Raw genomic sequence first — 72,089 nt, 5'->3', positions numbered from 1 at the left:
GCCACGAAGCAGAAAGCCATTGCTCTCTTTTACGTCATCTCATTCTAAGCTGGTGAAACGTGCCGTGGTGAAGTCATGCTATCACAACGCGCTTAACAAATCCTGCATGCACTCCATGCAAGAAAGTTTCCTTCGCCAAACCGATCGGCTCGTTAAGGCTGGTTATCCCAAGCAGATATATTAGTATCAGTGTCCGAATCTATTCTCAGTAGCTTGAGCAAAAATGGAAAAGGGAAGCAGGTAGATTCAGGGACGCGGAAGGAAAAAGAAAAAATTACTGTTTGTACCTTACATTCATCATTTCTCCCACAGACTAAAAAAGATAGCGAATAGAGCACGAGTTAAGGTTATATTTTCGGCTCCAGATAAGCTTGGGAAGATGTGCAAAATGGTTAATACTGATTTCGTTCCCAGAGATTGCGACATCAAGCATGAAAATCAATTCGTGTCATGTGAAGAAGGTGTAGTGTATGCCATTCCCTTGTCATGCGGCAAGCTGTATGGGGGTCAGACGGGAAGATGCCTCAATGAACGCCTGAAGGAGCACAATAATAACGTGCATAACACAGTAAAAGGGCATCTCGGGATTCATTGTAGAGACTGTGAAAACAAAACTTGCCACCCTGACTTCACTAGCACACGAATTTTAAGTAAACACAGTGACCAATTAACACGCGAAATAATCGAAGCAGCGCACATCGCCTGGTCTAAAGACGCATGCGTCAGTAGCCCCTCTTTATCGATCAGTTCAAAAGAATTGGCATTTTTAGTGAAGGGAAAATGATAATGTTGTTATCGTCCTTGTTCAGTGTGACATGCATGAATTGACTATGAATCTATGAATGGATGGTTGTTTTCCTTGTGTTGTTGGAACTGTGTATATATGCCTCGTTCCAAACAATAAACACTAGTTGAAAGTCAGCGCTCGTGTGTGTCGTGTCTCCCTTCTTGTCCGTGTCTTAGTGCGCGCTGTTCCGGTGAAAGCTGGTTCACTTATATGTTACACATTCAGTTTGTTTAGCCGCAAAATAAGGGCAGGAAATACGCAACGTGCGCATGGTGCGAATAGTTGAAACAGGTTTTTACATTTTAACGCAGTATGCCGCGCGCGCGCGGGAGCAGTCCGCGTCTTTTTTGCTTGTGGTATTTTGCGAAACCCACAAATTAAGAGAACTATCGCGTGTTGCGTAAATCAGAGAAAATCGAAAAAAAAATTATCACGGCCTAACCGCATGTTGTTTTGGGCTCAAATTTCGCACAGAGGTTGCATTTGGCGGTCAGTTTTGTTTTATAACACATTTAGGTGGGGTACTTGCCTGATTCGGTCAGAATTATTTGGAAATCCCCATCGTCTGCGGCGACGGGGAACCAAAACCGAAAGGCTTCTCAGCAGTGGTACCTGTAGCGCCATCTCGTACCAACCGGAGATACCCAGCTGTGCTAAATTGGTGAGCAAATCATTTTTGCTTGGTGCTGTCTGCTGCGAAGCAGCGCGAGACATCACCGAAAATGCGGTCGCACAGCGATCAAGAGAAGGCCATGGCCGTGACTTTGATGCGAGTCCAAGTCCTCCTACGCCGCCCTCCCCAGTAGAGAGCTCGTTTCTCCGGTGACTGCGAGATGGCGCCACGGTTACCAGCGCTGCGAAGTCTTTCTGTTCTGGTTTTCCGTCGCCGCAGACAATGAGGATTTCAAAATAATTCTGACCGAATCAGGCAAGTACCCCACCAAAATGTGGTACAAAACAAAACTGACCGCCAAATGCAACCTCTGTGCAAAATTTGAGCCCGAACAAACGTGCGGTTAGGCCGAGAGAATTTTTTTTTCGATTTTCTCTGATTTACGCAACAGTCGGTATGTAGCCAGCCGGTAACAGATCCGTCTGTATTCAGTTATGCAAAAATACATATAGTGTGCACGCGCGTGCTTGCATGTGCGCGCGAGTGTGCGACCGCTCTTCTTTATTGGGGTGGTTTTTTGCGCCCACATTCAGCCTCCGCGCACAGAATTCCTCCACGACGAAAAAGTAGTCCGCTGCTGAAATGTTTCCTGTTATGTAAACAAGAAAAAAATTATAAGCTCTAGGATTTTGACACGTGGATTGTTTGATATAGTAAAGCATTAAAAAGCTGATTTCGTTTACAGTTGCGAATGGCCAGCGGAGTAATACAGGACGCCGCGGAATGCTGCCCAGTGTTAGCAACTGCTGTTTTTTTAAGCTGTATCCTACTTATAGTTTCAAAACACTGTAGCGCAACCAAGGACGTGGACAAAAATGAACAGGAGGAACACCACGCGTATACGAGAGCTCGTGGTGTTCCTTCTGTTCATTTTTGTCCTCGTCTTTGGTTGGGCGCCGCAGTATTTTGAAACTCTTCTTCGTTGTTGGCTCCTGCACATTTTATGCGTTTATAGGTTCATCGAGGTTCAACGACCCGAAGCGACACATTTTAAATATTACTGATTTTAGTTAACTGTTCCTGCAGTTTCTAGCAGACTTGCTAAGGAGTGGTCGATGCCGTTTTGACTAAACTGGCCAAACTATAGATTTGTTTTGCGTTCGCGACTATGCATCCTTTGCAAACACCTCACTTCCTTTAAAAATTATGGACATCAAGTATTAGCGACGTCTTTTGCATTAATGCCTTCTACTTATTTTTGTTCATGAAATCAGGAACATTTCGTGGCCAGTGATTTTGAGAAGCCCAGGGTCGATGTGTTCCAAGCATCTTTCGAAAACCAGACTCCGCGTAAGTCACCTTATCATCTAAAGTGGCTGTTTGGGCTTGTTGGTCAGTGATCATGGTTAAAGAATGCAGCGCGAAAAGACAAGGACAAACGAAGAAGTGGACAGGACTGGCGATGACCTGTCCTGTCCACTTCTTCGTTTGTCCTTGTCTTTTCGCGCTGCATTCTTTAACCTTATCATCGCCCCTACTATTTACCGGCAAGCCACACGGCATTTTTTTTTTGTTTTTCACTGCCAGTCGCTTGTAAACACTATTCCAGGTAGAAGACGAGGCGATTGGAACAAGGATGTGCGAGTGTAGGCGCCTTGCAATTTTCGCTGCTTCACCAACACACTTTCTCACTTTCCGCTCACCACACGATAACTGCCGGTACTGTTCTGAACAAAAATTACTAAATCTGTCAGTTTTGCCCAACTTAAAGGGTCTGTCTACTCACCGAGATGAGTGTATAAATAATGGCATATTCTGGTAGTTGGCACCCTATAACATCTTTTTGTAGAAGCATAAGAGAATATACTACGTATCATTTGTATGCCCCAATGTCAGAGAAACGCACGTTTTGTTCTAGTAAACTGTAGAAGGCGTACCGCTCGCTTTTTCTGTAAATCACATTAATATTTATAGTTACACGTACGCAAAACGCAGGCGCGTTCCCACTTTTAGTTCAGCGTGTGCTAGCAGAGACGCAAAAATAAACTTACCCTATAGTGGCGCCATCTGGTTGCCAGGACGGAAACCATTGCTGTAAACAAACCGACTCTCCACTTAAGCCTAAGAGCGGCAGAATCGTCACTCTAATTATTATAATAAAGCAAATTTATCTCTTCTATGTTTTCTTATAGGCGAAATTCGCGAATCCCATTCGCGAATCCAAGGAAATCAGAGTCCTCGGACTTTTCATACACAGCCAGCGACGCTGCGACACAACACTCGCCAAGCTCCGGCAGGTGGGGGACCAGGTGGGCCGCATGGTCCGCCGGGTTTCCAACAAGCGCGGTGGGTTACGATGCAAAGACGCCTTGCGGCTGGCGAACGCATTCGTGACCAGTCGAATCTTGCATTCGACTCCCTACCTCCACCTGCGGAAACAGGAGGAGGATGCCCTCGAGGTCATCCTGCGCAAAATCATGAAACGAGCGCTGGACCTCCCGGTCTCTACCTCTACCAGCCGCCTTTTGGCACTGGGGATGGTGAACACTTTTAGGGAGCTTCGGGAGGCCCACCTCAACAACCAATACACTCGTCTCACAAAGACAGGGTCGGGTCGCCGCCTTCTAGCCCGACTTCACATCTAGCACACTCAATTCACAGAGGAGAGATGCCGCCTTCCCGTACACTGGAGACGCGCCCTCCACGTGCGGCCTCTCCCCACCAATATGTCCAAAGAGGATCATGATGGCAGGCGCCTGGCGCGGGCGGAAGCCTTGGACCGCCATTTTCTGAGCAAACCAGGAGTCTTCTACGTGGACGCGTCCGGCCCGGACCCCAGGGGATGGTACACGGCCGCGGTCGGCCACGAGGGTAAAACAGTAGACGCCCTTACTTTCAAGGCCCAGTCAGCAATTCACGCAGAAGAGGTTGCCATCGCTTTGGCAGCCTCTCACACCTCCTCCAAATACATAATCACCGACTCGCGAGGGGCTTGCCGTAACGTCACGCAAGGGTGGGTTACTCCCCTAGCTTATCGGATTTACCAAAATTGTAGCCGAGACTCGGATCCCGCGCACCGATCTCTCGTTTGGGCTCCAGGTCACCAAGGCGTCCGCGGAAATGAGGCAGCCGACGCCGCCGCCCGCGCGCTCTCTCCGAGCATTTCCCACGGGACCCGACGCCGACCAGGACTTTGATTTCAATCGGATTTATACTTTTAAAGAAATATTCGAGTATTACAAATCCACGCACCAAACTCTTCCCACTCCGTGCAAAGGGCTGGGGAAGGTCAACGAGCGGGTACTCCTGCGCCTGCTCACCAACACGATGTTGTGCCCGGCAACTCTAAAACATTTTGATCCTCAATTCGACGGGCGGTGCTCACACTGTGGGGAGGTGTCTCACACTTACCACATGGTGTGGGCCTGCCAGCAGAACCCATCCCTACCCCCTATCCCAAACCCCACCCGAGAGGACTGGGAGGCGACCCTGTCCGGTTGCTGCACCCTCGAGGCCCAAAGGGCCTTAAAGGGGCCCAGAAACACAATCTTAGTTAACTGTTTTGCCTGTTAATTGCATACGGTGAGTTATAATGGTGCTATTAGCGTCGGTAATGCCGCATATATTCCGTTTTTTAATATTTTGATGTCCTCCCAAAAACAACTTCATGGCTCTGATGGTGTCGCCACACAGTGGCGGGTTTTTAGCAGCGGATATGACATCACCTGGCGCGAGCTTGATGATCGGACAAACAGTAAATATACTGCAAATTGTGTGAATAAATAGAGACACATTTTGTCACCTGTCTGCGTTTTATATTAGATCAACAAAAACAACTTGTTTGTCTTAGATAAAAGCCCTTCAAAGCAAGTAAGATAAAAATACACCACCAGGGGCGCTCTGGCATGGAAACGACGCTGCCCGTCTCAGCAAGAACGAGTTACAGAGAGCAGGCAACCATGGAGTACAAACTTCCGCGACGTGCTCTGGCTGGCTGTTTTGATTGGTTGCGCCAGGTGCCGTCATTGGGAGAGCGAAATAGGAGTGGGAAGCCCCGCCAAAATCAAGTTGAGGGCAGCGTTTTGTTTGCTTGTATTTTGAAATTTCTTCACTGAATAACTCCCGTTCCTGTGCATCGATTCCTGTAATTCTTTTTAAGTCAGCATCTGTGTGACATAAAGAACCCACCTGAAGTATAGCCGGTATCCCCCCCAAGCAGTGTTTCGCAGCCCCTTTAAGTGCACGGCTAAAGAGGTCCGCGAAGGTCACTCGCTTCAGTTTCGGGGAGCAGTATACATTAAGTACGTGCAGGGGAGGATCCGATCGGCGAAGGGGAAGGATCCTTACCATGGCGTACGAGTACGGTATGTTGAGATCGAGGTCGATTTCGGTGGCTGTGTACGACTTGTGTACGAGGAGACACGACGAGGGGTCTCGCTGGAACGTCACGTAGTTAGTCAATTTCGCCGCCGCTCCTGGCTCCTGGAGGGCGACCACGGCGGGTAAAGCCTCGAAAGTTTCTAGGTAGAGGCGCAGGTTCGCGCGTTTCTGGCGAGCCTTGAAGCCTCTGCAATTCCATTGCGTTACGGTTACCAACGTGTGTGTTTTCGGAGGTGGGGAACGCTTGTTAGGCCGTGCCGCCATCATTAGGATTGGAGGTGAGAGACGGGGGCTGATTGGACTCTGGCCTACAGCTAGCACTGGGTGGGGGTGTGGGGTTGGAGTCCTGCGATGCCGCGTCTCTGGGATTGCAGATAATTTTCTTGTGCGTATTGAAGGCTCGGATCCCCTCGAACCGCCGACTGGTTCGGGTGGTTTTCGATTTCATGCAGCGGCTTATGGCTGCACGGACCGATGACGAGCATTTGGACTCCATGCAGTTCATAGCCGTTTCTACCATTTTCTGAAGCTGGGAGGTGGAACGCGCCTCCAGCGCGGCCATTGCCGACGCGAACGCGGGCGGCAGTTCGGGCTCACTCTCCATGGCGTCGGGACTCGGGATACCCGTCGCGGCAGCTAGCTTTTCTTCCAAATTTTGAATTTTGGCGAGCAGTTGCCCGATCTGTGCTCCAAGCTGCTCATTTTGTCTGCGGCTTTCGACATCTACGCCTAAGCCGAGGAGGGGGAAGTGGGCGAGGGGGAGGGAGGGAGGAGAGGAAGCAACCCCTGCCCAGCTGCTCACCTGAGTGTTGTTGCTGCGTCGGGGCCCGGGCTCCGGCAGCGCCACTTGGTTTGAGGCCGGGAAAGTGCTTGGCGTTGTCTCCGCTAGGGGGCGGTGCCTGCTTTTTCTTCTTCTTTCTCTTCCGTTGACTTGACTCCGGGAGATGAGGAGGCCGCGTTGACGTTTCCCTCGCGCGAGCTGGTGGCGTTATTGCCACGTCCCACGCCGCCATTGGCTCCGCCGGCGGTGGGGTGTTTTCTGTTTCCAGGCTCTGGCTTTTTGGATCCTCCATGTTGAGAGGGCTTGACACCGGCAAGATGAAGTCAGGAGCGCTCGTGTTGTCCAAGTCTCTTCTCTGTCCGTGTTTTTTTAGCGCTTGTACGTGTCTGCTATGAACCAACTAGCCCAAAGGTCTGTGCTCCTGAAGATGAAGTCGGCGGAATTTTGCCGTGCAATCTTTCGAGCCTGTGGGGTGGGCTAGTCCACAGATTGCACATGTCGGGTTGCACTCGTGTGGCGCAGGGCCATCCTGCGTCGTCCACCGCAGGATCATGAAAGCCGAGCGCCTGAGGGAATGTGGTGCCCTCTGTCGGCATCGGATGGAGTCTCTGGCACGACATCACCAGGTGCTCGATGGTCTCCTCCGCATCGCCACACGCTCGGCATAGTGCTGCCTGTGCTTCTGATGTTGCATCGAAGCGACGGCGGTACACCAGTGTCCGCAGCGCTCCGGCCCGAGCCTCAAACAGCAGTGTGCTACCCAGGCCGTTGTCAAAGATCTTTTCGGTTCCGATGCTGTTCTTGCACTGGCGGTACACAGCCAGTGTCGGTTTTTCAGCGAGCGCCTGCAGCCACTGTTTATTCTCCAGTTCTTGGACCCGTCTCCTTGCCTCCTGTTTCCACGCCGTTGCTGATTCGGCATTTATGGGTGTCTGGAAAAGGCCATACTTGCCTTCTATCCAGTGGAGGCGCTTCACCCATGTAGTGCGTAGGCATGTCGCAGCGAGGTATTCAAAGACCCGCCTAGCCCATCGGTCGCGGCTCATGAACTGGAGTCGACCGCGGTACTCTAGCTTGCTGCATGCCTCCCTTGCCTCAAAACTAGACCATCCAAGGTCGCCTTGGATGGCTGCATTGGCCACCCGTCCATGACAACCGACTGCAGTGCGGCCGACCTCCGTCTGTCTGCGCTCTAGCCAATTCCTGGTGGCTGATGGGAGGCAGGCCACCGCGTTGGCGAACGTGAGTCCTGGTACGTGCGCGAGCTTCCAGAGGTCGCGGACCATAGTGTACTGATGGCACCCCCACAGGCACCGACGTCTGAGGATGCATTGCGCTCGGAGTGCAGACTGACGGACCTTGGCCTCGTGCAGCCTGAACATGTCAGTCTCAGCGCACAAATTTATGCCCAGGTATTTGTACGATGTGTCGACTGTCAGGGGCTCTTCGTTCAACGTCAGCAACAGCTGATCAGTCGCCTCGCCCGCCAGCTGAACAACCATGCATTTTCGTTGGTTGAACTTGAGTCCAAGGCTTCGCAGCTCCACGGCACAAACGTCTAGCATTTTCTGTACATCCTGTGGTGTTTCTCCCATAATTACTATGTCATCCGCAAAGGCAAGACCCGGCAGTCGGCTGGAGTTGTCAATTCCTCTGGTGCTGTACTTAAGGCCGAATCCTAGGTTTGCCTGCAGAAGTGCCTTTTCCAGTCCGCACACATACAGCAGGTAGAGGAGGGGAGACAATGGACATCCCTGCCGAAGCCCTTTGCGCACGCAGACCCGCTCCGATTGCACATTGCCAAATAAGGCTGTGACTGCATTTTCCCGGTACAACCTCTTTATCGTATCGAGGAGTGGAGGTGCCACCCCCAGAGTACCAAGGCGGTGGAAGAGAGCTTCGTGCGGAACGTTGTCATAGCCTTTTCGACATCCAGAAAGCAGCAGATGAGACTCCTGCCCTCCTTCCTGGCGATGTCTGTACAGCTGGTGAGTACGAAGAGGTTGTCTTCTAGCCTCCTGCCCGGACGAAACCCATTCTGCAGCTCCGTTAAGATGTGCGTTGATTCAGCCCATCCGCTGCATGAAAACACTTGCATGAAAAGTCGGTACACCACGCTGGTGACCGTGAGTGCCCGGTAGTCGCCGATATGGGCAGCATTGCCGCCGTGCTTCAGCAGGAGCACCACCCTGCCATTGTGCCAGTCCTCCGGTATGTCTCCGCCGTTGATAATGGTGGTAAACAAATCGGCAAGCTGTTCCCTCGAGTTTGGACCGAGTAGTTTTAGTAGGCGAGCTGGTATTCCATCGGGTCCCGTGGCTGTGCAAGCGCTGATTCGGCCCAGTTCCCGATTCATGCCTGGCAGTGCGACCTCCCATGTGATGTCCGGTTGGTCCTGGGGTGGAGCTGAGGACAATGTCTTCTCAAGCTTGTGCTCACGCGTGTGGGCTGGTGGCCCATACAGGGCTGACAGGTAGTCAGTGACGTGCTGTTGCAGGTCGGTGATGGGCAGTCCTGTAGCACTATCCACCATTTCTATTGGCCCCTCCCTTTTCCTGTCCAGTGAGTTGACACACCGCCAGAATCTCTGAGCTGCCGACTTGCCCTCTGCCCGCAGTTCTTGCATTTGCTTGATATTTGCGGCCGCCAGCTTTGCCTGCACCAATGACTGCATTTCATGTTTGCGCTGCAGGTACCTGTCCCATGTCGCTGCTGCTGCCTCAGGGTCCTTATCTTTCACCGCCCTGCGGTGGGCGCGGTTCGCGTCCCTACGCGCTTGCCATGCCTCTGTCACCTGCCTGTCCCACCATGGCTTCTTGTAGGCTTGCTTATGTCCCTTGTGGACCATGTGTGAGCGCATTATCGAACGCAGGGCTTCCATGTAGTTGTCGTATGTATCGGCTCCGATCCGCCTCTGGCTCTCTTCAAATTCCTTGGCGACGACCTCCATCTGTCTTACCGGAAGGTAGAGAGCTTTCGACCGTCGCGGTCGAGTCTTCCGACGTTGCTTACGGCTGAAATCCAGACGCAGGCGATTATGGTCGCTGACCATGCTAACCAGGCCCTCTTCATCGATGTCGAGGTGCTGCAGAAGGCTCAGTAAACGAGGGGATAACAGCGCATAGTCAATACATGTTGCACTGTTTCTGGCGCACCACGTATACTGGCCGTCGCATCTCGGGTCCAAATTGGCGATGTTGAGCTGGAGCTGTTCCGCCAGCCGGATGAGGAGGTCACCGTTAGCGTCAGTGTGTCCGTCAAGCTCGGAGAGGTGGCCGTTGAAGTCCCCAAGAATGATCACCTCCCTGTCAATTGCAACCAGGCGGGCGTCTCTGCACACGCACTCCACTAAACCATGGTTATTGTCGGGACGACTGCTGCGGACGGGAAAATATACCGCGCATAGCGCTGTGGGGACCCCGAGAAGATCACCTACCACCCATAAGTGGTCACTGCATCCATCGTCATGCCCCACACGATCACTGCACTCTTGCGCCTGCCACTCCAACTCACGGCACCACATCACTCCCACACCTCCACCTTTCCGGCTTTCACCCAATCTGTTCTTGCCCGCCCAACACCACCTCGGGTCGATGGGAGGCTCCTCGAGGTCGCGGAGGTGGGTTTCGGCCACCGCGTATACGGATATTTCCTCTGTGCGAAGAGCGCTGTACAGTTCCGCCCACTTTTGTTCTCGTCGAGCTCCGTGAAGGTTCAGAAAACCGACTCTGAAGCTTCTTTGCTTCTTGCACCGAGGTGCTGGGCGGCGACGCTGCTGCTCGCCCCTTACTGCGCTTGCCGTAGCATCTGTTGCAAGATGTGGTGTCGGACGAGGTCGCCAACCATCTGGAAAAGGTCTCCGGGCGCTCCCCCCGGGTGAGCCAATCGCGGGAAGTGCGGCGTCGCCTGGAGAGGGGCTGGGCCACCGTGCGATGTCATCACGTTGCTCCGCATCGTGCCCAGGTGCCATGGGGCCGCCGCCGGCGGCAGCTGCGGCCCGGGGGGCAGCTGTTCCCAGTACATCGGTTGGGCCCATGGTGAAGGCGCCTGTGTGAGGCCTGTCCTTGTTCCGGAGCTCGCCCACGCTTCTGGCTCTGCTGGGGCTGGTTCCGCTGCCCCGACTGCGTCGGCTGCGTTCGGTTTCCTTCCGGCCAGTTCCGCTTGTCCACGGGGGGTCTCTTTTCCTGGGGCCGGTGTTTTCGGATGCAGTCGGTTGGGTCGTCCGCTCCGAGGCTCCCGCCTCCACCCTAAAAAAGGTCGAGCCGCGAGTGCCACTTCTTTCGCTGCTTGGCGAGCTGTGACAGCCAGGTAGTGTACGCCATCCTGTGCCATCTGTTTGTCGCCCTCCAAGAGCTTGGAGAAGTCAACGAACACTGCATTCCCCGAGGCGCACAGCTTCCTCAGCTGTGTGTTGAGGAACATTGCCTTCGCCCGTGGCACTTTTCTCCGTGTTCTCACTTCGGGGATGGAACATATTGCCATCTTCTGGGCATAGGGGGCGAAAAGCTGCCCGACTGATTTGACGACCGCTTCCGGCTGGGCACCTTGAATCACATCCCAACAAACACAAAACCTCCTCACAAACTCCAAAAAAGGATGGAATGTCCCAGTCCCTGTACAACGTTTATCAAACGTTTCCAGACCACAGAGGCACGGCATAGAAACACAAGCAAAAAGGCAGTGCTCCCACTAAAGGTCTAGAAACGTTTTTTTCTGGAGTGTTAAGCAGCAACAAAAGCGAGTTAATGCATTTTGGTCCCAGAAATGTAACTGGGCATAACGTTTTCGGGACCAATGATTTTCAACAAGAAATAAAAATCGACTGCTCGCGCTCTCTTTTCTCTCTCCTTCGCGCCACAAGCTGCGGGGAGAGAAGGTTTTGCTCTTGCACTCGTCGTTTTGAGATGAAACGGCAGTTTCATTCGAACAGCCGAAGGAAGCGGTTAACCCCGCATCTTTCTCGGCGCATGCGTTTCTCGCACGTTGGCCGTCGGCTCCATTCTGCAGGCAGGCTACGGCGGTCTGCATTTTCATCGCGCCGCCGGAAGCGGCGGTCACCAGCTTTCCCGTCTTCTAGCGTCTTCCCTGCTGCCGTCCAACTTCAACATTGTGTGGTGGCCCCTGCAGGCATCTCCGGCTGTCGGCGCTTCTAGCGGCGCCGCTGTCTAGCAGAACTGCAGTAAAATGGCCTGCCGTCGCTCGCCCGGCTTCCTCGCTGGACGGCAGCCATCTTGCGTACCCTTATTCGCGCTGCCCCAGCGCGCGGCAGTTCTTGCTCTCATCACTACGCCAACGATTCACGGAGTTTTCCCGCGGACTTCGGCGTGCCCATACCATTCCTTTTGGAACTGATGCAGCGGGGGCGCATCGCAAGACACTTTTGCGCAGCTTCACGGCCCTACTGATGCCGCTGTTCGAGGCGGCGTTCTCGGTGGCGGAGTTCGTGGCAATAGGCGAGTACTCCTCACACGCACCCTGCATTCCTCAGCGCCTCCGACGACTGCAGCGCGTTGGTGGTGGAAGCGTGGCCCTCTACAACGGTCATGACGGGAAGACCCTTCGGAGACCCATCACACTCTTTCTGCGAGTGCCCATGGATTAGCCTGCTCTACCTACATCGCCGCCGCCTAGCCATCCTGTCGCAGCGGTATAGTTTGTGCAGTGTTCGCGTGGCTATATTGACTCTCCCGCACTGGATTAATCGTGCCTTGATCTCGACTCCCACGCCGGACTGTGCCGCATGTGCGGTCTGCCGCACCATGGATGCAGCGCGCCACTGCACCAGCCTCAAGACGTCCCCCCTCCCGCCTTGCTTCAAGCAGGCTTATCCCCACACTTAGTCACAAGAAAATAAAACTCCCAGGATCGTTACGATGGTGTAAGGCGTATGTTTGAGCGTTTGCTGTGCTGTGAGAAGGCGCAAGCTTTCTATTTCATCCCTGGGCTTCCGTAGGCAACGTCGTCAAGGTATGTTGGTTTATTTTATTTATTTATTAAACATACTGCTGGCCCTATTTCGCACTTTTTTTATTTTCGCTAAGAAGAACTATTTTTTTTCTGTTTTGATAACATGTCGCTGAAACTTGCTCCGAGTCTTTAAGCGACAGGGGGTTTCAACTTGCAGAAATCCCCTCTGCAGCGTACGCCCATCTCGCCTTTTCTTTTGTCATCCAAGTTGCTCTTTACATACGTTTGCTTTTGCATGTGCATATGTGCTTTTGTAGCCCTTAGATCACTTGTCAACTTCCAGCCCGTGTTCTGTTTTACTTGCTCCATTTTGCAGATTTCTCAGAGCTACAGAAAACAAGTGGCCATCATTATACATGTATGCATGGCGCCGAAGTGCAATGTACAAATTGTGTATTAAAAGGTGCATACGTTTGCGTCTGCTGTTTGCATTCATTCAAATTTGAGCCGTTGAACGGAAGTCTTGTTCGGCATGGACTTTCAATTCGTCTGTATTGTTTTTCTTTGACGCATTTCGATTGTGGTGGTGTATGGTACTGTCGCCGGTATGGACGAAAGGCTACAAGTCGTGCTAAAAGTACAGCTAGTAAACTGTAATGACTTCTGTATGGCGCTGCTATTTGTTCTTATATGGGCAAGATGGGGTGACTTTTTGAATTCATATTTCCTTTGTGTGTAAAATGCTAAAACATTTCACGTAAACGGATAAGTGCGGAACGGCCGAGCCAGCACGCATTCACACGAGTGGACCGGTGTATTACATCACCTGTAAAGTAAGTATGCGCCTGAAATTTGGCACATGTGTGCGCTTGGATGCCTGCAGGCTGCATGGAAAAAGAGGAATAATTTTATTGAACCAGAGCCGAGAAATCGAGCATTTACTTTTTGGGGCTTTCCATGGGACGCACAACTTTTTGGACATAGCTAGTTGTGGGGATGTTTTTTGGATGTGTTCGGGAAAAATGAGCACCTCCTGGGGAGATTCGAAATGTCCCGATGGGTTATTTTTGGGAGATTTTGAGGAGGTTTTGGGTTTGTTGGGATCCGCCACACCTGCGTGCAAGATTAGCAGTTGCAGGTTGTGTCCGGGCTCAAGTTGAGTGAGCCTCCGGTGCACATCGGCTACAGTCGCATGGCGGCCATAGACGCATTCCACCCTCATACCCTTTCCCAGTTGCCGTCGTAGTGCCCTGGCTATTCTTGGTGCATTTCCATCACCAACGACCCACACTTCTCGTGGGGAGTCGGGTAGAACATGCCTCTCGTTGGGTTCCCGAACCGAGTCTCTCCGGAGATGTCTCTCGCTGTCGCCCCGCTGGCCGGATTTCTGGGCTCTTTTATCCTTCTTCGCCGGTTTGCCGGCTCTCTCTGGTCGATATGAGGTGCCCCCGCTGGGCGAGGCCTGGTCGTGCTCATTGCCCGCCACTATGCCATTCGTTTGGACGCCAGCATCCGCAACTCCAGGCCTTTCTGTGCATGGTCGGTGTAAGTGTGTTGAGCTCGCCTTGCGGTTTCCTTCGCACCTCTGGCTCCTCTTGAACCTCCCTATCTGTCGTGGGTGATACTGAGGAGTTCTCGATGTGCAGCGAGCCGGAGGCATCGTCCCTGTGTGGAGGTTTGCCTGGAGGCACTAGGAGTTGGTCCTGCTGTTGAAGTTGCTCCTTCATCTGCAAGATGACACACTTCAGCGCCTCCATCTCTGCGTTCGCATCCCTGCAGTACCTCTTTGTGCAACCCCTCCATCATGATGCATTGTTTGCAAACGAAGGGGCTCGCCGTAGCCGTTTTCAGGTCTTGAAACCCAGTCTCCTCCAGGTAAGCCCACCTCCCACACTTGTCACACTGCACCTGGTCTTCGTCCGTTTGTTGTCGCCTCTTCACTCCCTTTGCCATGACGTTCCAGGAATTTCTGCAGGGGAGAACCGGGCGAGGGAGAGACTGGTCGGACGGGAGGGCCGCTCGGTGAGGGGGGGGGGGGGGGGGGGGTTACTTCCTTGCACGTTGCCTTTCCTCCGTATAGCGCATGTGTGCAGCCGGAGTAATCCGGAGCTGATCGCGGAGGCCAAGGCGCGTGCATTTTGAAGACTCCCGTATGAGTCGTGGAAAGTTCAGGTGCGGCCTTTACACGGATCTTTTTTTTTTTAAATATTTCCTTCGGGAAAACAGGGTGCGGCCCGTACACGGATGCGTTTATGCGGTATGTTCAATTTCGCGAGTCGAAAAATTTTAAGAAATTTTATCCCGCGCAGCAGGCGCACCCCGAATTTTCAGCCGGATTTTCTGAAAAAAAAAAGTGCGCCTATTATGCGAGTAAATACGGTATTCGCTCTGAAATTTAACACAAAGATGGAAGACTTTCGTACTTATCTGTTCGGATTTTGTATTTACCCGTCTCTGTGCAAAGTGCTGATTTAATCGAGGGCAAACATTGCTCACAATTAAAGGGTCAGTCTACTGAATTTTATCGGCCATATTTTCTTTGCGACAACCGATAGCTCTTTACTCAAATTACCGTTTAGCCAGGTGTGGGGCCAAGAAGTGCGGTAGAGCATTTTAAAACAGAATTTATTGATGTGGGAGCACATCTGTATGAGATGGTAGTCTCATCTGGCAACCATCTGAATTTCCGCCGCGCGGCGACAAACATGGCAGCGCCCGTCGAAGCCGGACCTCTCGCTTCGGACTGAATTCTCGTTATTGCTGCCTTTTTCAGTGCGTCCACTGGCCATAAATGGGGCGCCGGTCTTTCGCTTTGTCTCATCTCGCCTATAAGAAAACGTATAAGTGTTAAATTTGCTTTATTTTAACAATTAGAGTGACGATTCTGCCGCTTCTAGGCTTAAGTGGTGAGTCGGGTTGTTTACAGCAATGGTTCTTGTCCTGACAACCAGATGGCGCCACTATAGGCTGAGTTTACTTTTGCGTCTCTGCTAACATACGCTGAACTAAATGTGGGAATGTGCCTGCTTTTAGCGTACGTGTAACTATGAATATTCATGAAAGAAGCCAACAGCCACAGAAACCAAGGGGCACAGGGGATTTTTCTTTTAAATTCATTTATTTATTTTGTGGTGTTGATCAATTTAGAATATTACTGAACGTGTCATCGCTTAAAGCTAATTGATTAGAAAAGCAGAAGAAAAAACAACCACTGCCGCCGGTGGGATCCGAACCCACGACCTCCGAATTACGCGTCCGGTGCTCTACCTCTGAGCTACGGCGACGGCTGTCAAATCTGCTTTCGGGGGTATTTATGTTTACAAGTAACCTAACCTTGAGAGTGTTTTTCTTCTGCTTTTCTAATCAATTAGCTTTAAGAGATGACACGTTCAGTAATATTCTAAATTGATCAACACCACAAAATAAATAAATGAATTTAAAAGAAAAATCCCCTGTGCCCCTTGGTTTCTGTGGCTGTTGGCTTCTTTCATATTTATAACGAGCCCCTCATTCCCCTTTCCTTGTTTGCTTAATTGCTTAGCGAGGGCCTCGGTTCTGGCAGCCTTGACTCCATAGGAAGCATAAGAGGGTTCTCACGCAGCTTCCACCCTCTCTGTTCGATGACGTTCTACGTCACTACCTGCGGTTACTCAGGACGTTCTACGTCCGCCGCTTATGAACGTGGGTGGCGCTGATGAACACTCTCAAGGTTAGGTTACTTGTTGGATTTGACAGCCGTCGCCGTAGCTCAGAGGTAGAGCACCGGATGCGTAATTCGGAGGTCGTGGGTTCGGATCCCACCGGCGGCAGTGGTTGTTTTTTCTTCTGCTTTTCTAATCAATTAGCTTTAAGCGATGACACGTTCAGTAATATTCTAAATTGATCAACACCACAAAATAAATAAATGAATTAAAAGAAAAATCCCCTGTGCCCCTTGGTTTCTATGGCTGTTGGCTTCTTTCATATGAATATTCATGTCATTTACAGAAAGAGCGAGCGGTATGCCTTCTACAGTTTATTAGAACAAAACGTGTCTGTGACATTGGGGAACAAAAAAAAAAAGACTACCACCTGCAGCAACAAAACGAACGTTTGGGGTCGCCACCATGTATTTTTACGCGACTTTTAACGCCGAAATAAAATATAAATTCCTGCCTAAACCGGGAGCAGATCCCTTGTTATGGACGTTACAGGGTGCCAGCTACCAGAAGTAGACTGACCCTTTAAGGTTTTTTATATGGTTTACATACTTTGAGACTTAATCATACACATCGGTCTTGCCTGATTAAGGAGGAGGAACTGCTCTCGGCTGCCAGTAAGGCTTTCACACACACAAGCCAAGCAAAAAAAAAAGTTTTTGAGGAAAGGAAATAGTGCAGCAACTGTCTCACATCTTGGTGGACACCTCAACCGCAGGGAACAGTCGACTCTGGGAAGGCATACAATCGAAGGTGCATACGTCATCAGTTTGAATCCCTGTCGCAAGCTAGCCTCCAACTAGACTAGCATGTGTGATATGCAATGAGAAATGTTATGACACCACCCGCAACACTACGTCAAACAGTTGCATGCGTCACAATTTTGATGTCGGGAAAACTGGCGTGAGGTCAGCCAGTGGGGAGTACATATAAGCGGAAGAAAAAAAATTTCGCTGCTCGTGCTGTGTGCGTCCTATGGCCGCCTGATGGTGTCACCCTATTTTGCCATCGTCGAGATTTTCTGTACCAGCTGCGAGCATGCACACACTGCTGGCTTTCCTTGTAATAGGGGTAGTAGTTTTCGCCTTAAAATTCATCGGTAGATGATGGTATTCGGCAAAAAAAAAAAAAAAGGCCACTGCATTTTCAAAAAAATAAAGATCAAAAGGTCCAATCTTTAGACAGAAGTAATACATTTTAGGGCACGTCCAGTGGCAACACCACCTACAAACAGAACAGGACGTGTCTTCAGGCATCAAGCAGCAGAGAGCGTCAAGCATAAATCTTTTCTGTGTAAAGGGTTTTGTGGAGTCTATATTCAGCTGTAAACATATTGATGCACTACTCTCCGCAACTAATGGGTTAGGCATGTTAGTGCTTGAAAAAAGATTCTGACAATTCCCCAGGTGCCAGCCATACATTTATTCAATAACAAGAAACTTCATATTTATTTAGCAAAATAAAAACAGTGTTCCTTCTCAAGACATGCACATCTTTTACATAATTTGTCAGCTGTGGATTCTTCACTATGAATGTTGATTAACACACCACAATCTCCCGCAATTAACAAAACATGGCAATAAAACTGCAACTAGCTGGAGTGTAAACATGCTCGAAACACAGAAAACTGAGCGCCCACACAAACCTCAAAGAAAAGAGGAAGGTCACTCCTTTTGCTCTACCATTACTTCATTTTCCCGAGAACGATGTTCAGAAAACCAACCATATTTCAACTAAATAGGTAAACTACACATCAAACCATGGTACTGTGCTACACACTGCACAAGTTGAAGGCATTGATGAAGTATATGATCTGCGTTTCTGACAGCTGTCACCAAGAAAGACCCTCCATTCACACTGTATGCACTGCACTCTGGACTGGTTCTTCTTTTGGCAGGAGAGAGGCAGCAACAAAGGCAAGCCACCTCAACACAGCACACGCGTTTTCCATTGCACAGCAGCAGCCCATATATCATCCAAGATCATTTACAAAAAGTTCTTTGGCTTCACAGAAAAAAGTTTGTGTGTGCCTCGACCACAAAGTAGCACATACGCTCAAAAGCTCCTATATAAGGTCTAGAGCAACTTCTTCACAGCCTTTCACGCATGATAATGTCACATACAAATTCCTCGAAGATGTGTGTGCACCTGGCATATAATGGCTTCTGCATGAAGCTACACCTCACAGAGGCAATTTCTCCGGAACAAAAAGCCACATGGCGAAACGAGCATTGGCTCCAGACCAAGCTACGACTGAAACACCATTGAGGCATTCACTAGAGCAGTGTGCAGTACTTGACAAGTTCAACTTCAGAGTACAAGCAGTTGCACGTTCTAATAAAACAGCTGAACAGGTATGAAATGCTCGACATCTGAAACAAACCATTTTTATTCTAACTTCTAAGCTCTTGCTTCTGCCAAGATGCTAGCTTCAAATGTAACCACACTGAAAGTAACGCCACTGCTCTGGAGCGCAGTCCCCAGGACATTTATTTTCACGTGACTAGCAGTTGGCAGCAGCTTAATTTCATCCGCCGTGCAAGCACAAAAAACATCTTCACAGAATGCATGCACACCAAGCTGCTGCACTCCCTCCAATGGCCCCACATTGGTTTTTATTTGTGTTAAAAAATACACCAATGCCAAAAAAAAATACAAAGCTTCCAGAGAGAAAAAGAATAAACCTAGCACACTTTGAACAGTTGCAGAAATGTGTCAGCACCAGGAGAAGAAAGGGGCCTTGTTTTGGAAGCTCTGGATGAAGTTGTCATTCAGTGACTTTATCCGTCCTCGTGCCCCTGGCCGTCGGCTACTGCGCTCCATGATGACTGCAGGCATCTGGACCAACTGCACAGGGGACTTGCCATCTTTCAATGCCTGGTTCAGGTTCAGAATCTGCAAGGGCCACCAAATGAAACAGGAGCAGGCAAACAGAGCAGATTTTACTTGAGGCAGAACGATTTTTCACTCTGAAGGTGCAAAGACTGCTGTGTGGAAGTATATTGCCGCGAATCTTTGTAGCGTTTGTTTGTTGTGTTTATTTGTTCATGCTTCAAGGCTGCCGGCACGCCGCTTTATCGCTTCGTTTGTGACGCAAGACGCGCCTAGAATTATCTCGATTGATCGCATCCGGACGGAGCCGATTCTAGTTTGCGCCAGAATGTTCTAGTAACTTCTAAAGCTTTATCTCGAAGGTTCGCTATCAGCTTTAAAAAGAGCACGGCCGACAGCGGCGGTCATTCTGTTCGACGACCGCCGAGCACGCTTGTTGCTACGCCACCGCCGAGTGATTCAGTTCTTTGCGGGCGCAAGTCAGCCCGAATAAATAGTTCCGTTTCGAAGACATCCTCGTTGTTTTCCTGTTCGCCGGACTGCAGCCACCACTCCGTGACAATATTATGCACTGCTTGTATTTTATCTTCAGCAGCCAATATCTGTGTTTCTGCTCTCGCAGTAATGCTTTCCTTTTCGTGTTTTTGGCTGACACTGACACAGTAGAACAAAGTGAAACTGTAGTCCCATTTCGCCTTCCATAGATGACCATACATTTTTTTTTTCGTTTCCAGTCAAGACATCTTCAGTAAAGAAGCAGTTACAGTAAAGGGCATATGACCATGGCAGCCAAATCCTGTGAAATGATGACATTGCGGCACGCGCACTCTCTTGGACATCTCAGAGCCACAGACTGGTAACGGCATAATGGCGAGGCCCGTCGCGCAATATTCGTGGCCACGATAATACAACATTTTCCGAGATGGGCTTTACCACGAGGTTCGTGAGCTGCGAGGAGAAGCAACTTTTCAACGGCCTTAGGGCTATGAGGCAAAGCGAGCAGCATGCACAGAAAAAAAAAGAAAAGGACGAGAAATGAAAGACAGTACAAGTGCAGTGAGCAGCAGAGAAAGGTAGAAAAGGGGGCACACGTTTGCAGCATTGGGCAGCGCGAAGCACAACGCAGCGGTGGCACTGCCGTAGGTGGTTTTGCTATGCTCGATTGTTGCGCATGTTCTCTTAATGACAATGAGGTCGCAGAACATGGCGCCGTATTCACGCGAACTTTGGTTTTAATCTGGAATCAATCAATCAACCCCCCCCCATACATCTCATGTTACATTTGTGCAAATGCGGTACAGTGCAGACCGCTTATAACGTAAGTTGTGGGAGTTCCGAAAATCCGCGCTATAAGCGGTACCGCGTTATAACCAAAACATCGCGTTTTTAAGCTCTCAGGCATGCCAAATGGGCTACCTACCTTTAAAACACAATTTATTGCACATTTCACACACACGCACACACACAAAACAATTGCAACTGCGCATCAAGAATGTTTGCATCGAAAGTGCATTACGAGCGGAAGAATGCGGTGATTTTCGTCTGGCGGCGTTTTTTAACTGCAGTTTGAACAATTTTGTCCTCAACAAGACTTAAATACTGAAGCGCTTTGTCGCTCAAACTGTTTTTTGCGCAGTACATTTTCACTTTGCTCAGGTATTCGAGCGCGTCCTTGCATGGCACATCTGGCATTGGGTCGACATCGTCCTCCCCGTCCGATTCATCATCGGTCGCAAGCTCCACGCCACTGCGCACCGCTGCGACAATCGCATCATCCGTGCTCGCTTCCTCGCAGACAACCAGCTCATTTTCATCAGCATTGACGAAGTCTTCGAAAGTGTCTGTTGCGGAAACGATGTTTCCCTCAACGAGGCCGGACCACACGTCGTCAGTGTTGACTGCCTCATCGGCTCCAACAACTTCGGCGTTCCGTACGAAGCCAGCCTTCCGAAAGCACTTGCCTACTGTTTCAGCTTTCACCTGCCACCACGAAGCAACAATCATGTCGATTGCACCCCTTAAATGCACCTTAAGGGGCTGCTGCTGCTCCTGCATGTTCAGCAGAACTCTCTCACAAATCTGTTTCTTGTAGAGAGCCTTAACAGTGGCGATGACGCCCTGGTCAAGGGGCTGACTTTTGGCGGTAGTATTCGCTGGCAAAAATTTCAAGTTCACAGCAGTCAACCTGGGTTGGACGTTATGAGCTGTGCAGTTGTCAAGGATGAGCACAACCCGCCGCTTCTCTGCCACCATATCCTCGTCAAATTTGCAAAGCCAGCTCGTAAAAAGCTCTTGCGTCATCCACGCTTTCTTGTTTGCTTTATAAGTCACTGGCAGGTACTCACGCTTTTTAAAACAGCGCGGCCTCGCTGATTTGCCCATGACGAACAGGCGACGCTTATCAGTGCCGTCCATGTTAGCGCAAAACAACACTGTTACACGCTCCTTTGAAGCCTTGCGGCCCGAGAAGGGTTCGCCTTTCAGCACGAGAGTACGGTTGGGCAGCAGGTTATAAAATATGCCTGCTTCGACGGCATTATAAATGTCTCTGTCTGTATACGTCGAGAGAATGGTTCCTAAATTTAAGCGGAGCCAGACTGCGATGGTCTCGTCGTTCACCTCTCCGCTTTCACCGCACAGCTTTGCAGCTGATGCCATGGCGGTCCCTGAAGCGCTGCATCCATCCATTGAGGGGGTTGAAGTCATTGTGGCCTAAAAGAACACCCAGGCACCTAGCTTTTTGCTGGAGCATCGGGCCACTTACTGGTATGCTCTGAGCCTTAACTTCTTTAAACCATCTGAAGAGCGCTGCGTCCACGTCCTCGTACTTTGATGCACGAATTCTCTTCCGCGACAGCGAACTAGAATCTTGCCGCAGTTGCTGCCGCACCTTGTCCCGATTTTTAAAGATCGTCGACACGGTTGTGTCCGATATGCCGTACTTTGCAGCCACCGCTGCCTTCTTCAGCCCGCTCTCAATGTCCTTGATAACGTATTCCTTTGTTTCAAGTGATAATGCTTTCCGCTTCTTCACGTCACTTGAAGACGCCGACGCCATGACGGCAGAAGCAGAGAGAGCACGACAAGCACGCACGAACGCAACAAAGAAACTGGTGGGAAAAAAAAATAAAAACGACAGCGGCGCTACTGCTTTTACCCCGCACTCTGTTCAGCGCACGCCCGGATTGGGCGCTGCCAGCATGACGTACGCGCCTCCCCTTCCTTCGAGGACGCCGGGTCCGCCTGCTCTTCTCCCTCTCTCTCACTCTTCTCTTTTCGTCGTGCGCGTCCCGTGGTGTGTCTGCCGCGCGGACTGCACCCTTCGCCTGCCGAAAACCGCGCTTTAACCGGTATTCTGTTTTTCGCGCCTGCGCATTAAGCGGTCTGCCTATACATTTGAGTTCTATGGCAGGTATACCGGTGGTCAGAAAAACCCGCGTTATAACCGGTTCCGCTCTAAAAGCGGTTACGCTATAAGTGGCCTCCACTGTCTAATCTAACAAAAATGTGGTAACTGAAAACCAAAAAACACGGAGAGCACTTGAGACCGCTTACGTGCTGTGAAGGCGAAAGCATGAATGTCTCAGAATGTCTGTTGCAAGCTAGCCTCCAACTTGACTAGCAGCTGTGGGCTAGAAATCATATGACACCACCCGGAACACTGCACGATGAACGGTTGTATCACAGTTGAGACAGCTAAGTCTGGAAAAGGCACACCATTAAAGGTACTATCGGGGACAAAAGTGGTATACTCCACATGGCAGGAGCCGGAGCAACGAAAAACTGCGTTGCAACGCCATCTACAGGCGGCATCTCAGATCAAGACAGCCAATGCGTGACCTTTATTTATCAGCAGGCATGTCGCTTGCCTTGTTTCAATGTTTCGTGTTTTAGCTCACCAAAATGCCGCAGTTTTCCGTTGCTCCGGCTCCCGCTGCATGGAGTATAACACTTTTGTCCCCGATAGTACATATGTCATCGATTGGAGTCCCTGTCACAAGCTAGCCTGCAAATTTACTAAGGGACGTATGCTATGTGCAACAAGAAATTGCATGATACCACCCGGAACACTGTATGATGAACGGTTGCATCACAATTTTGATATGAAAGTTGGGAAAGGCACATAATTGGAGGTAAATATGTTGGCAGTTCAAATCACTGTCGCAAACTAGACTAAGAGACGTATGCTATATGCAACAAGAAATTGAATCATGAATGGTACCAGACGAAGGTGTGCCAGTTAAGCCGCACGAGCAAATGACCAGTCAGAGGCGATGAAGCGGGGGGCGTATCTGCTGTGCATGCCGTCGTCACATTTGCTGCTTCGGTGGCCAGACGATGGCTGTCGCAATGCATCTTTTTGGGACAAACTATCGGCCCCAACAACGACGATACTTCTAATGGGGCTAGTAAGGCATTCGCCTTAATAACTGGTGCACAGCAGGATGATTAGAACAGGATGGAAGCTGTTTCTAAATGTTTCTTTTCTACACAGACAGTCCCAAATTTCCAAACAGCAGCCATCCTCTCTGTCGGAGACGAAAAGGGGCGACAAGATGCGGCGCCATTCGACACGCGATATCCCCGGCCAGGGACCCTTGTACATGTGTGTGTGCGAGCTGACCAAGCGGCAGGCACCCGAAAGGGGATCCCGCGGCCGTCCCCCCGCGACCGTCCCTGAACCGGGCGGCGGGCTTTGAGGTCGGGCAGCGCGGTTGCCCGTCGCCGTTTTCCGGGAACTCTTTGACTGTCCAAGGTCGGAGAGGCGGGAGCGGCAGCAGAAGAGGGAGAAAGGAGGACTCGGCCCGTCATCGAAAGAGAGCGGTGGGTTTGTGAGACGCTGAACGGAAAGGCCGTGCTTCCAATCTCTCTGTAAAGTTTTCTTGTGTCACCATTCGGCCAATTAAACCAGTTAAGTTTTACCGGAGTTCCTTCTTTGTGAACGAAACTAACGAACGCGTACGTAGAGCATGTACCCTCTCACGTACAATACACTCTCGTCAGCATGCCATTGCCAACTAATATGGTAGATTTTTGCTGGTCCATGCGAGTTTACTACTGAGGGGTACCGGAGTTCCTTCTTTGTGAACGAAACTAACGAACGCGTACGTAGAGCATGTACCCTCTCACATACAATACACTCTCGTCAGCATGCCATTGCCAACTAATATGGTAGATTTTTGCTGGTCCATGCGAGTTTACTACTGAGGGGTTCTACTCTACACAGAATAACCAGCCAGTTTCCTCCACTAGCAGGATTCAAAGAATTTTTTTTGCCACAGGTTTTATTCCACTTTACTGGATTAGGAAGCATGAAAAAATACCACAAAAATCATACCAGTCTAATTTTCTCTAACACTATCTCAACCGAAGCTCAGAGTTTGAATGAGCCCACTGTGTATTTATGGGCTTTGCAATGGGCCCATGCCGCCGCATTTAAATTAGCGTAATTATCTTGGCAGCACTTTTTCTTCTCAGCCCATCAGCAACGCTTGACTGACTTAATCCCCTGGCTGTGCAAGTTAAAAGTTTCACATACCAATATTTGTGCTGCTCTAAATGGTTCACAACAGTGGTGGTCATACCCAATGGCATTTGACACATTCGTTCACACAGCTTCAGTTTGAGAAACTTTCAGGAACTTTATCAAATAACACTGTGTGTGCTTACATGCGGCGGCAATTTTGTTATGGCTGTTGATGCAGTCCCACTGCATAAGCACACAAGCAAGGCGTGACAATGAAATGACGACATGATACAACACGTGGGCAGCATTGTATAATATACAGCAGTGAGGGTTAGCTCGGACACTTGTTTCCATCGTCTGCCTTGGAAACAAGTCTCAAGAGCCAGCCAAACTAGTAAACAGGCCAGCTTTCAACCCCCTGCATTTTAGGTTCTCACTTTAGTGGAAAACATCGAATTACTCGCTAGAAACCAAAGTGCAGCCATGTGGTTACAAAGCAAATTATGCAGCTTTCATAGAAACTTGGTAGTTGAAAGAAAAATTCATTCTGGTACGGAGACCAAGCAGCAGTGGCTGATGGCAGCCGCAACCACATGCGAGGGAGGCTTTCCTGCACTCAACCATCCATGTTTCTGAAGTGTTTCATCACAAACTGCACTTGTGTGTGCAACCTCCTTATGATTTATAGGCCCTAGGTTATGGTTTTCCTGAAGTCTCAAACCCCCCCTGGCATTGTACTCGTGGTTGCATTATATTCGTGAAAACACAAGTCTAGTTCTTCTTTGCACAGTCCTGAATCCTCACTAAAGTATAATCATTGAAGCCCCACTGTGAAGAAAAAAATGGCAGGTGGTTTAGCACTGCCAAGCATGAAATATTGTGTACAGTTTTTTGCAGGTGGACACCACTGCCACACATGCCTGACAGCACGAATGAGGTGTGCCAGTTATGCGCGTCTTCAACCTTGTCGTCATCAATGCCCAGTGGCCTATACTACTCCAGTGCCGCGCTTCTGCAGCAACGTTGCCAACGCTCTAGTGCAGTGTCCACGCCAACGCATGCAGCGCAGATCTCTGCCACAAAGCGTGCATATTAGTTTGACAGTAGCATTAGTTGACGAAGAAGACGATGTACAATGCACAGCGAGAGGGTGTGTCGCCGTTTAACACGGGGCGTGTTCAGCTGCAGCGACAGCCTAGTGCTCTTGCACAGCGAAGCTGATCTGTTTGTTTACCTATCAGAATAGTGAAACGTGGTGTTGTGTTCAACGCATGGCACAGTGGTGGAGAGAGGGATATCCACACTTGTAGGGTCAATGCCAATCAGCTTTCACTGATTAATGCGCTTCAAGCAAGGACAAGACCTAATACTACCCCTCGTTATATTTTGTGTCTTTACTGCAGAAACTTCAGTTCCATCCCCAGATTACGTAAGTGGTACCACTGAAATTGTTAGTCACATGTTAAGAATAACTGCTTACCTGACCCCGCATCACTGACATCTGCTTCTCGAAAAGGTTCTTGTCAAAACCTGGGTCCTTCTATAGGGGCAGAAAATAGGCAAACATTTTTCACCTTAGAAACACTTGACAGGCATAAAAAAATTGTGTCGAAAGAAAAACAACACAGTATACTGCTTCATTTGTGGAGTGTTCATGTCACCATTATTGACAAAGGTTAACGAAGTCGCAGTTAAGCAATCTTCAGGGAAAATGCATTTCAGTGTGCTGGTTCTAAATATGTCAATTAATTTCATGTAAAACAAGTCCTTGTGCACTTATGCAATATGTTATGCATGTTTTTGGAGAGAGCTTTTAAGAAATTTTGCTGCAATGAACTTGCTTAAATGCATAACATTACTTTCTTGTGACACGAAAGAATGCAATAAGGATAAAATTACCATCCTGCCCCTCACAGAACTTGAGTTACAGGGTTTTCAGCCACTAGAGAAACAGGGAGACAAACTTTTCTTCTCGTTTATAAAGTGGCAACTTGAAAACTTTACAACTCAACTTCTACGATAGGCAGGATGATAATTTTACCCTTACTGTATTCCTTGATGTCTGGTAAAGCCAGTGGCTTCCCACAGCAAAATTTCTTAAATGCTCTCCCCTGAAGACTTGCACAACATATTGCACAGGGAAAATCAATGCTGAATGTGGCATGCTGCCCAAAGACCCAAAGCTTGGTGAAAGGACTGGAGGGTCAGTGCCATGCGATGGGCCCCATTTCATTGCACCAGGTGCTGAGTGGAGGATTGACATGGCTCACCACCCTTCCCATGAGGAAAGCGAACTTGAGATGGTGGATGCGTCATCCCCATCACCCGCATGGGTGCTACAGATGTGTCATGGCATTTCATGAGCTCGAAACACAAGCATAACACTAATAGAGGTTTTCCCTACGAGTGGCCCACAAAATGGTTTGGAGAATGCTCTGCAACAAATTTTGATGATGCTAAATTTCAATATTACGTAGTAAACTACTTTGTTAAATAACTGTACACTTTTTGTGTGTGAAAAATAATGCGCCTTCATTGGGAAGTGTACAGCCCAACTCTCTACCGCTTCCAAGAGTCAAACAAGCAGTAGCACAATTCCATGTACAGTAGTTTCATGTATACAGCACTTTCTCTCACAGAACCTGCATGGTGGCTTAATAGCTGTGGAACATGGATGCTACGCAAGAATTTGGGAGTTTGATTGCCACCCCATGGTGGCTGCATTTCAAACGAGGTGAAACAGAAAAACAGCTATGTACTGAGATTTTGGAGCACATTTATAAAAGGTCAGGAGGTGGTGGATACTAATCCTAAGCCCTCCACAATCGCACGCTTCACCTGACAAGTAAAAATCCAATAACCAAAAGGTTTTAAAGACAAATAAAAAAAAAGTAAACTGCCTGTTATGTCAATCAAATTACTTGGAAAAAAAAAATTTCACAACTTGACCTCCTGTTAGATAGCAGTGCGCTGCTTTGGGCAAAGAATGACGACAACGAAGAGTGCATGTGTGCGACAGCCCAGAGCAGAGTCTTCTGTGCCAAACAGATTCCACTTGAGCTCTGTTTATCTACAAGAAAGGGTTGTGCCCCAATAGACCCTTTAGAAAATTCAGTCTGGCAACTTGGCAGGCATCATCATCAGCCACTTGTGTCGGCGCCGTGCGCCATATTTTGGGCACCTTTGGCTAGCAGAAGCGCAGCTGTAGTGCACTTCACAGCCTTTGCATCAGTTTCCACCTTGTGGCATGTCTACAATACTTTCGTTGGGTTTGCGAAAGCGATGGCGGAAAATTTGCAGTGGTCGAGGGACCTGACTGTCATGCCGGGCGGATTTTCGGAAAGGCTTTTGGACTCCTATTGTCCAGCCGCATCTCCCAGCGAAGCTACAAGCTGGTATGGGAGACTTACTGCGATCCGTCGACAGCTAGTGCGCATTGCCGTGCAGGTCGAATCTGCTGTCGATAAAGGAGGACTAACAACAACGGACTCGAGTACGAGCAGGCGCACTGCAGGGAGAAATGAGTGTCGATCCGGATGCGGGCGCTCGATCAGCAGTGCCGGTGCGCTAGCCGTCGGTGCAAAATCACTCGCGTTGTAGCTGTTCACATGCATAGCTTGCACACTCCAGATCAAGGTGACAAATTACCGGAGCGCTTGCTAAGCCGCAGGCACTGACCCAATGACAACACACTGCTGCTGCACTCTGCCTATGTCGCCGTCGTTTGTTGCAGGCTCGCAACGGAGAGAACGACTGCGCTCCTCGCCGCGCCGCATCTTCGCGCACTTTTTCACGCTCACGAAACGAATGGTTGAGCCGCGGATGCTAGCAAATCTAAAACAAGCGCGCTTGAGCAACGTTTTGATTTTAATGACACGCTGTAACAGTCGACAGCATTGGAAACAATTAACGCATGTCCTCGAGTGCACCGAAGGTGGCACCTTTATATTTGTGCTTACAGGTAGAATGAACTTTTATATCATTTATTTTAATGCGAAAACGAACAGGTCACGGACGAGAAGTAAGAAGCGTGCAGCTACTTCATGCGCTCCGTGCTCTGGATATACACCTTGCTTCCGTGCACGTCTGTTACACCACCGTGATTCACACTTGCTAGTAGCAGAGGTCGCGCGACTGTTTTGGTCGAAAAGCGACTGTCGCGGACCAGTCGCTCCCTGCTCGATTTTCCAGCCTTGCGACTGCGAGTCGCAAACCGTTGAACCAATAAGCGAGCGAGTCGAACTTTCAACGACGACACCGTTCGCGGGTGCGTCGGGCGACGAACTGCGCTGCTGCCCTAGTCGTCGCTAAGCCTAGCCGGTTTCGTACATCGATGCCGCAGCTGAGGGCGCGTCGGATCCTGGCCAGCGCTAGTAATTAATAAGATGCTGCTTACTTCACCACTTTATTGTGAACCTCGTCTCATAATAATAATAAGACATGCTCGATTTCCGCGGCGCCTTCAGCAGCGGGGCGCCTTCAGTCGCTAGCAGACAACAGTCGAGCCACATGGAGCAGCAGCAGCAAAGCGGCTACGGGAAGGAATTTGCTTGTGTCGCACTTATCACTTCTACCAGCAACTCGGTATTGACCAGCAATCTTCAAAAATGAATCATTCTTTACATGCCTCTACCCACGGGCTTGGTGTGAACGCGAACAAGCAATACTGGCGCAGTTTTCTGACGCCGGTGGCCGGCGGACGCCGGCCCTGCAGAGAAGCGCGCCTCTGTCATCATGACGCTTGTACGACCGCGGTGCACATCAAAACCGTCACGACATCCTCCTCTTCGCTAAGGTCGTAGTAGTACATTGCCATTAACAGTTTACAGGACCAAGCGCGAGTGCAGAAGGCGCGGCCAAAGCAGACTATAAACTCTCGAAAGCGCGCGAACACGTCAATATTCCCCAGAGTTTTCGCTTCAAACGAGAATCTAACAAGAAGGCGACCTGCTGGTCGCGCTTGCAAGTGTGAACAACGGTGTCGTCGATCTGTTGCCTGGTCGCATGCCCTTCGCGACTCGCAAGTGTGAATGGGCCCGTGCTGGCTGCAGAAAGGCACGCAGCAGCATGCCGGCATAGCGACTACAGCTTGGAGCAGAGAGCCAATGTCATGGAAGGTGGCTAGGACACAGAAACAAGAAAATTGCGCTTGTTGTGGCTTCGCCGGGCGCCGTACTTTTCAATCCGGCCCGAGCGCAGTCCGGCAGGCATAAGCCCAAGAAATGGCGGAGGCACCGCGGTTCGCACGCCACAAACCAGATGGCGCTGAATTTTCTAAAGGGTCTATTGTTGGCTAGACCCCATCCTAGCAAGCATACACAGCTGAATGTAGTTTCATTTACATGATAGTTTCGCTTAACCAAGTTTTGTTTCAATTATGCTGAGTCCACTATGCATGAGAGCAAAGCTGAAGTTTAGGGGTTGGACTTTGCTATCTTTACTTCACGATACAAATTCCATTTTTTTTTCAGCGAATGTTATTTTCAACGAATGAATTACTGACCCTTTTCGATGATTTAATGTGGCAATTCTAAGTGATAAAAGTCACCTAGAATCTATCTCGCAATTTCTGCCAGCATGAACAGTCCGTTTGCCAGTATTTAACATAATTTACTAGTAATTTTGCACTTAGAAGTGTGCTTGTAGGAGAAATAGCTTTTGTAAATAAAAAAACGCATGTTTAATGAGAAAGCCAGCAGTGAAGAACACGAGTGGAATTTACTTTAAAAACTAGGTTGACAAGTTTTCTTTAGTTGTCGTGCTTGGTTGAGCGAGAGGGCAGAGCATCATGTGGTCTGCATGCTGATGGCAGCTATGAAACTGCAGCTAAATGCACGCTTTCGTGTTCTACATGCAATTGACAAACCTACCTAACCGACTAACTGCTCTGAATGATAGTGAACACACAGGGCTTAGCTATGCGAGAAGGTGGTGCTTCCCGGTCTGCACAGCAGTATAAGCAACTGACAAAACGTCTCCAATCGTACAACTTCCCGGCTTCACCAACGACGCTCATCTCGCTCCTGGCTTCCCTACATAGTTAATTTTCAACCTTGACTGAGTGTAAATCGTACTCAACAGCCAGCAAGCTATGCCTTGCACGACAAAAATACCAACCTTTTTAGGTTAAAACTGATTGGTTTAGTTGGTTGGTTTATGGGGTTTAACGTCCCAAAGCGGCTGAGGCTATGAGAGACGCCGTAGTGAAGGGCTCCGGAAATTTCGACCACCTGGGGTTCTTTAACGTGCACTGACATCGTACAGTACACAGGCCTCTAGAATTTCTCCTCCAAAGAAATTCCAGCCGCCGCGGCCGGGATCAAACCCGCGTCTTTCGGGTCAGCAGCCGAGCACCATAACCGCTGAGCCACCGCGGCGGCAGGTTAAAACTGAATTTCAAAACTATACATCTGGCGTACTTTTATCGGTCTTTTTCAGTTGAAACCAACAAGTCCAGCCCCTACTTATGTTGCACAAACAAGGCACCCAAGAAGTATTACACAAGTATTATAAGCACTCTTGTACACAAAATGCTGCACCAGGATTGCCCACAACACTCATTCTGCCAGCAGCTCATAAACAAGGTTTGAGAAGTAACAAGCAACCTGGAATTCACTCCGCACAACGCGCTTGTCCTTCGTCTTCCATTTACCTATGCTCGCACAAGCCAGAATGAAAGAACTTGCCTTGAACAAAGCATGAAGCTCATCACACATTTCTTGTACGAAGTTCATGTCCGAGAGCTGTGGCAGAACAAGGTCACGTGTTTCTGTTGAGAAAGGCACCTTGGCCATTGGCAGCCATGCCCAGTGGTAAGGATCTGCAGCAGAGGAGTTCATAAACCATATTGCAGCCTCAAAAGGCTCATGCCGGTACACAAAGGCATCTTATACGTGAACAGCAGCTAGCTCCACTTACAAGGAAGCACCCAGCATAGAATACAGCTCACCTCTTCAATCGTGCCGTCAAGCCAAACCAGCCACTAATTAACAAAAGGAATTGTTTCCTTTACATGCTTACTTCATACCTTATTTAGCACTTTGCATACACTTCAACTGAAAAACACAAAAAGACATGACAAATCAAGGAAGGTACATCCAGCTTCTGCACTTCATTGTGAATTTTTTTATGCTACTTGATATGCTTGCACAACTATATATGTTTAGTTAAGGCCTTGTGTCTGCCTTACGCCAGACAGCATGTTTTGTGCAGTTCGACAGGTGGCAGCAGCAAATGTCACTGAGCTGGCCCATATTACAGGCTGTCAAGCACAAGAATCTCATTACTCAGAGAAAGCTCGCGACGGAGGGAAGAGTTGATGATGAGCTTGGCTTCGGGCATCCTCTGTGGGCGGTGCCTGGAAACCCCTGTGCGCGTGTGTGGCCTCCACGATCAAGCGCCCGTTGCACGCAGCCGGTGCCGATGCGGAGGTCATGGCACGTGCATATCGAAGGCTATTCCCACGTGTGTCAAGGAAAGTTTCGGCGCGGCCCTTACACGGAACTTTTATTTTTTTAATATTTCCTTCCGGAAAACAGGATGCAGCCCGTACACAGGTGCGTTTATGCGGTATCTTAAGTTTTGCGAGTCGAAAAATTTCCGGAAATTTTACACTGCGTAATTGGCGCCCCCCGAACTTTGAGCCGGAAAAAAAGTGCGTCTATTATGAGAGTAAATACGGTACGTACCAGCTTGCGTGTGTGTACGATTGCCATTCCATAGCTTTCATTCAGGTTTCCACAGTTTATGCTTTCAAGATTAAAAATAGGTGCGAGTTGTGCAGGTGCATCATATGAGGCACTTGCAAGGATTGCTTTTGGGGGCACTGCAAGCATGACACTGCAGCCATGATAAACGAAGGCAATGAGCGATCGCACCCTAAACATACCAGATGTATGAGGATGACACAGTGGCTATTTGTAGTAGACTAATCAGCCCAAGAACAGGCTCTCCATCTGTTGTTCCATTCAGTGTCAAAAAAAAAAGTGATTCTGTACACACTAGAAAAACAAGCTGCTGTGTACCATCTGCTATGCTATGTGAAATCTGCAGCTGGAACAACTTTAGATCTGAAATCTGTGACTGCTTTGACATGCTTGTCCTTGCTCCTTTAGTGCAGCCGCTACAGAAAAAAATCATCGCATAGAATATTGCTAAAAAAAATCTTGATGACATATATATTAAAAAAGCTAAGTATCACCGTGAATTTGAGACAGAAATGGTAATAGCGCTGCAATAAGACGTACACAAGAAAGACTGACACAGGACATGCTTTCTTGTGTACGTCTTATTGCAGCGCTATTACCATTTCTGTCTCCAATAATGCACCATCTAGCCCAAATTGACGTTCTTCTAAAATATCACCGCGAAGCACAGCCTACAGTGGCATAATTAAATACAGCGAAATTGCTTGGGCAGGATGTAGAAAGAATAAAGCTACATAAACACTATACTGAAACAAAGTTGCACAAGTTTTTGAGATGTGTACAAAACCAAATACAGATTAACCCCATATGAGAGGTATAGATGTATACTAACATACAATCGCGTATAAGAGACATTTTTCGCACGGCTGGTTGGCTGCCCTAACTGTCGTATTAAGTGGCCCTCTTGTAACAGTTGAATATAAGAGACATTAGTTAATAAAGGACAAGTTACTGTTTAATATGAACTTGCCTAAACTTCGAGGTAGCGGCAAGGAAGCAGCGATGGCGCTGCTTGCAAATTGTGGCCGTGTATGTGCTCGAGGGAGATGGCAAGGCATCAGGCAGCACGTTTTACAACAGCCGCAATTAATGCACAGTGGTCGGACTATGTCATGGGTGAGGGGGCACTGTGAGTGCTGCGTACAGACCTACCATCGGGAGTACGGTTCTGCTCACACTACTTCTTTGACCAGGAAGCTTGAAAAGGGCCACCAGCCAGCAAGTCACGAAACAACCAACAAGCAAACCTCCGCCAGCCAGTATGTTCACCGCCTCTCGCATTCGGCACTGCGCTGACAGTAGCTTGGTGAATTTACAGCAGAGACCTCTGAGAGCTCGCAGCAGGATGCGAGGCAAATCCATTTCCCATAAGGATTATCACCCCCCCTCCTTCATTCTCACAAATGTGATCGCATGCCCAAAGTAGGCGCGCTCTTTTGTGTCTGCCATGTTTCGTGTTTAAGTGCCTGGTTTGGGAAACAGCTTGCTCTGCAGAATAACTGAAAATTTCGGTACCTCGTTTATCTTTGAATACCCCTACATCCCTACACCCCTACAAATGGTGGAGCTGCTGAGTTCGTCCCCTACCAACCTGGAACTCCGGAGCCGTACGCTGCCGCCTGTGTCAACCATGCCAGATGAGACTGCCCCAACACCGGCGGCCAGTTCAACCACAGTCATTTGTTCTGGCGCCATCCGGCAGCGTGACCCTGCCCTCTTCAGTGGGACTGCCGACCAAGATGTTGATGACTGGTTGCCATCGTATGAGCGAGTGAGCAGCTATAACAAGTGGGATGACACTATCAAGCTGAGTAACGTCATCTTTTATCTCACGAACGTGGCGAACCTCTGGTTTCGAAACCATGAGGCGGACCTACCCACTTGGCCCGCCCGTTTGACCGCGTTGGCATAGACCTCTACGGCCCCCTCCCTCCCACTCCCGCTGGTCACCGCTGGATTATCGTGGCCGTGGATCATCTCACACGTTATGCTGAAACGTCTCCATTACCATCTGGCTCCGCCCGCGACGTGGCTTCCTTTCTTCTAAAGAACCTGATTCTTCGCCATGGTGCTCCTCAAGAACTGCTCAGCGACCGTGGACGCGTATTCCTGTCTGACGCTCTTGAGGCCCTCCTCAAGGAATGCCGCATTATACATCGAACCGCTTCGTCTTACCACCCTCAGACCAACGGCCTGACCGAGCGTTTCAACCGAACCCTCAGTGACATGCTGTCCATGTACGTCGACGCCAACCACTCCAACTGGGACCAAGTTCTTCCCTTCGTCACCTACGCATATAACACTGCGACACAAACCACCACTGGATTCTCTCCCTTCTTTCTTTTGTACGGCCGCGAGCCCCCCTGCACGATGGATACTCTTCTTCGCTACCGACCCGAAATTTCCGAGTCCACGCCACTGTCCGACGCTGCCAGGTACGCCGAAGAATGCCGCCAGCTTGCTCGCTCGTTTACCACACAGACCCGGTGGCAGCAAAAACATGACCGCGACACTTCCGCGGCCTCTACCTCCTACCCTGCCGACTCCCTTGTGTGGCTCTGGGTGCCTCCCACAACTCCCGGCCTTTCGCGGAAACTGCTGCATCGGTATCATGGTCCCTACCGGGTTCTCAAGCAAACATCTCCGGTCAATTATATTGTTGAGCCTGTTGCACCCGCTGCGGACTTGCGTCGCCGTGGCCGCGAAACCGTCCACGTCGACCGACTGAAGCCGTACTACGACCCCTCTGTTCTTCCTTCCCCTTAAAGGTGCACTGAAGAGGAATCTGAACTCGTATTTTTGCCGCGGGAACTCAATCTACACGTTCCGAGCATTCTTAGAAACGTCGATTTATTGCCCTGTGTGGCCGATTTCTCTAATTAAATCGAATTAACGTCCGGCTCCCGCCTTTTTTTTTTAATTCTGCCTCGTACGGTGGGCGGAGTCGACCGACGCGGGGAGTGCCTTTCAGCCAGCTCCGTGGAGGCTTTACTTTCGCTTCATTTTGTTTTTTAGGTTTCCGTGAATAAATAGTTTCATTTGCAGATAATATAGCCGCAAAATAAGCCCGCAGAAATAAAAATACGCGCGGACTAATTGCTTCTACGGACTACTACGTATTACTCCGCCGATGGCAGAGCGGCCAGCCGCCACGGGACTGGGTGAAAGGCACTCCACGCGTCGGTCGACTCCGCCCACCGTACGAGGCAGAATTCAAAAAATAAAGGCGGGAGCCGGACGTTAATTCGATTTAATTAGGGAAATCGGCCACACCGGGCAATAAGTCGCAGTTTCTAAGAATGCTCGGAACGTGTAGATTGAGTTCCCGCGGCAAAAAGACGAGTTCAGATTCCTCTTCAGTGCACCTTTAAGACGCCAGGATGGCTCCTTTTCACCCGGGGGAAACTGTAGTGTGCCAACTGTGACAGGTTCCGCTACCGCCATGCGTCGACACTGCGCTGCGCCTGACAACGACGAAGTTATGCGCCGACACTACCCTGCGCCTGACGACGACGAAGTTGCCCCGCTCTCTTGGTGCTGGCTACGCCCGTCTACGCTGCCAGATCCTGCACGGCGGTTCGGTCACTTGAGGACGCCTAATAAACGCACCCCTACACTTGATTCATTGAAATATTTCACTGTTCGTGCAGCTTGAACCTACCAAGGACTAAACATACTTTTCTATACAGCAAATCAGAGCAAGAAAACTTGCCACGACATGTTCAGCTGCAGTGCAGTAAATAGCATGAACTGTCTTCAGGAACACCATTTGTCAAGTAAACAAAACTGAATGGTTACTTTTACAGCTAATAAACCAAGTGCAACATGCTTGAAGCCTTCTCTTGTGAAAGTCGTAAGTCACTGGAACACCAAAACAGCGGGTGGATTGGCAAATATGAGAAAGTGTAACCTTGCTGATAAGAGACCCATATAAGAAACAAAAACGGATCTCTGGTATGTGTCTGTTATTAAGAGGGTTGACCAGTGGCAGTGTCCATAGGAAATACATAGGAACTTTCAGAAGCTCTACAGTGTCTAAACATGGCTCAATTTTCATGAGGTTTGTGGCGGCGTTTTCTTCTTTAGTGAATAGAGGAAATGTTGCAGACAGATTTTATTGTTTGTGTTTCATTTTTTTACCAATCAGACGCAAAGTTCCAGAAAAAAGCCAAATATCAAAATTTCGTCCGCAACATTTCCTCCCTTTTTCATTCTTGATTGTTAAGCCACAATTTTTATGCATATCGAAACTAGTGTTTGCGTTTTACAGGCTCTGAAATTTGTGCATGTATTTTCTGCGGGGATTTGAATTTCGCGCTAAAATTTTACTAGTGCGACATGACTCCACCTGGCGACAAATTATTTTGTCGCTACTACACTCTACCATTAACTTCTTGCTTGTCTGTGTTCATGCGCACACTTTTTTCTTAGAACCTGGACGAACTTGATTTTTTTCTTTCCTGTTTTCTTTCCGCTCTTCTTTTTTTCTCGAGCTTGTGGTGCAAAAAGGAAACGGGATGCAAGGAGACACCCAAAAGAACCCCCCCCCCCCCCGCAGCACACACAGTAAGGCATTGTTTGCACCAACACACGTGAGTCGAGTTATCGGGTCAAAAACAGGTTACTGGGTTCATGTAAACGCGCCGAGTCGAGTCAGGAGTCAAGGGGTCAAGACCAGTAAACTCCGCCACAAGGGGTAGGTTGTCTCAACTCCACCCTGCCCCGATGTGCTTGTAAACGCTGCCAGGCCGAAAAAACGGAGGGGAGAGAATAAATGCAAACTTGTTTTTCACTTGCGCTGTCGCACCTCCGAAGGAGCGGTGGTGTGCCTCAATCTTGGATGCTACCACTGCTCGCTCGCAATGCGGTGCTCGACGCTTGGTGTCGCTGCTGATGAAACGGTCTCGACTAGCTAAAATCGAGTTCATGTAAATACGCGTTGGTCGAGTTGGGTTGACTTCGCTCAGCCCGACCCCCGACTCAACCTGGTGTTATTCGTTCATGTAAACAAAGCTAAGCAAGAACTCGCTTATAAAGTTTGCGTTCAGTCACCATGCATAGCTACAGGACGCTCTCGGTGCTTTTGGAAACCACACTTCTCGTCCTTTCAAGTTTCATCCAACTTTGATTTGCTTGGTGCCTTGTTGGTGCTGAGAAGCGGAAGATGGGTGTTCGGCGCTGGGAAGGCTCGTACGAGACTAGGCAAAGTAAGCTACAGGCTGTCACTACAACCGAGGACATGCTTCTGTAGCTATGTAAGGAAGGCTACGCGGGAATGGGAAGAAAACCAGTCATAAGGCCTTGTGCTAGGAGCACCTTTCTTTCTTTTTATTTAGAGACTGACTACATAGGTGTTCAACACAATGGAACCTTTTCCGGCTCGGCTAATGTCCTGCGGATGCACCAAGCCTCTCTTCCCCCATTTTAACTGACCACACCTGTATGCTCAGGCGAAACCAGTAACCCCACCCTACCATTGTAAAAGAATTTTCGCAGAAAAGACTGAAGGAAGCTTAGGAAACCCAAACCGGAAATGCTAAATTGGTGGATTACTGGGAAATGGTCCATTGTATGACCCCCACATCCTTCTGTGCTCAATGGCTTGAGAGGGGTTAACTTTTTTGTGCTTCGGTCCCCAGAACCTTGGCCGCATACCTACAGAAAGTTCTGGGCTCTACTTTTTGTACGCGGAAGAACGAATACTTTCGTGTCGCGGTGTAGTTTACACACCTGGAGGGGGAATAGAACTTCCCTCCTTTTTGGGGTACTCGAGTGCTGCCATCTATCGACAGAAAAAGTTCAAATCTGAGTTGCCTTGTAGCTGGTGAGCCCTCTTAAGGGATTCAACTGTACTAACACTGGAGTAACTGAAACACAAACACTGTGCTAGTGAAGTATCATGCATTTTATCTGCTGTAAAGTGAGCAACTCCTACCTGGTGAATTGTTGTTAAGAGTACAGTTTACTTATGCCTCTCACGAGGAAATGACTGATCAGCACACTAGCAGGTAAGTGAAATGAATGACACAAATTATTAACGCACTTTCTATCCCCTCGTACAGACCATCGCCACAAGGTACGCATTCCATACTGCCAGACCAATGCATATTTTAACTCATTTATTCCAAAGACGGCCATCGACTGGACCACATGCCCACCTTGGTTGCTGATATCTCAGACATGTACAGCCACTGAACACTATGTATTTGACTAATCTGCCTTGTTACATCATCTGATCTTGAATTTTGTATCAGCTTACGCTTTTTCGTTGCAGTATTTTCTTTTTGCTGTATTATGACATTTTTTTAATACTCCTTGCTGCAATGCATGGCCATGCTAAAGGTGGATTCACGCAACGGAGTGACGTCCCACATCCACTCTGTGAGAAGCTATGACCTCCTCATCGCCCCCCCCTCCACTTTGCATTTCACCCTGGCGCTCACCAGCAATCGCATTGTGGAGCAGAAGTGGGACATCACACGACACCTGGTCCGCAGGGCCATTAATGAATGGTCTGTCGTGCGAATCCATCTTGAGCAGTATGTTTGTGGAAGAACAAGATTTGGGCATTGCTCAAGAACTCCAATAACCCCACCACGTCAAAAGAGGAAAAAACTGAATATTCAAAGCAGCTCGTGTGACAGCAGTGCCTTACATGCCCTCCAGGAGTCTGGGTGCTTGAAAGGGAAGGCAAGCCCGTTGTCGATGGCAGCTATCTTGACCTCCGGTGTGCGCGGACTCCAGCTCTGCAAGAAACAGGGCCAGCCCTGAGGGAACACGCCACCATCAATGCGGCCAAATGAAGTTCCCAGCAGCGCATACCTCAGCTCCTTCAGTGCCTGCTTCCTGGATCCGCGAGCAGCACAAACATTTTTATCTTTGCTTTCTATTCGATAGCTCAGCACTGCTCAGCATTGGCTGTGAGGCAAGCTGCCACCTACCTGAGGCTCCTTGTCTGGCCGGGTGCACTTGATGAGCCAGTTGTCATTTCCACGATCTGTGGAGCAAAAAGCACAAAGCGCTCACCTCAAAAACAGGCACCAACTAAGGCTCAGGGGCAGTCTACACCACCAAAGGGGCCCTGCTACATGAACACAGCCACTACAATGCTGTCTATATATACTTGTGTAAGAGCCTCATCATTTTTGTCGCACTTTTGACAGGGTGCAGCCCTCGCATGGGACCGGCATTTTTCCACTGAATTTTTATGACTGCAGTGCAGCCCCAATTACGCGTCCCCCTTTAATACTGCAACACGCATTTCATGATGAATTAGCATAGCCCCAGCGCATCCTTCAATACATAATGCATCGAAAGTATGGAGTAAAACAGTCTGCTCACAAACATCATGTGGTTCTAAGCTACTGAGATCTTCCAAAGGTCCGGTGCTCAACTGAGAGTAATGATGGCTTGGCTGACAGTTCGGAGCGGCGCTACACGCATGCGACCCGAAGACACGTGTGACCCATGCGCTCCATTGTCAAAGGCCTGGCAGAAATCAATTACAACAGAACCCCTCTACAGCAAAGTAACTCGGACCAGCAAAAATCTGAAACATCTTTACCACATCAGGGTCTTTACTATGTCAGTTGCAGGTGATAGCATGGCTCTGAGGATGCTCTCTGGCTTACTAAACACAGTGTTAGCTTATAAAACAAACACTCGCGAATGCCTTCCACCTTGCTCTTAGCGTCCCTTTCTGTGATAATCACATTTCATGTTATCACACTTCAATTTTGTTTATGTCTTGAGGAAGTACCGCATTTGCATAAATACAATGCATCTGCAATATAATGAGTCATTTCATGTGAAAAAAAAAAGTTTTATATGAACACTGTGTCATTTTCCGCAGCCTCAGCGTCCTTTAAGGGGCAATAATTAAGCGCGCGACACAGTCGAGGCGCAGGGGTACCACTCAGGCAGTGCCGCTGCACCTGCTTCTTGACGCTGCTCCCCCGTGGTTAAGCGCTGCCATGCAGCGAATGTTTGCCCCTCTTTCTTCCCTTCCCTACACTTCACGCCTTCTGCGTTCATAGCCGGCTTTATTTTCTTTTCGCGCGCACTGTGCGCTTTGTCTCACGGCACCAAGAATTTTCAGAAGCAGGCTTCTCCACACAGCTTCTGAGCTTGGTGGTGAAGATATCTCAAAGAGCACCATTTTATCATTGTCATTTCGCAGGAGGTACGTTGAAATAGCTCTTTACTATAACTGAAAAAAAAAAAAAAGTTCAGTCTTCTATGGGAGGTGCAATAGGACCACCGTTTATATCCGAGTTCACTACCGACTGTTGCGTAAATCAGAGAAAATCGAAAATTCTCTCGGCCTAACCGCACGTTTGTTTGGGCTCAAATTTCGCCCAGAGGTTGAATTTGGTGGTCAGTTTTGTTTTATACTTCATTTAGGTGGGGTACTTGCCTGATTCGGTCAGAATTATTTGGAAATCCCCATCGTCTGCAGCGACGACGAACCAAAACCGAAAGACTTCACAGAACTGTTACCTGTGGCGCCATCTCGCACCCACCAGAGAAACGAAACCTCGATTTTTCGCTGCTTCGCAGCAGAGACCACCAAGCATTTAGCACAGCTGGGTTTCTCCGGTGAGTGCAAGATGGCGCCACGGGTACCACTGCTGCGAAGCCTTTCAGTTTTGGTTCGTCGTCTCGCTGCAGACAATTGGAATTTTCAAATAATTCTGACCGAATCAGGCAAGTACCCCACCTGAATGAAGTATAAAACAAAACTGACTACCATATGCAACCTCTGGGCGAAATTTGAGCCCGAACAAGCGTGCGGTTAGGCCGAGAGAATTTTTTTTCGATTTTCTCTGATTTATGCAACACGCAATATCGGGATCCTACTGTATATGTGAAGTTATTGTGTGATGGTAAGCTGGTTTCATGAGAAAATGACTAGGGTGAAAGCACCTTCACTGCGGCTTCAATGCGAAGCATGCTAGGCCTAGCGTGCTAGGATGTCTTTCATTCCGCTGTCACCCACGCCTGGCAGGCAGTGCGTCACGGCAAGGAAATGCACTGCTATAGTGTGGGTGCACGCATTCTAGCTTTTGCGCAGCATAACATTTAGTCTTTTCTTGTGCGAACGCTGAGTGCACATGATGAATTAACAGCACCGAGGCATTTCAGGCGAAGTACAGTGCGCAGGACACGCGTCCGTGGTAGTACGGAGTCTCTTAGGCAGTTACGGACTAATCGCTCCCAGCGGAACGTACCATGTGGTCAAAATTATGCACACAAATTAATTCCTTTGACTGACTTTTTTTTTTATATAATGGTTGCCAAGTTGAGCCTGCAATCATTACACAAGTATACCAGGTGTCCCAGCTAAATGTAACCAAGCTTTTAAAAAACACGGGGTTGTCCTAGCCATCTGAAACCAAATGAGGGTTGTTTAGAGTCGCGTGGCCTAGTCTGCAGTACTTTTTTCGTTCATCAAGGTTGACTAATTAGTCAAGCTTAATTAACTAACTTTTTAATTATTGACTTGAGGAACAAAGTGTCAATGGAAAAGTTGTAGATCGCTTTGAGAAACAGCTTACTGAGACATTTGCAGCAAAGTAATATTTACATAAAGTAGTTTCTTTACCGGTCTTTAACCATAACCCACACAATAAGAAAAAGCTTCCACATGACAACTGTGCCACTTCAACGTCCCAAGACGCGCCTTAGAGAATAAAATCCGTTTTTTCTGAAGTCCTCTTCCCGATGAGACTTTGGGTGCACACTGGGTCAGAGAAGTGAGCGAGCAGCTGGTCACGTGACAACTTCCTTTTAAGGCCAATAAATGAAGCTACGTAAATCGTAACTTGCCGGAAACAGCACTTCTAGCGGTATTTCGAGGTGATCTAAAACTTTTGCATTGACACTTTCTTCCTGAAGTCAATAATTAAAAAGTTAGCTAATTAAACTTAACTAATTAATTAACTTTGAAGAGCGAAAAAAATACTCAAGACTAGGCCACGCGACTATGAACAACCCTGAGTTGGTTTCACTGGACTAGGACACTTCACCTTTTTTAAAAGTTTGGTTACATTTAGCTGGGACACCCGGTATATGGCACTTCATCTCTAGATGCAACAAAAAATGCAGAATCACATTCAGAAGTTGGCTTGCTCTTTCCTTTGAATATTTAAAACTAGCATCCTCTTTAGGCACCACATTCGTGTATGTAGGTTTAGAAATAACCATATGTCAGATACATTCAGGCACCCACGCATGACACGCAGCAAATACAGCAAAACAAAATTAAAATACCCCTTTAGGAGATTTTGTCTGTTACATGAGAGATGTCTCACAAGCAGATTCTGTGTTTTCATCATTTGCTGATGCTCCCTTACTTTAATACTGTTAACCATGACTAAGGATTTCACAAAAGAAGGCTATAACCTACTGCATAAGTTTACCACCAAAAGCAGCCATTTATTTTTGACTGCATGACACATGGTGTTCCTGAAAACAGTTCACGCTCTCCACGGCACATGTTGGCAAGCTTTCATACATTTACAGTACAACCTCGTTGATACATTCCTGGTTCAAAAGTCCCATAGGGTTACACAATTTTTCTCCCGGTTGATACGATTTCCTGGCTACTACTGATTTGGTTGGTTTATGGGGGTTTAACGTCCCAAAACGGCGACTGAGGCTGTGAGAGACGCCGTAGTGGAGGGCTCTGGAAATTTCGACCACCTGGGGTTCTTTAACGTGCAGTGACAGCACACGGGCCTCTAGAATTTCGCCTCCATCGAAATTCGGCCGCCGCAGCTGGGTTTCAAATTTCGCCAAATTCTGGTCATATATTACATTTAGCAACCAATCACACATGCAAACATACAAGTGGGCCAAGCCTTAGGGAAGGGGTAACACGAGGAGCTGGAGTGCAGCAGCAGTCACCTGCTGTGGTGGCTCTTCTGCAGTGCCTAGGTGCAAAGGGGCGAAGTACAAAAAAAAACCGTGCTAACATACGAGCGAGTCATTCCTGCAGGGATGCGACATGGAGAGGATACAAGCAGCAGCTTCTTCACAGTGCCTAAGAGCAAAGTATCTGAGAACTGTAAAAATGTACTGCACCCAAAACATAAACACTCCTACATTCGGCCGCCTTAGGAGCTTTCCCACAGTGCATAGGAACAAAGGCAAACCATCCAAAAGAAGACTAGGAAGAGATTTTGGCTACTTTCACCACTGCTGTTGATGGACCGGATGTGCTGTGAAATCCTTTCTGCTTGCAAGACAATGAAAATGCTGACTGAATTCTGCGAAAACCAGAAGAGGAGCTGTTCAGACCTTGTGCAAGAAAAAAAAATGCTAATCAATATTTCTATAAGTGAAATGCCTTTGTCCTTCATTCAAGAATTCCATTTTTTCAAAATTAGGCGGTTTGGATAATATGTTTTCCTGGGCAATGCATTTTTCTCCTGAATTTTTCAAAAACACATCAACGAGATTCTACTTTATTTGCTGGAGAAAAGGGCTGTTAGTCCTCAGTAACTCTACATTGTAAAAAAAAAAAAAAAGAAGTAGTTCCGAGACAATCGTATCGCTGGAATTTTTGGTGTACAGATTGTGAGTTGTAAAAAATTAAAACTTCTGTCTATGGTTGGATACAGCTTTAAAAAAGAGCAGCCGTTAAAACTGGGCCATGGTTCCTGTATTAGTGCGCTGGCCAACCGCAACAGTAAATGAAATCAGATTTTATGTGTTAAAAAAGCCAGGTATCAAAATCCTACAGCGTTCAGCACTACTGGGGATTCAACCTCACATCCTTGGGTTCAGCATCAGAAAGCCACAGCCACTAAGCCACCTGAGCAAGTAAATGCAATAAAAGACTTGTGTAGCAGCATAGCAGTGCATGAATCGGGCGTGTCTGCCTTGAGTGCACCACCGTATTGATAAGGCTATCTGAGGCAGAGGGAGGACCTGGAGACTCTCTTCTTCCCGTGTGTCCCCTCCAAACACGAACTCGCCTTGTGTCCCGTTATAAGTTCTCAGCATTACTGACGGGCCGTGCAAGCCACTGGCCCCTTTTTTCGAATGTCAAGCTTCTTGGTCGGCACGAGTGGGTCCGCCCTTCCACCCGTATCCCGGCCGGTAGTTCCCCACACAGCACTCGCAGTTAAAGAGCCCCCTGTTGATAGCCAGCCTATTCTTTCTAATAAACATCACATGAATGGTCACACTTTGCAGCCTCCCTCGCACACAGACACAACCACGGTTTGCGAGCAAAGGTGGCACATCCACAGGGTGAGCAAGAAAGATTGTTCATTAAATTCAAAGATAACTTGATCTTTAGTACCGAATGTCTGCTACAAAAAAGGTATGCTACAGGGATGCTGAGGACGCCTGTATCAAGAGTTTACCACTCTCACCGTGATCTGATACACAAAATACATGTGTTGCCATCACTGAGCCGGTTTCATATGCATGCCGTGGGCGTCGACACGCAATTTTGGGCACGGATCCCAGAGGCTGTGCTATGCCGCCATTCACTTGAAAGTGGCAGCAACCAGTCCTGGGTGGTTCCACGTAAGATCGAACAAACGGTGGCTGGTCAACCTCTAAAATTTATTTGAAATTTTTATATATTGTTGCCGAATCACTGGAAAGAAGCCATCCGCAATTGTTTGCCCCCCCCCCACAAAATTTTTTCGAATCACGCAAATTTATTAATGACTGAGGAGTGGAGCTCCGCGCTTAAGTGCTCTGCTGTTGTGGCCAACTTTGGTTATGAATTACATAAAATGTATTAAATTTAGATACCTCGAAATCGTATGAGTAAATATATCGATGTTTTTATTTCTGCTCCGTTATTTTTGTCTGTCTGCAAGCTATAGATGCTTTTATAAAATTAGTCAAAATCCATACAAAGAATGTTTTTGGATCTAGTTTGCAGGTCCCTATATCAAAAACAGTTTGTAGCAGAGTGGCAGTTATTGCGCATAGTAGTCTACGCAGACAGACCTATCAAACTGCTGAAGTTCATGTTTATATGTCTTTTCTATAAAGAGATATGATGGTGCTAATTTCAAGAAAACACAGAACAATGAAAACTTCTGACGGCAATTAAAAAAGAAGCCATTTTTCATATTTGTTAAAAACTTTCTCTACATGTTGTCCTTTATATCAGATTTCACAATCAACAAAAATATGCTGCATAATTTTGTTTCTCTAGTAACGGCCCCCTCCATGAGACCCCTTGAGCAAGGATTGTCAAACTATGTATATTTGACTTCTTGCCTGCTATGTCTATAGAATACAGGGAGGGTTGGATCTCAGTCTCTTAGAAAAGATCTGGAGTAGCGAAAGGTGCTGGCGGCACCAAGGGCGTCAACAGTGAGACTATTTGGGCTCCTATGCATGTGGGCGTATGCATGCTATGCATACACCCGTGCACCCCACACGCTCCTTTTACGAGGAGACGCTTTGAGAGTTCGTTTTCGTGTCCTCAGGCAGGCACGTGGAGTAGAGGAAACCAGCAGAAACTGGTCCTTTGTCCGCAGACATGGATGTGGAGGATGGGGATAATGCATGCTCTGCCGCACTGCTCGGCACGCCAAAGAACCACCGGAAACGAGGCCTTTTATGCTCAAAGGTCAGTGCAACGTTCTTTTCGGTTGAGCACAATGATTGCAGCGATAGACACTCGGGTCCTCTCCGGGTGGACAGCAGACCTTGGGATTCACCAGCCAAGCTGTGCTCACTGATTCCAGAGGAGACTAGCTGTCTAATCCACTTGGGGTGGAGGGGAGCCCGGGCACAGCACTCCCTGTCAGTTTCCAGATGTTCACTTCCATCACAGACAGATGAGTGAGAGGCGTGCTTGCGTTTTGCTCTTACTGCGTGCGCTGCTCACGTGCGTCTCATGGTGGCGATGATGGATTTTTATGGTGCATGGGCACCTGTGGCCCAAGAGCGCAAGGTATTTTTCATCTACTCAAGGTGGGTGGGCCCGAAGACCCATTTCCCCCAAGCATCTCACCCTGATTGAAGCCGAGCACCAGCAGGCAGGGGAAGAGAGCTGGTGCCCACTGCAGCACCGGCGGGCACTGGGGATCGAACCCAGCACCTCCCGCATGCGAGGCGGATGCTCAAACGACTGGGCCTCCACGTGCGTCTCATGATGACGCACACCATGAGACGCTCATGGTGAAGTATAAGTCTGACAGTGTTTTGCGCAAGTTGCCTTTCCAAGCACAAGAAGCTCATTCCAAAGAAGCGAAATTTCAGCACTGTCACCAACCTAGACATCACCGTTTTGAAGCAACTGCTAATATCCGAAAGACCTGTAAATGTCAATGAGACTGACTACTTGTGCCACCCATGCTTTTGCTACTTCGACAATGAAATATGGAAATGAAAATTTTGAAAAAGCGATTGTCCCAATACCCAATCAATATTCTCAGCAACCAGACACGGGAAAAACGCGTGCAAAGGTGTTGGAGGTCCCGTCAAGCACCAAGCAACTCTCAGCAACCTGAGAACAAACCCTGAAAGCGCCATTCAGGCAGCCGGAGACTTTGCAAGTGTTTTATCGAAGAAACTGAGAGGTGTGCATCTGATACATCTGGAAGCAATAGAGGTTGTTGCCTTCCGCGTAAGGAAGAGTGGATGACAGTGCGCGCCTTCCATGGCATTCAGTCGGGGCATGCGTGGCAGCTATCCAGGTCACCAACGTATGTGGCACACACAGCCAGATCTGCATGGAAGAAACTAAGGGTACAGGAGTGAAGACATTGGGCGTTGTCGAATCAGTTGAATAAACGATTGCAGCTCAGAAAAATCATTTTTAATGAAGCAAGGACCTTTTCAACTTATTAATTTTGCTAAAAATTATTTGAAATATGCTGCTTGCCTGTGTGACTTTATCCTCTTTGTGTGTATACTAAGCTGCACCTCGAATCCTGACTGCATTTTAGTGGAGGTGAAATGCCAAAAACGTCCGTGTTCTGTGCGATGCCGCAGCGCATCAAGGAACCCCAGGCAGTGAAAAATAATCCTGCATCCTTCCCTGCAGTGGCTCTCGTAGCTAATCTGACGCATCGGGGCATAAAGGAGTACAAAATTGAAAACCCGTTCACAAATGAGATACGCTCTTCAGACCTGCATGGTGTGCACAACCTTGCCCAAGGGCCTCACTGGAAGGGTCGCAACTACTACACAAACAAAATTATGCAACATGATTTTAATTATTCTAAAATCTGACATAAAGGAGAACATGTGGACAAAGTCTAAAAAATATAATTTTTTTTTTTAAATTGACAGAATTTTTCACTGTTCTGTTTTCTTGAAATTAGCGCCATCATCTCTCTTTATAGAAAAGACATATAAACATCAGCTTCAGCAGTTTGATATGCCTGTTTGCATAGATTATAATGCACAACTACTGCCACTGTGCTACAAGCCGTTCTTGATAACATTCTTTGTGCGGATTTTGACAAATTTTATAAAAACATCTATAGCTTGTAGACAGACCAAAAAAAAAACATCCATATATTTACTCAAACAATTTTCAGGTCCCTAATTTTAATATATTTCAAGTAATTAATAACCAAAGTGGGCCAAAACAGCACACAGTACCTAAGCGCGGAACACCACTTCTCCGTCGTTAATAATTTCGCGTGGCTCGAAAAAATTTTTTGGGAGAAAAGCAATTGTGGATGGCTTCTGTCCAGTCATCAGGCAACAATATTATAAAAGTCTCAAATAAATTGAAGAGATTGATCAGCCATGACCTTACATGGAACCACCCTCCTCAGTGTCAAGAGTAGCGGAATAATTTTCTCAGCCACAATGCGTCTTTTGCTGCAAGAACAGTGTTTACATACCAAGTGAGAGCGGAAGAATCAATTCCTACTGCGAGCATTAATTCGATGTCTGTCACAATTTGCCGAGTTTGCACTGTGTTCTACCACTATAATGAATCTTCACCAACCAGCTCAAACTTCTGCCTTGCCAACCAAGTGTGTGAAAAATGTCCCTCAATCCCAATTGTCTGTGACAGCTGCCATGGGGTTCAGCTGCAATGCGCAGCTGAAGTGCAGCCACAACAGATCAACAGCCTGCCATGACAACAAACAAAAACACGATGTCTTTTCACCAGTGGAGAGCAAGAAGGGTGAATGGTGGCTCCCAGTGAGGTGTCCTTCAATGCTCAACACACTGAATGCTTCACAATGTTCACCCTGAAGTTGGCACGGATGGCGTAACGCAAGCCTATTTATTATTTTCAACTACCTTGGTTTCCTCAATGAGCACTCACGCACTATGTTGCTTTACTGTCCCTGTGAGCAATGAATGAAAAAATTTTTTTGTGAAGTGCTTCAGGAATAGCCCATTTTCCAAACACAGAAAAAACAGATAAAGGTCACCTTATAAGGGCGGCGAGTTGGGCTTGTTGGAAGACGGGACGACAGAAAAAAAGAACAGCACAAGTGGCACTTTTATTTCGGACGGACACGTATATATACCGCATCACCACAAACAGATTCAAGGTGCACAGCACTGAATGGTGAAATGAAAGGCCTCGCTATGATGAGATGAAATAAAATAGTGACTGTGCATTTGCTGAACAACCCAGGAAGATAAATACAGCATAGGAAGACTTCATTCACTGTTGCGCACCTTGAATCTGTTTGTGGCGATACAGTATATATACACGCCCTTCTGAAATAAAAATGCCAGTTGTCAGTCAGCACCTGTGTTTTTTCTGTCATCCCATCTTTGCGCTGTTACCAATATGAAAGGTCACCTCACACTGACACCACCACACACTACAATACAAAGAAATAATCATGGTCTCTCAAGAATTTGCTTCTGCATCAAAGTGGCTGTTTTATGCCCTTTTTATTTCAGCTTCGTGCAAAATTATAAAACTACAATAAGTGCAGTACTGCGTCACCAACTGGCTGAAAAAAATGCAAAACTATGGTCCAGTTATCAAGGAAGTTCTGGTTGCTTACTCATGACTTTAGTGATAAATAGCTTCTGTAAGCAGCTGGAAAACGGGGCAGTAAATTCAAAGCATGTTAAAAGGTCACAGCAGCTCCACAAAGAAGGCACACACCACCTCAAAGCAGATGCCCATTCACAACATGAAAACACAAAAACTCTCATGACAGTACATGCAAGAGCCACCAGCATTTAAGAGTCACGCGAACCATCACAAGAGAATGCCTAGAGGTCCTCAACTTTTTAGCCTCAAGGAACCCCAACTGCCTTCAATATGTGTCAAGGGACCAATGGACTCTGTGCCTTTTTTTTTCTTGCTGTTTTGTCCACTTTTGTTACCTGTTTGTTTTATTGCTTACAGCAATTTTTTTTTATTCAATGCCAATCTCTCACACATGGTCATACCTCTAACCCCAAGACAAGAACAGCCGCTGCAGTGGCTCAGAGGTTATGGTGCGCAGCTGCTGACCTGAAAGAAGTGGGTTTGATCCCAGCCATGGTGGGTTACACTTCGATGGAGGCAAAATGCCAGAGGCCCGTGTAATGTGCGATGTCAGTGCAAGTCAGCTATCTCGAAGATCATAACATCACGGTTTCCGCAAGGGATTTTCTTGTGGTACTCAACTAGCTGGCTTTGTTAATGACTTACAATTGTCACTTGACGCGGGCTCTCAGGTCAATGCAGTGTTCCTGGATTACTCAAAAGCTTTCGATCGGGTTCCTCATCAAAGACTTCTACTGAAACTAGCACAGCTTAATATACACCCTAACGTGCTCGCTTGGCTTTCTATCATCTAAAAAACAGTTCACCTCAGATAATAACTAACTCTTCCTCTGCTAATGTGACATCTGGGGTACAAGGAAGCGTGCTAGGACCTTTGCTTTTTCTAATCTATATTAAAGATTTGCCTTCCTGTGTAACATCTAGAGTGTGCCTTTTCGCTGACGACTGCATAATTTACCGTAACATTACTAGAGACAGTGACCGCCAATCCCTGCAATCTGACCTGAACGCAGTAAGCTCTTAGTGCTCACCATAGTTAATGACATTCAACATTTCTAAAACTAAACTAACATCAGTAGGGTAAGAGTGCGGGCCAGTTGGTGATTCATAACATATAAATACCAGCGCAAACCAAACCAGCAAGACACACGACGAAGAACGAGGACACACAAGCACTGACTTCCAACTGACGTTTAATGGGTGAAAAATGTGCTTAAATACTGATTACAAACAACAAAAAGAAAAGAAAATAAAAAGAGAAGAAAATATATTTGCTTGTCACTTCTTCAAGGAGGCTGCTGAGATAGCCGGGCTGCAAGATAATTGTGTCAGCGCGCCTTCCATCGCCTTGTCAGGTGCGGTTTTCTTTTCTTTTTGTTGTTTGTAATCAGTATTTAAGCACATTTTTCACCCATTAAACGTCAGTTGGAAGTCAGCGCTTGTGTGTCCTCGTTCTTCGTCGTGTGTCTTGCTGGTTTGCAATGGTATTTATATGTTAAACTAATATCTTTCACTCATCGTACAGCTTGCATTCCAACCACTTATATTCTAAATGACAATACTGTGGAACTAACATCAACATACAAGTACCTTGGGGTGCACCTTCAGTTTGACGTAACATGCCATCACCATAACGACCTCACCCTAGCATCTGCTAACCGCTCACTTGGTTTTCTTAACCGCAACCTCAGATACGCCCCTATACACGTTAAAAAACTTGCTTATCTCTTTCCCTACCGTTCCCATTGAGCATCGTTAGCCCACTAATGATCATTTCATGCCACGATTTCAGAACCTTCTGCATTGCTAATGACCACGCTGCAGATGTAGCTTGTAGGCAAGGAACAAAAGTTTTGTTTCGGATGTAGTTTTCTTTTGTTCCGCGAAGGGGCGCTTTCTAACGCGCTGCGAAGAAATGAAGACGCGGACCTGCGCTCATTGCCCGCCATGTTGCCCGCAGATGATGCTTTCGCCGCTAGACTTCGGAGCCTTCCGCGTTGCTTACAGGCACAATGCGAATCTGGCTTGTAGCCGAAGAACTGAAGTTTTGTTTCCGATATAGTTTTTTTCGCCCCTACAAAACGGCAATTTTTGAACGCGCTTCGAAGATGCAGTACTATAAAAGTCGCTTGCCAGCCTCCACACGTGCGCCACGCGCTCTAAAACAGAGCAAATTTTAGGACTCCATTTCGTCTGAGAGTCATTTAATCGACGACCTGTGCAACAACGAGCCTGATAATGTTGCAGGGCACTGAAGATATTGTTTTCACATCGGTCATGATGGAAACCAGCCTGAAAAACAGGCGGCCGCGCTCCGATGCACAACTATAGGGTTTCGAGCTATTGTTTTGTAGCAAGAATAGTACTCAAGATAGAAATTATTTTTTTTTGGAGATAGTGACCAATAGAGTAACAAACATTTTGCATATTTCAGAATATTTTAACATTTTTTTCTTTTTAGATACAAACGTGCATTCGCAAGCCTTGTTGAATTTTTTCCTAAAATCTTGTTTTTAGCAAATAAAATTTTTTGTTGCAACATGCAATTTGTTGTTTAAACTTATCTGAATAGAAAGCACCTTTATTCAGCTCTATTTTTGGGTATTGCAATAAATATTGAATGCAATAGTTTTTACACAAAAAAAAAATGTACTGAGACCATCAGAAAATGGTCATTTTCCCCATGGTACGGAAAGAGTTATATAACTCTAATACGCCCTAAAATCGAATATGCTGTGGCCATTTGGGACCCTGTTCAAGCCTACGTTATCACTAACATTGAATCCTTGCAGAATCGTGCTGTTCGCTTCACATTTTCAGACTACTCACCCTTCACAAGCGTTTCAGCATTAAAAAAACGTGCCGAACTGGAAGATTTGTCATATCGCCATAAACTTGCTGGCTTAACCCTTTTCCATAACCTCTATTGCCACCCATCCCTTCGCAGTGATTTGTTTGTCACCTGATGCCATCTTTCCACGCCGTGATCATTCTTTCAAAGTTAAACGCGTAAACTGTCATTCATCCTCTTACGCCAATTCATTCATTGCCCGTACTTCCACTGATTGGAATAGTTTCCCATCAGTCATTGCCACAGAAACTGACAATAAAAAATTCCAAGAGCTTCTTCGCTGTGACGGAAATGTGTAAAAGTTTGCTGTTTTTGTTAGTGTTCATTTTCCCTTTGTGTTATGCCTAATGTCTTAATGTTTTTTGCTACACTTATTTGTTAAAATGTATCGCGATTACTAATATGAATGTACCCCCCCCCCCCCCCCCCCATGTAATACCCTCTTCTGGAGGGCCTTTAAGGGTAACTTGAATAAATAAATAAATTTTAAAAAAAAGTAAAGAAAACAAGGTGGTCAAAGTTATCCTCCCCTGCAGCATCCCGCGTAGCCAAGAATGCAGACATGGCTGGGCTGCACACAGAATCATGACGCCTCGTCCAGCTGTTACTGTCATCTGACGCTTCCCACTCCGGCACCAGCGTTTTTTTTTTTTCTCTCCTAATTTCGACAGATACTCTGACGCAAATGGGCTCACTGCCAGCAAAACTCCGCCCCAGCGTCACTAATGCCATATAACTGCATGAAAAAATGCCTGATGAGATGTGCACGGCTTTTTTTTGCTCGCCAGACAAGTGGTCCACACTTTCAGCCGCCACGTGCACACATCACACGCATTGCCCCTTCCTCTTGCCAGCATATGTGCACTGATGCAGCTGCATCTTGACTCGTTGCCAAGTTCACTGCCAGCGTTCCCGTCAAAACAAACATGCGGCGTTGTTACTGGCACGCAGCATCTTGGCGCGCTACCAAGGCCTGTGCTGCTGCAGAAGGTACCGATACCAATGGCACAAAATTGAGAAATGAGCTAACACTCTGATGAAAGGAGTTTTAACACACCAGGTACTGTGTCTACTTCGAACACGCCTGCCAAAAGTATCTCTGAAAGGGGGTACAGGCCAGTGTCAGTGCTCGCAGAACCCACAAAGACAGCCTGGAAACCTCTGGCCTAGAGGAATCATAGCAATTTAGTTCAGTTGCATGCAGCAGCTTTTCATGCGTGCTATTTGTTATGCCCGTGAGATGCACAAATATTGCATCTCTTGAAAGCGTGCTGCACCAACAGAAGTGGTGCTGCAGTAGGCCATGTTTGCTCGTTTCAACGTCTCCACCCAGTCCTCTTTAAGCCACAGTCCCAGGAGAAAAGTTCATGGACAACAAGCATCAAGTCCACGATATGTGTCGACACAAAATAAAGTGAGAATGGAGTGCCTCAGTGAGGCTGCCCTACTTTGTTGTCAAGAATCCCATCTTCCAGCCCCTGGTTGGAAGATGGGCCCTGGCGAAGAGCCTGGCGAAGGGCCCCTGACGAAGAGCCTGGCTGAACGCCAGGCTCTTCGCCAGGCTGAACGGCTTGGCAACTCGGGTTACCCCTCGCACCTTTTGGTTTCTGTTGCCAAGCAGATGAAAAAGCACCTGATGCAGGCTAGGCCCGAGGAGGAGCAAGACGAGGCAAAGAAAGAAAGGAGGCCGGTAGTAGCAATACCGTATATTCACAACGTTTCTCATCGCCTGAAGAGCATAGGTCGAAAAGCTGGCGTGAATGTAGTGATGACTGCTCCTAACAAACTCAAAAGTCTGTGCAGACGAGTCAATTCCGACCCGACCAAAAAGAAGCAGGGATGCACGATAAAGCATCGAACCCCCTTTGTGGAGTGCACCGAAGGCCTTGTTTATTCGTTGCCAGTGGCATGTGGTAAACAATACATAGGGCAGACTGGTAGGTGCATGAACGAAAGGCTACTAGAACACAAAACTAATTTCGAGCAAGCTTGCCGGAACCTGGGAATTCATTGCAGAGATTGCCCTTCAACAAGCTGTGCACCTGTTTTCCAGAAATGCAAAGCTTTGGCTAATCACAAAGACCAGTTAGTCAGGGAAATAATCGAGGCAGCTTCGATAGCGAGTCTGCGCGACGATTGTGTCAGCACGCCGTCTGTTGCTTTGACTAAGAAAGAATTTGAAATGTTAAAAATGTGATTATAAATCTCTGTGATTATTTATCTTATGTTTTTTTGGACGCTTGAACGATATGGTTGGGACGCATTTGTTGTTTTTTTTTGAGGGGGAGAAGAAGGTATAAGAAGCAGTGTTTCTTCGAAATAAAAACCAGTTGTAAGTCAGCGCTTGTCTCTTATCCCGGTGTTTTGCGCTGTTCCGTCACAAATGAATAACCAACATGCCCAAGCTGCTGTCCTGGTTTATGTTGTTGTAGACTTGCGTACCTTTAGATACAAGGTAACATTTCGTATATTAAGGTAAACAGTTCTGAATTATTCGAAAAGTATGCTGGTGGCCAAAGCCAAGCCTGACGGGGATCCAAGCAGTGGATCTTCGTTAGTCGCAGAGCGAACATACCGACGCTGCGAATGAATTCCAACCGGACGGAAATCATTCGCAAGCCGTCTGCGGCAAGACCGGCGGCCCTCTGCAGCCACAGACCGAACGAATCATCTGCAGTGGTGAAATTCGCCCCATGTGAAACGGGCCTTACAAATACACAATACCCGAGACACCACAGGTATGTCATGTGTGAGCTGGTTAACCATTTGGGCCTGTCATAAACTGGCATGCAGCTATAGCTGTCATTCCTTCAGCATTAGTTGAATGATTGCCAGATAAGTAGTCACCAAACTTGGAACAATTTTTGGATAAAAAAAGGGTAAACAATGGATTAGGCTTCCAGAACTCATGACACAAACAATTCACAGAAAACAGGAACTGCTAGCTGGTATATCACCAAGACACTCACATATCACAAAAAAGTGGCCCGAACATGGACAGAACACTGTAGTGGCCAGACATGCAAATGAACGAATACTGAAAACTTTTGCAGATTACGATCATTCACATGACAAATGAGATGCAAACAATTTTGCACAAAACACAGATAAATCAAAGTAATGAGATGCAGGGGCAGATATGGGGGAGGCGATCACTCCCCCCCAAGTCACTTTTCTGAGAAAAACAAGTCCAAGACATACATGGCTCAAATAGGACCGCCCCGCCCCCCAGAACTACCCCCCTCCAAGAGCGACCAATAAATCTGCCCCTGATGAGAGGTTAGTTATTACTCTTTAAAAAGGTGACATGCACAACAAGCCGCACGGGCCATTCCAAAGCAAGGCACACTCACCAGTGTTACGTATGATGTAGTCCAGCACCACAAGCCGCTCGAACTGAAACTGGAACATGCGCTGAAGCTCAGGGGGAAGTGGTTCTGATTCAAACTTCCGCAGCCAGTAGTCAGCATCCTGGTAGCCCTCTACATACAGCTGGAAGGATCCCACCTACAAGACACGTCACAGGTAGCAGCCTCCTGGGATCCAGTTAAGCAATTACCAACCTTGTGGGGCAAGCCAATCCGATGAAAATGCCGACCAACTTTTGGGAATCGCTCTGTCACATTCTTTTTGGTTCGAGCTTTGGCACGGTCCAAGGCTGAGTAATTGAAGGTTTCACTAACAAGTTTCACCACCTGAGCAAACACAAGCAGGCAAGGCAGTTTAGTAAATGAAGTCACACGAACAGGTCTCATCCACTGCTCACCTTAGTTTTAGGAACAATGTTTAGCTGCAGTTTCTGATCCACAAGTGATGCGCCTGCTTCTGACAAGTAGCCCTGATTAGGCACTAGGCAACTCCTACCGAAGCAGCATGGACAACAAAGCTTGTGCATCCATTTTGTCCACTTCGGATTCAGCCTGCCATACGGTTCTTCATCCTTTGGTTTGTAGACAGCGATTTTCTGAAATAATGTTAGTGACACAGACATACGTTTGAGACAAAGGAGACAAAAATATTAAAGGCTGCAGTCCCATCGTGCCTATAAACGTAGCTACGCTCGCATTTTCAGACAACCGTTCATCAAATAAAACAGATAAGAACTAGCAACGCCAAAAACCTCACAAATGCATCAATGGATTACACGAAGCGCCGAGGTCCTACTGACGTAACACGAAGCAACAAGAAAATCCTACGCCTTCGGTCTATGTGCTTATTGCCGCCCATGCTTGCGCGTTAATATGAGGAAGCACCATGCAGAACAAACACCCGGTGCCTCCCTTCAGGCACAATCAATGACAGCTCATCGTGACGTTCATCTGACATGGCTGAGCGCCAACATCAAAGGTGGCTCCTATCCACCCTGTCAACAATCCCAGCCGCATATATAACACCAGTACGTTATACAGTAACGGCTATTGACAACAAACCCAGAAGGGACAACCAGAGTTCGCGAATACAACGTACCAATAAACAGTAGCAGCTACGCTTAGGCTTACCGTGCGCTCACAGTTTTTGACAAAGTAGCTTCCACTTGATCCCTGGTAAATCCGCTCTGGATAAATCCCCGACTCAATCGCAGTGAAGGCTTCCCGCACCACAGCTGCGAATTGCGGGTCATCAGGAAAGGTCTCAGCAGCGGTCCCCAGATCAGGCTCCATTCGACGAAGAAGAGGCTGACTTTCTCGCGTTCGCGATGCGTTGCTGGCAAGCGATGTGCCTACTGAAAACGTCACGTCGGGCAAGTTTTGCTCGTCGCTGTCTTGGTAAAGACCGGGGTCATCACCTGCGTTGATGGCGCGTAATTTTCCCTGTTCGCTGGTCATTGACTTAAAAAAAAAGCAAAAGAAACGGGACGCGCCAGCCCCGCTGCTCCAACCATAGAGTTTGTCACAGGAAAGCAGCAGCAGCCGGGTGGCGTCAACATCACGTGACTGCTTAATCCTCCCGGCGCTGTGGCAACCATGGGCATCCTTTAACAGAGCAGACACTTAACTATAAACGGCGATTTCATGCTGCAACGCACGGCTATGGGGCGCCAGTAGTCGTCCCTGCATCATCTTATCAATGCTTTAGCATTAGGAGCCCTGTCGTGGAAAAAAGGGGGCGTCCAGCGTAGTGTTGTGCACACTTGCCATCTACCACCACCCACCGTTTGTCACGGTTGGTACACGGAAGAGCGTGGCAGCTAGGTGGCAAATTGGAAAGAGGAAAATACCCTCACCACTTGTCATTCTTCATTAACTCTTAATCCCAACTGCTCCCAATCCTGGCCTCAAAATACCTCCTGAAAACAGCCGGTGCATGGGAGAGATCGTGTCTACTGGTGATTTTATGGAGGACTGCGACGTAGCTGCGCAGCCGTTGTACATATCATCCAGTATCTTTTACACAAGGCTCTTCTACACCCTGATTCCGCCATGCGAGGTTTCTACTGAGTCGAATTAACGACAGGGTGGCAGCTATCGTAATGGGCTTAATATATTCATCAAAGGTAGGTTTTGGGCCAGTTGGTCCGACGTAGTTGTAGGGAAGAACCGCAACTTCAAAACAGCACGAAGTCGCGAGAACTGCACAGAACGAGCGGTAAATAATCAAGGCTTAATTAATAGGGCTACCAGCTGAAGGTGGTTCAGGCCAACGTACCTACATCCAGCCATGATGACTAGACCACGTGGAATCGGCAATGAACAAAGTAAAATCGCTGTACTGTTCTGATAGGTGACTTCAATGTGGAGGTAGGCAAACGAGAGAATATGAAGTGGAAAGCCCGCAATGGTGAGACTAAAAATGAGATAAACCTCATACTATGCACTCACCCTGGCATCGTGCAGGATGTGGAGGTCCTCGGAAAGGTGCACTGTAGCTACCACAAAGTGGTAAAGTCTCAAATTAGCTTAAACTTGGAGAGGGAACGGAAGAAGCTAGTGAGGCGGAAGCCCATCAACGAGCTAGCGGTAAGACGGAAAGTGGAGGAAATCAGCATATCGCTGCGGAACAGATATTTGCTTTAAAGGGACAGTGAAGAGAGCTCTGTTAATATTTTTTAAAAAGCAAAATCCGATAGTTCGGCATTTCATGGCTTTTGTTGCCACTTGGCCGGCAGTGAAAGATGCATTTATTTCTAAGAAATTTATAGATTCGAAGTTGAAAAAGTTTTTCCCGCCGCTCTGATTCAAACTTGGAATTCTCTTATGACGATAAGTGACGTGAAACATGACGTGCACATGACGTAACTCAGTCTCTGTGATTTCTGGTAGAGTGACTCTAATTTCTGGCGGCCAGCAGTGCGGCCTAGCAGCAGCCGAAAAGAAAGCTACCGCCGGCCGCACGTTGAAGGCATCTATCGGCTATTGCGGCCGTCGCTACCGTCGCTTCGTTTACGTTTGCACCGGCGTTTTGCCAACGTTACAATGGATCCCGTTCTCGAAGTCAGTTCTCGCAAATAGACACGTGCACCTTTAGCATACCGTCGCAACGTTGCAACAACATTGCCAATGTTGTACTATGTTGCGCTAACATTCTTCAACATTGGATAATGTTGCTGCAATGTTACCAAGCAACATGCTGATAACGTTGCTCTGAAGTGGTCTTTTTACATTGCAGCAATATTATCAAATGATGAATAAATGTTGAACCACATACGATGGCATTGCTAGGTTAATTGTCTGCCCTCTCGGGCTATTTCTGAAGCCCAAATAGAAAAGCCGGTACCAGATCACTTCTCCTCACCATGACAGTATTAATTAATTAATTAATTAATTAATTTTTATTTAAAGTGCAAGTTTGCATGTGGTGTGCATGCAAATGGTGAGCAGTGCAAGTGTACTTGCACTCTGTGACACTAAGTTGGAAGGATATATTTCTATCTAAAATATTTTTAAACAGCTGGAATTACTTTGTTTTTCAATTAAACACGAGACACAATTAAAACTGCCGAAGAAATTTAGTTCTGGTTTCACTGACGCCCCGCAGTCTAATGGCCATGGAGATCACTATCACAAATCCAAACCGCGGCTACTCGCGGCCACGCCGAGAGCCAATCCTGCGACGCGCGCTCATCCGAGAACACGCGTGTCAGCAGCAGTCGTGGCAAGATCTTCACGTTTTTTGTTCTTCTAGTCTACTTCTAGTGCAGTTTTTTTTTTGCGGTCGCCGTGCCCGCGCTGCTGTGTTTCGTTGTGGTTTCATTGGAATTCAGCTGAAACAACAAAGGCTTGCCCAGAGAATGACCTCAATGGTGAGTGATTTCTAGACTTCCATTGTTGTGCTGTGACCTGTGTTGGTTGACACAAAGCCAGTAGTGTATGTATGTTACCCATGCCCTTCATGATAGTTTGATAAAGGGCTACATTCGTTGTATCATGTAGAGAATGAAGTGTTCGCTAAGCGAAGTGTCCATTCGGCAACGACGCCGAAGAACAGCAGAGGCTGTTCTCGACGAGCTGGAAAACTATTTGCCAGTTGTCAGTCTTGATTATGGATATGGCAGCAGATTGTGTGCAACAGGAGCAGAACAGTATCAAGATGCTTTTTCATCGCATAATGTTATTTTATCCTCTTTATCAGCGCCAGCCGAGGACGCAGTTGAAAGCCGCAGTTCTCACTTGTCGGATTTTAGCACCAAACCAAACCAACTTGAGTCTGGTACCGCTACTCAATGTCTAGAGCACGACTTGCGCGTGTGGGCAATTAATAGCCAATTGCCTACTTCTCACCTGCATTGCCTGCTTTAAAGTGCTGAAGCCATGCCATCCAGAGTTACCCATGGATGCTAGAAAATTACTAAAGACGCAGAGGCGTACTGATCCAGCAGTGATGTCCGATGGTCATTACCACTACTTTTTAATTTTTCGTTCTCTGGAAGAACATTTTGTTCCTTAACGTCTGCACTTTGTACGAGGGCATTACACCAGTTCTCATGCATTCTACTGGAAGGTAGCATAAATCCAGCGACATTGTAAGCAAGGAACCAGAATTTATTCTTTGACTCGAAACTGACGCTGCTGCATCATGCCACTAGTTTAGTCTTTGCCCCCCCCATTCCCAGTCAGATGTATACTCTTATAGCCAACATTTATCGGACTGTGCAGCGATTTGCGCCAAGGATAAAAAAAGTGAAATATTCATTGGTATTCAATCATCCTTCATCATCATCAGCCGGACTATACTCACTACAGGGCGACAGCCTCTTCCATATCCCCCAAATTAGCCCTTTCCTGTGCTAGCTGCATCCACTTGACCCCTGCACCCAACATCATCCAACAAAAGTTTGTGATCTAGCTTATGTAGCCCCGGAAGAATCGGCCGTTAGCAACTTTGCCTTTCAAATTGTGCACAGCAGTGAGGCTGAAAAAGACTATAGGCTGGGCCTGCCCTCTTCGCTCGGTTTACTTTGTCGGCCACCCGCCATGACACAATTGAGGGAAGACAAAGGGAGTGATGTGCCACCACCTCCAGCCGGCTACACCTACATCTACAAACGCCCATGTGGTTTTAAGCAATTGAATGGCCGCCCCATGGCTGACACCAGTAGGTTCGCTTGTAAGGCAGGATTCAAGCGAGACAGCAGCACTGGCGATCGCTGTGAGGTGCGGGAATGGGAATTTTTGTTTGTAAATTCCTTGCTTGCTTTTGAGGACTTTTAGGTGGCGTGAATAGTCGATGTCTTTTATGTAATGAATGCATTTTTAGCCACTTTCAGAACAATTTGTTGCTCAGGCCGTTAAAATATGCTCGCGGTGCCAGGGAAGGGCGTTTTTTTTCCTCACTATTTTGGTTTTAGCCAAGTCACTGGGCATAAATTCTTTGTACAGAGCTGTCCAATGTCTGTGTTCATTGAGCAGTGTAAAAGATTTGTTATTAGATGTGTGCCCACCAAGATGCTTATATTAGGAAATTTTTGGTTCTTTCTTTTTTTTTTTCAGGGATGCAGCTTCGCTTGTGACATCATGAATTAGAAGAGACCATCATCGTGAGCAGCTGGAGGCTACCAGAAGACAAGCATATTTTAGACGTGCTAAATAGTTCAGGCAAATGTTGACAGTACTTTAAATTTGTAGTTTTCCAGTGCAACGGTGCATAACCAAAGAAGGGAAGAAGGATACTTAAAGAAAACAGTGCAGCAACAGGGACAAGAGAGAAGATGAGACAAGTGCTGACTAGCAACTGAAGGTTTATTGAAAAGGAGCACAGAAAATATACTCACTTTACAACCAAGAGCGTGCATGTGCTGCAGAAACAACACTGATAAGCTATCAACTTCAGTCATGGTGGTCAGGATACAATAGTTCACAATCATGAACAAGGACGGACAGTCGTTCATGACTGTGAACTGTTGAATCTTGACCACCATGACTGAAGTTGATAGCTTATCAGTGTTGTTTCTGCAGCACATGCACGCTCTTGGTTGTAAAGTGAGTATATTTTCTGTGTTCCTTTTCAATAAACCTTCAGTTGCTAGTCAGCACCTGTCCCATCTTCTCTCTTGTCCCTGTTGCGGCGCTGTTTTCTTCAAGTATGTACCAACTTGCCATTTTACTGATGTTGGGAAGGATAAAACACAGCGTTCACTGACAACTGGTTATTTAATGGCACAGACACTGCTTAAATGCCCTCAGACCAGCGCAGCAGGAAAAAAATAATCTTATCACACCTTTATCATAAAAACTATGAAAGAAACATCATTTCTGCGTTATATGATACAATTGAAGTATTGCTCGCACATTGTGAACCAGCTTTTTTCAATTTGATGCGTCTCTTGCTTCACATGTGGTTTGTGGTCTGCTTCTGCTAAGGATCTTCACACTTGAAAATCTCTGTACAATCACTGCAGTGCTTGGCAAGTTTGGAACCTGTCCTCATTCTTTAGATCTCTTGCGTGCAGATTGCATTTACGCGCCTCTAGCATTTTGCCTCCATCGAAATGCAACCACTGCAGCCAGGATAGAACCAGTGTCTTAACAGGCCAGCAGCCGAGCACCATAACCACTGAACCACCACGGTGGCTCATGTACCTGTGTGCGTGTGTGTTCCGTAGGGCTGGAAAACTATGAACTTAAATCAGTGATGTTAGTCAGCCCAACAACTAACTCTGCTGTTCATAATACCTCCGCTCCTTGTTTCTGAATGGCCAACTAGGTTGCACTGCTACTTTGTTTATTTGTTGCAATTTTGTGCACAAAATGAATGTCTTATATTTAAGAAATACAAAGTCCAGGTGGTGCATGTTTTCAAGGTGTGCTTTTTTTTGTGTGAATAGTTTACTGAAGTGTTTTGTATTTATAACATGCCAGTTGAGAGGTGTGTGTGCATTTTCATGCTATGGTAATGTGCCTAGTGACTGTTTAAAACATTAGCTCTGATTCTTGTTCCTGAGTAGCTCACATGTGTGCTGTTTTTTTAGATTTGTTGCAAGTTTCTTTACAAAGTAATTAAATAAATCATATCTGTGAAAATGTAAGCCCACATGGTGCATTTTTCAAGCTATGCCAATGTGTTTGTGTAAATGTTGAGTGTATTATAAGTCTGTTTCCTTTTTCTAAATTATATTTGTCTATTTAAATAAATCAGTAATTGTCAGAATAACCATGTCGTGGAAGCTTGTTGCATCTAAATGATAGGAGCACTGGTAGAGAGCTGATGAATATTACATTTAAGGATTTATTTAGAGTAAGCGGTCTGGAAAGTATGGAAAAACAATGTGTTGTGCAGTGCAGTCTTGTAAGTATTTGTATTCTATAGCAAGCACCGCATTACTGTGTAGCAAGGAGTAATGCTCAATTGCTCCTTCTTGTGACCTTAAGCTGCTGTAACCATTGTGGTATGACGATGCCATTGTACAGTGTTTGACCTTTCAAGAGATCACATTATTGAGCAGCAGCCATTGATAGCTGAAATATTTCAGTAATTTAGAAGGCTGCCTGAAAGTTTCTGAAACATTATGACAGCATTGCAGCAATATTGCAGTAACATTGTCGTGGGAATTGTGTTCAAATAAAAAGTTGTATCAACATTAAAAAAATGTTGTAGCAATGTTGCATTAATATTGTCTCCAGAAGTTGCTTTAACATTGACTGAAAGTTGATGTAACATTGGAGCAATATTGTCTCAACGTTGTCTTATGTATGTTGCGTTAACGTGGCAAAAAGAGGACGCTAGCCACGTTAAGGCAATGTTAGAAGCTAACGTTGTGGCCACATTGAGGCAACAAAGCGTGCTACTAGGGGTGTACCTTGTTGCCCGCCTACCGCCGGTGAGCGGGCGCTGATTGGTCCCGATGCTGCAGGCGCGCGCGTAGCTGCCGGGTACGTGGCGCCATCCGGCGACGTCAAGAAGATTTGCGCATGCATTGGCTGCGCCTCAGTGATTCGTGGCTTCTCGTGTCCGTTCTAGCAACACATCACGCTTGTACTTGCGAGTTGGGCCTGTGGCGGCGATACCTGCATTTTGGTTCTTGTTCTAGGTTACAAGAGCTTTGTTGTCAGTATGAGTGACGTTTTTGTAATCAGGAGCTGGTATTCTGTCGATACAAGCCAACTTCAATTTCTCCTCAGTGTCCCTTTTACTGAGGAAGTCATTCTTAATGTTCAAACAATGAGCGATTATCTCACAGCTATCATTACGAAGTGCACTGTAGAAGTAGGCGGTTGGATGGTTTGACAGTGTACCGGTATCTCAGGAGACGAAAGATCTGATTAAGCAACGTCAAAGCAAAAGCATGAAAGCGTCTAGCGCTACAGACGGAATAGAACTGGCAGAGCTGCCAAAGTTAATAAATAACTGCAAGGTATCTCGGGAGACGAAAGTTCAGATGAAGAAACACCAAAGCATGAAAGCGTCTAACCATACAAACCGAATAGAACTGGCAGCTAGAGCTATCAAAGTTAATAAGCCCAAGGTAGCCGACATAAGGAAGTTTAAAATGGAGAGGATCGCGCATGGTCTAAAAAAAAATCAGGTAGCTTAAAAGCAGTGAAGAGGAAACTAGGCAAAGTTAAAAACCAGATGTATGCATTAAGAGACAAAGAGGGCAATGTCATTTGCAATATGGATAAGATAGTTAAAAGTACCTGAAGAGTTCTAACGAACCTATAGCCAATGTAATCAGAACTTCGCGATCAGAGAGGCAGTAGCAAACAGCAGTGGAACATCCCACCAGTAACGAAAGAGGAAGTAAAGAAGCCTTAGGAGCAATGCAAAGGGGAAGTGCCATTAAGCCTGAGGACATCATCATCATCAAGCAGCTGGTAAGGATCAGGTAACACATGGAGGAAGGAAAACTAAGGAGAGGCCCTTCGTATTCCCAATGCATTGGCAAGAATGTGGCGGAAGTGACGTCAAAATTTAGGCTTAAAAAGTCGGGCCACTAGCAGCGTTGTCGTTGTTGCTAAGAAAACTCTGGCCACTATAGACCAGAATTTTGAGCTTCTCCCGGGCGCGGCCATTTTGCGCCGACTGGCGCGCCGCGGTGCGGGCGTTTCTTTGGGGACTGCGGGGCTGCGGCAGTTCCGCGGCCGCGCCTGCATATAGCCGCGCTTCGGGCGCTAAAAAAACATTGTCGAGCATACTTCCGCTGCGTGGCTGTGTTGCAGGAAGTATTTACGTTATCAAAGCGATAACATTGACGTATTTTAATGGCATTTAGTTTTGACATTCAGATTAATTGTGCCGGCGCTTAGAACGCGCTCGTGCTTATATCGAATTCCGTCTTGGTGCTCCACCGCAAAGAAAATTTTTGTTCAATATCAAGCATTAGATGTGCGGCTAGCATGCAGTTCCAATTCCCATGCACTTATTCCTTCCTGCCGGCCGGCCATAAAGCCCCCCTCCACAAACAGGGCCTTCTTGTCGCCGCGCCAGTTATCAACAAATTACCCCTGTGAGCTCAACTGAGTCGCAGTGCCAACAGAAAACAAATTTTGTCATGGTTTATGCAACCTGGTGCATAAAAACGTACTTTCGCTTAATTTATCAGAGCTTGAATAGATATTTGATTTGATTTATTTGTTTCCTTTCTGATACAGAAAGAGGAGCAAGAGCAAAAGGCGGAACGCCTGACGGTGGCTCTTGCCCCGCATACAGTTTGGCACAAACAGTCATTTAACATAGTTTTACACAAAAAGTTCCACACCAAGGTCTTCGGGGGGAAATAAGAAAAAAGTCACAGCACTGAGGGAAAAAAAGGGTAAATAAATTATGCGAGAAAAAAAAGAAAAAAAAACGCGTATGTAGCAAACAATAGACCGTGCATACCAACACAGAATACTTAGTACAAAGAAGCACAAGCAAGTACACAATTCTGAAACATGCTTGTTGCAAGTTTAGCAACATGATAGCAAAATCATAATAGCAACACATAGCAGCTAATCCAGCTTTCACTAATTCTGAGGTTCGAAGTCGCGTTATTTTATTCAGGAGCTCACGCCGCGTGTGAGAGCGTTGCGTAGCCGTTTGGCTAAGTGTAGAAAATGTAATGAAATCGCGCATAGTATTTTTCTATGAATAAGGTAGACACCGCACCGCTGCGGTGGCTCAGTGGTTACGGCTCTGGCCCAAAAGACGCGGGCTCGATCACGGCCGCGGCGGCCGAATTTCGATGGAGGCGAAATTCTAGAGGCCCGTGTACTGTGCGATGTCAGTGCACGTTAAAGAACCCCAGGTGGTCGAAATTTCCGGAGCCCTTCACTACGGCGTCCCTCATAGCCTGAGTCGCTTTGGGACGTAAAACCTTAATAAACCAAACCAAACTAGTGTAGATACCAACAGCAGAAAGATACTATAGATAAACCTTTACCCCCCAGATCCCTCTGACATGCGTGCGGAAAAAGCAGCTGAAATCGGTAGCGGTCGTGCTTACAATCGTGTCATGAAATGTGTTTAATGGGAACAAGAGCAAGCTCAGCGCAAGGATGCCGAACACGTACTGGTGATCGAAAACACGCGCTCCGTCGGGACAACCTTCAGTCTGCAGCTCTCCTATCCAGTTACTACTCCACTGAGTCAAATCAATAGATCTACATTCTGATGCATAAAATTATCATAGATGATATCGCACGTAAAAGGCGACAACAAACGACACGACAGAGCAGAAATCTGCTTAGAAGTGCCGGTTTCCAGCCCGTACACTACCTGGTCAACTACCCTCGGATGTCACGTTAACGAGTAACTGCGCACAAGATAACCGCAGTACTGTCTGGAAGAGGGAAAATGTGAGTAGTGACGCACAGCACACACCCTCATAGGTTATCTGATGGAGCACAGCAACGGCAGAAGCGAACACGTAAACATGCGTTCTACGCGCGGCGCCGGCGCGCCCCGCAGTCCCTCGACAAGCGTTTGCGGGTAGGCAGGCTGGAAACGCTGATTGGTCAAAAAAATATAACGTCATACGCGTGACGTCATAGGTCACGTGATATTTAGTGACGTCATGTCCGGTTGGGGACAGGCAGTTTTTCCTAGATTTTTCCCCGCCACCGCTCGTCAGCGGACGGGGCTGCTCGCGAGGAGCCGAGAGGCGAGGAGGCAGCGTGCACTGCAGCGTTGCCTGCTCGGCGTGTCCCCGTCATGTCTTTCGACCCGCCGCGGTGGCTCAGTCCCGGCTATGGCGCTCGGCCGCTGATCCTAAAGACGCGGGTTCGATCCCGGTCGGGGTGGTCGAATTTCGATGGAGGCTAAATTCTAGAGGCCCGTGTACTGTGCGATGTCAGTGCACGTTAAAGAACCCCAGGTGGTCGAAATTTCCGAACCCCTTTCACTACGGCGTCCCTCATAGCCTGAGTCGTTTTGCGACGTTAAAACCCCAATAAACCATAAACCCATGTTCTTCAGAGCGCGCGCGAGATTAAAAAGCGCACCTGTCGCGCTGCGCTGTCACACTGCATGCCTGCTTCTGTGCATTTCTTGCGGACTCCTTTCAGTCATACTTAGCTTTACTATTGACCAAAAGGCTTTCTTAAACAGTTATTTCAAGTTTTATTGCTATGTATAAAGAATATGTTTGTAGCAGGTGCGTGAGCCCGAACAAAAGAAAACTGTTTTTATTCCCCTTCAGTATTCCTGCTTATCGAGACTTGAGCATTTGTATGTTGCAGTACAACTTTTTTCAGGCATCACAACTGATGTTTCGATGTGTTTGGTACATATTCATCTTCAGACATTTCATGTCTGTTGGGTAAAAAAAATATACGAAATAATACTTGACTGCATCAATTGTGACTGAGGTATAGCATCACGTATAGCATGCTCTTGAAATTCCTCTAGCTGCTGCACAGAAGTCTGTAATTGACTTCATTGTAGCTTCATACTTGCACCATTTAAACTCTGCACATAGCTCTTTTTTCACAAAAGGAAATGTGATTAGGTTTCTGAATAGAGCTGTGCACGGGCCGCAATTTCGAACCCGCGCCCGGCCCGGGACCTAACCTACCGACAGGAAGCCCGGCCCGACACTGAAGGACCCTGAGCACGCTCGTGCTCGGCCCGACCTGCAAAGCGGCGACGACACAAAAAGAGAATTTCAGGAAAAGGAGTTTATTTCAATGGCATTCAAATTTTGACCTCGCATTCCAGATCACAGTTTGGGATTATATAGTCGGATACAACTTAAGTCTGCAGTGAAGCTCCGCCCATATTCAGCCTCCGCGCACAGAATTCCTCCACGACGAAAACGTTGTCCGCTGCTTAAACGTTTCTTATTACGTAAACAATAAGTTTTATCACAAGAAAAAAGTATGAGCTCTAAAATTTTGATACATGGATTGTCTGATATAGTCAAACATTAAAAAGCAGATTTCGTTTACAGTTGCGATCGGCCAGCGGAGTAATACAAGACGCCGCGGACCACGGCCCAGTGTTAGCAACTGGTGTTTTTTTAAGTTGTATCCCACTATACACAAAACACAACGCATAAAGGTATAGATTTATCACTCTAAATATGCAAGTTGTTCATTGATGATGGCTTGATCGAAACAAGAGCGGCACTCTTTCATTACGAATCCTGCGGCGCTGAAATTTTTGTCGCTGCTTGAATTGGTGGCCGCAACGGCTAATACTTTCATAGCAAGAATAGAAACGCTTGAAGTACGAAGGAGAATGACAGACGTGGTGTCGTAAGCCATGGATGGCGTGCCACGACAGGAAGACTTTTTGACTTGTCAGAGGATAAGCGAGCAAATAAGCGACAGGGCGGCGCTATCCTGCGAATGCCGATGTGGCCGCGACATCCCTGCTTCTACTATTCACGGGAAGGCACGGTGCTGTGTTCACTTCGCTGACAAGCAATTACGGCGAAACGCAGCAACCAGTACGAGCTGAGCCGTAGTGGAGCTTAAAGGGACACTGAGGAGAGCACTATTAATATTTTTTTTATAGTAAAATCCGATAGTTCGGCATGTCATGGCTTTGTTGCCACTTGGCCGGCAGCGAAAGATGCATTTATTTCTAAGAAATTTGGATTCGAAGTTGAAAAAGTTTTTCCCGCCGCTCTGATTCAAACTTGGGATTCGTCTATGACGACAGAGGACTAAAAGACGTGAAACATGACGTGCACATGACGTAACGCAGACTCCGTGATTTCTGGCTGCCAGCAGTGCGGCCTAGCAGCAGCCGAAAAGAAAGCTACCGCCGGCCGCACGTTGAAGGCATCTATCGGCTATTGCGGCCGTCGCTACAGTCGCTTCGATTACGTTTGCACTGGCGTTTTGCCAGCGTTACGATGGATCTCGTTCTCGAAGTCGTCAACGAAGTTCTCGCAAATAGACACCTTTAGCATACCGTGTACCTTGTTACCGCTAGCCCGCCTACCGCCGGAAAACAGGCGCTGATTTGTCCCGATGCTTCAGGAGCGCGCGTAGCAGCCGGGCACGTGGCGCCATCTGGCGACGTCAAGGAGATTTGCGCATGCATTGGCTGCGCCTCAGTGATGCATGGTGTCTCGGTTCCTGGTGTTGCTAGAACCATTCGTTCTAGCAACACTGTTTTGTTCTATGATCTCATCACGCTTGTACTTGCGAGTTTGGCCTGTGGCGGCGATACCTGTATTTTGGTTCTTGCTCTTTTCTACGTTACAAGAGCTTTGTTGTCAGTATGAGTGGCGTTTTTGTAATCAGGAGCTGGTATTCTGTCGATACAAGCCAACTTCAATTTCTCCTCAGTGTCCCTTTAAGTGGAGGCGCCAGTGACATTCTTCTAATGCCATTCATGTGGAGGGGGCCACCCCTTCGCTCTCGCCCGCGACTATTGTCCGTCTCCCCGGCCGGAACGGGAGAGAGTAGCTCCTGCCGGGTAGGCGGACAAGAGAGAAGGCTGCCGGCTCTGCGGTACGCTGCGAGTGGCGAGTGGAAGAATTTAACCTTTTCCCGATGTGCTGCTGCAAGATAGACATCTCGCGCGACTCCGTGACCCCGCGACCTCGCGTGCGCCGTACGCAGCCCTGCCTCCGCTTCCCAGAACCTTCCTTTCTTCTTACAAGGCGCCCAAAACTGGTTGCTTTTCCCCAACGTAGGTACTTGCTAGAACCAAAAATGCGTTTCCAGCCCCAGCTAGCTTTTTTTTTAGCGTTTGTACTACCCTCCCGTCCTTGTACATTCCCTCCTGGATGGTCTAGACACAAATCACTTCCTGCTGTGCATGCAAGACGCCCAGCGCACCACAGCCATATTCGCATTTCCACATATATGATACATGCTTTGCCCAACTTAGAGCCCTGGGCGTTTGGTTGTAACACCGTATGACGCGTAATGCATTACCATCAGGCAGAATTAAAATATGAGAAAATTCATCGCAAGATATATTTCCTTGTATTCTCCAAGTAAATTACTTCTATACTAACTCCTCCCTTCTGAAGTGACCAAAAGATAAAACAACTCAGCGTGTAAAAAGGTGAATGTAAAAATACACTACTTTTGTGCAAAATTCACAGGAAGTGCACTTAAATTGCCACAAGTGCATGGCCAATTAAGGGGAAAAAAAAACAAGGGCAAAGGACGGAGACGCACAACAGGAACACAGGACGACGCTGTGTTCTGTGTTCCTGTATTCTGTGTTCCCAGTTCTGTGTCCCCGTCTTTTGCGCTGCTTTTCTTTCTACAATCGTGAACCAATTAACTCGTCCAGCTCTCCACTCTACTGGACCAATAAGGCATCAAGCTTCACAGTGCATTAGTGTTATATCTTACGCTACATATTTTCGAATTGTTTTTGCTGCAGAACAGGTATAAGAGGTCGGCATACACGTCTTTCATTTGCTTAGGAAGAAAGCAGCGCAGTCAAGAAAGTTACTCCCTCCTGCCAGTGAAAATTTTAAAAATGCGGTTTTTTCAGCGCCAGTATAATATCTTTGCATGCTGACGGCATGTTGAAATTTTCGTTGATGCACCGTAATAATTATCTCATGAAGCCCCAGCTCTTGTGGCCCAGGATGAAGAGTACGATGATTTTTTTTTGTTTATTTCATCCTTCGGGCAACATACAGATATTGCCCACGAGGCAAGACAAAAGGAGGTGCTGAACCTCCTGACTGGGTCTTGTCCTCGCCTGGGTACAGCAGCAGGAGCGGTATTGGATTATACAACAAAAAAGGCTGTCTTTGCCATCACTTACACAACAGACGCATCATAAACAGTTCTTGTAAATATATACAGATAATAAAATAATAATACACACTAAATCATATACAAAAATAGTACAGAAATACAATACATTAGGGTTGTTCGAACCGACATAGCATTCCCTGCTGAAAAAAAGCTCCTCGACGCAACAACCCCACAGACCATCCACCACAGAACACCACACAATCTGCACGACACACCGCATAATCCGTATGACATATCATACGAATTGTTTGACATATCACACAGACTGCACGATATGCCACACAGACCGCACGACATCCCACGATGAACGATCTATGAGTCCATTGCATCATAGAACTCCCCCCCAGCAGGGTTACATCAAACGGAACCAGAAGTAAGCATTTTGTCGTCTAGGACACAACGTTAGACAAAAAGAAAGACGAACAGATGCGTTCAAAACCCCTGCGCGTGGAACTATTTTTAGCTGCATCTATTACAAACGGATGAGAATTACACATCAACATGATTTGGTGCTCAATTGATTGTGTTCCGTAGTTGGTGCGAGACTTATTTACCACAACAGAAGTCTGACGCAAGCTGTAACCAGTGGATCTATTTAGGTACGTGTTAAAAAATTAATGTAATTTGTTTTTATTTCGTTATAAATAAACACACATATTTTGAGTTCATACATGGCAATATTTGAAGTACATTGATGAACCAAGTTCTTATTGCTCTAACGTTCTCCTAAGCAAATAAAACTGAAAATTGTGATAATTTTGATAATGCTTTATGGAGCTAACACTACCAGGACGTGGTAAATAAACAAAAAATAAATTATTTGATAAAGGCCTGTACGCTGCACTTGTGCTGCTCATTTATTTCATGCTGTCCATTTTCTCAGTGCAGTATCTTCTTTGATAGGCATATTTCTGGCTCATTACATACTTTGCTTCGGTTCACAATTCTTCTTTTAGCTATATTTCATCCACTTTCCTGCCATGATCTCTATTCAAACGTAATTTGTGTAATTTTGCTTTGTCCGGGCTCCTGCAATGTTCTAGTACATATGAATGATGTGAAGACCTGTTTCAAGCTGTTGCACTATAATTCACTCTAACCTCCTCGATCACGATCACCTAAGCCTTTCCTTATCTGTTGCCATACTTTTTTATGGAAACACTTAAAAACAAAGCATCATGATCTATTTCAATATTGTTTTATTTGCCGATCTAATTTTTTCGAAGATAACATGGAATACCAACTCCCCTTTAATGTCCCCGTTCTCGTCTCGAATTTTTAGATGTGCGCTCAGTATTCTCGTTAGTGCATTTGTGCTCACAAGGGACTAGAACAGCCAACGCGGCTAATATGCTAGATTTAATCCCGACAAATCGATCTGACATAGTCTCACCTATTATATACCTGCCAGGCATCAGCGACCACTTGCTAATGCACTCTGACATTAATCTAGCCACTCCGAACACTAACAAAAAGAAAAAAATAATAATAATACGAGACTACAACGG

General features: G+C 47.3%; 1 protein-coding gene across 3 annotated transcripts; it reads right to left on the bottom strand.

The window, feature by feature from the left end:
* Nucleotides 1-17,573: 17,573 nt before the first annotated feature.
* Pi4KIIalpha (phosphatidylinositol 4-kinase II alpha) lies at nucleotides 17,574-57,123 on the bottom strand. 3 transcript variants are annotated; one of them, XM_089578263.1, is made up of 10 exons: nucleotides 56,488-57,123; nucleotides 55,755-55,952; nucleotides 55,552-55,683; nucleotides 55,342-55,495; nucleotides 39,113-39,168; nucleotides 38,994-39,017; nucleotides 38,827-38,938; nucleotides 31,152-31,285; nucleotides 25,946-26,005; nucleotides 17,574-19,061 (listed from the first exon to the last, which is right to left on the bottom strand). In XM_089578263.1, the coding sequence occupies exons 1-10, from the start codon at nucleotides 56,812-56,814 to the stop codon at nucleotides 18,882-18,884; spliced, it is 1,377 nt and encodes a 458-aa protein (XP_089434389.1). In that variant the 5' UTR covers nucleotides 56,815-57,123; the 3' UTR covers nucleotides 17,574-18,881. The 3 variants fall into 3 exon arrangements, with proteins under 3 accessions (XP_089434389.1, XP_089434390.1, XP_089434391.1); XM_089578264.1 differs by having other exon boundaries at nucleotides 38,827-38,917; nucleotides 56,488-57,122; XM_089578265.1 differs by lacking the exon at nucleotides 38,994-39,017 and having other exon boundaries at nucleotides 38,827-38,917; nucleotides 56,488-57,113.
* Nucleotides 57,124-72,089: the final 14,966 nt, after the last annotated feature.

Source organism: Amblyomma mixtum, chromosome 3, assembly GCF_055824585.1.
Source record: "Amblyomma mixtum isolate Tamu chromosome 3, ASM5582458v1, whole genome shotgun sequence".
Taxonomy (NCBI): Eukaryota; Metazoa; Arthropoda; class Arachnida; order Ixodida; family Ixodidae; genus Amblyomma; species Amblyomma mixtum.
This window is presented reverse-complemented; position numbering and strand designations above follow the sequence as displayed.

Bases quoted from the DNA above. Each gene is read 5' to 3' on its own strand.
- Pi4KIIalpha (XM_089578263.1), bottom strand. From the start codon at position 56,814: ATGACCAGCGAACAGGGAAAATTACGCGCCATCAACGCAGGTGATGAC. The intron at 38,939-38,993 runs GTATGCGCTGCT...GTGTTCCCTCAG, and splicing joins CAGGCACTGAAGGAGCTGAG to GGCTGGCCCTGTTTCTTGCA. The intron at 19,062-25,945 runs GTAAGCAGTTAT...TGGCCCTTGCAG, and splicing joins TGTCAGTGATGCGGGGTCAG to ATTCTGAACCTGAACCAGGC.